The 72,089-nt window shown below is 36.0% G+C and overlaps 4 protein-coding genes, 1 long non-coding RNA gene and 1 pseudogene across 5 annotated transcripts; 3 read left to right on the forward strand and 3 right to left on the reverse strand.

The window, feature by feature from the left end:
• Positions 1–14,610: 14,610 nt before the first annotated feature.
• On the forward strand, positions 14,611–15,078 carry LOC116003955. Its single transcript, XM_031243899.1, has one exon. The coding sequence runs from the start codon at positions 14,611–14,613 to the stop codon at positions 15,076–15,078; it is 468 nt and encodes a 155-aa protein (XP_031099759.1).
• Positions 15,079–16,989: 1,911 nt separating this feature from the next.
• On the forward strand, positions 16,990–17,598 carry LOC116003956. The gene has a single exon (XM_031243900.1). The coding sequence runs from the start codon at positions 16,990–16,992 to the stop codon at positions 17,596–17,598; it is 609 nt and encodes a 202-aa protein (XP_031099760.1).
• An 8,533-nt stretch (positions 17,599–26,131) lies between these two features.
• LOC116004915 lies at positions 26,132–32,678 on the reverse strand (annotated as a pseudogene).
• A 622-nt stretch (positions 32,679–33,300) lies between these two features.
• LOC116003785 lies at positions 33,301–34,017 on the forward strand. Its single transcript, XR_004094706.1, has 3 exons — positions 33,301–33,401; positions 33,681–33,733; positions 33,932–34,017. It is a non-coding gene; the product is annotated as an uncharacterized LOC116003785 (long non-coding RNA).
• Positions 34,018–53,859: 19,842 nt separating this feature from the next.
• On the reverse strand, positions 53,860–54,651 carry LOC116003957. The gene has a single exon (XM_031243901.1). It carries the CDS (start codon positions 54,649–54,651, stop codon positions 53,860–53,862), a length of 792 nt encoding a protein of 263 aa, XP_031099761.1.
• An 11,240-nt stretch (positions 54,652–65,891) lies between these two features.
• LOC116004993 (E3 ubiquitin-protein ligase PUB24-like) lies at positions 65,892–67,353 on the reverse strand. Its single transcript, XM_031245204.1, has one exon. It carries the CDS (start codon positions 67,351–67,353, stop codon positions 66,109–66,111), a length of 1,245 nt encoding a protein of 414 aa, XP_031101064.1. The 3' UTR covers positions 65,892–66,108.
• Between the last annotated feature and the right edge of the window lie 4,736 nt (positions 67,354–72,089).

Below are 72,089 nucleotides of genomic sequence, written 5' to 3' on the forward strand. Positions count from 1 at the left end.
CCGAAACATAACAAGACTCAAGACTCGATTAGTTGCGAAGGGATTTTCTTAACATAAGAGGCTGGATAGATTATGTTTAGGTTTTCTCTTATACTGTTAGGCATGCTTCTATTAGGTTAGTACTTGCTTTATTTATAGTGATCTAGATAAGCAGATTTCATGAAGCAACTTGAAGGGTTTGTTAAACACGGAGATGAGCATATGGTCTGCAAGCTTAGAAGGTCATTGGACCAAATTGGTGAAATCAATATAGTCAAGGGGTTGAGTAAATTACCAAAATGGTCCCTTGACTATATTGATTTCACCAATTTGGTCCCTCTCATACCCGGACATATACTGTCTAAGTCGTCGAAGGACCAAAGTGGTTAAAAAAAAAGATATTCAAAGGAGGAAATTAGCCAAATCAATATGAGTATGACCAAATTGGTGAAGTCAACATAGTCAGGGACCATTTTGGTAATTTACTCTATTTGTAACATATAACAAAGTTTGACCCACTCAAACTATTCACAATTCAATATTCTGAATTATTTAATTTAACTTTAGTAAATAAAATTTATATATTTAAAAACTACCTTACAAAATTTATAAAACACAATAGGCCAAATTTAAAATTTAAGGAGCTACTAAAGAAAATAAGCCCTTTCAAAAAAAAAAGAAGCAAATATAACAATAATTTGACAAATGAATAGTACTAAGACTAACCTCAACCTGCAATTGATGCGGTGGTCAGACTTAACCCTGATGAAGATGAGTGGCCCTTCACCGGCTATTATGGTGTCTGAAGAAGCAGTTTTACGTGGGGTGATTCGTCAAAAGATATTTGTGTTAAAACGGAAAGTCAGTGACTCCCCGAGTGTCGGTCTCGAAGGAGGGACGTGGAGGTGTGTCAAATGTTCGGGTGTTTATTTGATTGAGTCATGCAAGAGATTCGAGTGTGGTGAATGGTGGATTGTGAGTGAAAGGAGTTCATAAGGTTTGGTTTGTGTGCAAGAAAGTAATAAAGTAAGAGAGTTTGCAAATATGTAAAAGGGGTAGAGATTGGATAGTGTTCATGTATGTTGCATTGTGGTGTGACTAGGGTAATGGATAGAAAATGCAAGGATGTTGGCTATTCGAGAGTGTGTTGTCTTAGTCCTTTTCCACCTTTGTGTACTAAGGCTTCTTTGACTTAGGAGTGCCTTCAAGCATCCAAAGCTCTTAGAGGAATTCTATCAAACACTTAAGCTACACACTATCCTACTATTCTTAAGAAGTCCATAGGAACTATGATTGTGTCAAGCTTCAAATCCTAACTCTAATCAAAGACATGAAAGAGTCAAGAGCTCAATCTCTCATCTAGATTGGCCAAATCCAAACAAGATCTCATCAAAACAACAATCAATAGACAAGAATAGATAATCCAACAGTTTAAGCATTTAGATCCAAAATAGAGATAAGATCATCACACTAGCATCATGCAATCACACAATCCAAATCCCTAGATTAAACTAGCCACTCATGATATGAAATTCAAGACAAAAGCTAATTCAATCCAAGAATAAGATAACAAAATATAATATAAATGAAATAGAGATCACCTAGAGTGAAGTGATCCTTCAATCCAAGCTTTGTAGTCTTGTACAATGGAGATTTATCTAAACTAAGAAATGAAAAACTAAGAAAAATGGGGAAAGTTTTCCAAAGGAAAAACTAAGGAAAGGAAAACTAAATTTCTGGGAACCTTTTTTTGAAAATCTATCAAAGGGGTTTAAATAGTCTCCGAAATAGCAACCCTAGTCAAATTTCGCGCAGTGCAGTCTCCACGCCTGCTAACACGCGTGTGAGTGTGCGTGGGAGGCTACTGGATTATTTTCACGCACGCTCACACGCGTGTGGCCATCCTGTTGGGTCCTCTAAGGCTCCGATCTTGCCTGGTTCGCTCTTTAAGCTCAACTTTTGCTCCTATTTGCTCCCGGGGCTCCTGTTTCACCTCCTTTAGGCTAAAAGTAGCTTATGTGTGTCAGTTAGTGATTTTCAAGCATTTATGAGCACAATTCATCATGTAAGGATGCTATAGACGTGACAAAACACCCTAATATGAGCTTGATTTAAGGGTATCTCGGAGGCTTATAAAATTTTCCACACTTTGGTTCTTGCTTGCCCTCAAGCAAGACAATTTACTATCTAAGCACATAAGTCTCCGAGATTCTTTCTCATGTAAAACAAAGCTTTTGGCAAATCAAAATGATGGGTGTCTAAGACTGTTGAAACGGGAGAAATCATTTGTGTTATCTACAAAGGATTTTGGTTAGATGTCATCAACTCAAGAAATATTTTTGGGAAATAATAACCTTTCGTAGATAGACAAGTAAAATAAAGGATCACACTCCTCGCACCATACACAAGCATGCATTTCCGAAGTTTTGGTGTACCTTCTATTTAAATAGGGTCTCTAGCCGATCCCGCTAGTGGGAACGATGTGCACTAGCTAATCAACTTTTCCAACTTTATACGCCAAAGCCCAACGTAATTGTAAATGAGGGTAGGGGCATGGACCACTCACCGCTTTTGGCTTAGTGCGGTCCCTCTTTCTTCTCACTTCCTAGGATAACATCATCGAGCCACCCGACTTCACATGGAGCTCCATGCTTTTTCGAAGACAGTGCAATGGGTACCTGAATCCTAGCGAAGCGGCTCACCTCATCTCTTGTTTTCTCAATTCTTGGGATCTTTTTTATGTGAACAACCGACTCCAGATAAAGCTTTTTCCTTACCGAAGACTATGGTTGAGCAGAACCCAACGAATTGGCTTCTCTCAATTTTTAAACTTGGTGATTGGCCTTTTGCCTTTTCGATTTCTCTCTATGTCAACCCCTCATGCCTTTTTCTATTTATGATCAAGGGATTTTTTTCTTATTAAGCTTACCAACAGGCTCTCCTTTTGCCCCATGCCCTACCAAATTAGTCCAATTCCTGGCCTCGCTAATTTTATCTTTCTCAAATTAAAAAATGCACACTCCCACTTCGAGAGATCCTTGACTATGGTCCTACGTAAATAAGAGGTGAACATCATGCAAGCAGGCAAGAATATAAACTTATTTTGGCTCTAAACACTCTCATGGGTGCGAAAAGTAACTTCCTCAAAGATATTTCAAGAGTAAAAATTTTTGGGCATCTAGTCAAAATTCTCTCTAGATAACACAAATAATAACTCTCTTTTCAAACTGCAAATGCACCCGCTTATCATTCCCAAGAGCTTCAACTTCTTATTCTAAGCATATAAGCACAAAGTGCGTCTTTTCCACACTTTAAAACAAACATCGTCCTCGATGTTTCCATACGATATAAGGTAAAGGAACAACCAGGGATTCTAAAGATTAGACAAATAAAAGATCCCTTTCCACACTTTGGAATTTACTCTGGGATACAGGGTATGCATCAAACGATCCTATTTAACATGGTAAGCTCTAGCATAACACATACACAAAGCTATATAAACAAATATTTCCACACTTTAGAGATCAAAATGGGGTTTAAAATTAGAAAAGAGATAAGAAGATAAACCAAGTATGAATCCCTCTTTCCACACTTTAGCTTCCAACATAGGCCTGCTCCCGTTATAGATGCTCTATAAGAAATGGAGACATAACATACAAAAGGGTTTTCGGAGTACTATTCAATTATTGTAAGCTGATAGAAATATAAAAGCAATAAAACATAAACATAGATAATAAAGCATGTAAATAAACGAAATTATTCAAAATAGAAATGCGAATATTTAAAGTGCATAAAAGTAAAGCAGTTGGAATGTAAATAACATAAAGCGATAAAAATAAAGTAAAGCAAAGTAAAGTAAAAGAAATAAAGGTCGGAACCCCGCGCATAAGGAACCTAATGTTTTGATGGGACCAACAACCAATGTAACCAATGTCACTCGGACTTCAGAATCAAGTGTCAAATGTCAGGATTGACAACAGACAAGGGAGGCATCACTGATCGCCGAAGGAGGGAGGGTGGAACTGGCTATCAAATCTAGCCTCTAGCTCTGCAATTCTTCTATCATTCTCCTCTACCGCCCTTCTCATGCGATTAAGCTCTTCAGTGTGGACGTCTTGCCTCGTAGAAATGGAAGTGAATTGGCCTTCCTGACATGTGCGCTGCTCATGCCAATAGGTCATCTGCTCATTATGGAGCTGCCTGTGGAAAGTCTGAGTCGTCTCCCATTCCATAGAAGTAGGGCCTTGCTCCTATGCAGCTTCGTCCTCTTCATTCTCTTCATCATCCTCATCGTTGTCGTCAGAAGCTTCTAAATCTGTTGCATCATCACCTCCTAATCTCATGTTCATGGCAAAGAACTCACCAACAGTGAAAGCAATCGTGGTACCTTCATCTTTTTCTCCCATAAGACGGTCTGTAAGACCCAACCCCTGGCACAGTCTAGTAACAAAAGGTCCAATGAAAACAGTCTGAACTTTAGGCTTAAGTTGGGTTTGGAGCCATTTTCTCGCTTGCACTCCCATGTTGATTCCCACTTCATTCTCCATGCACCACATATAAAAGAGATCTTGCTTATAGACCTTGTTGCGGTTGGTGGTTCTGCCGGAGAGATTCACTGCAAAGGCTAATCTGATAGCCTTTAAAGCATTCCTTGTGATGAGATTTGCCTTGAGGTTTGATGAATTGTAAGGGGCATTGTTGGTGATGCTTCTCCAATACTGAATAGCAACAGCTTCTGAATCAAAATCTTCCTTAAACTCTCTGAAATATGGCATAGAGATGCTCTCGTTGGTGTGGAATCCAAGCGTAACACCTAAAGTGTTAACTGACATACTATAGTGGTTGCCGAACAGTCTGAAGGAAATGTACTCTCTTGCATTGTTAACTTCTTTGCGGATCTCCAATGTCGCCAAAAATTCATATGTGACTGGCGCGAATGTAGATCCTCTCCACTCGAATAGACGGCGGAGCTGTCGGTGCCTAATCAGTCTATTTACCTCATCCAAGCAACCAAACTCTATTAAAACATTGTCATCAAAGTAGTGGCCGACTGAAAGCTGCTTTCCCTTATAATTATCTACCGAGGTCAGTTGAAGGGGTGTCAAGTGCCTAAGAGAACTTGACCCACGCTCCTGGGGAGCTTGTTGAACTGCAGTTTGTGGTCGAGCTCGTGACCTGCTGGATTCACCGTGATCATATTTAGTTTTCTTTGCAATCTCTTTAGCTCGTCCCATCCTACAAAATTTTAGAAATTACCATTCATGGTAATTGGTTTTGGATAAATATCTTTCAAATAAGTCACCATTGGATTCATGCAAAATTCCTTGTCAAGATAATGAATTTCAAACATATAGGGTTAAGGATTTTTGAAAATTTTGCCATAGTTTCCCCTATATTTTGAACAATTCTAGCATAAGAATATCAACAATATCATTCCATTATCACACACATGCATGATTTCATCATAAGATAATTCAATTTGATAGTCAAATGAGAAGTCAACTATAAAAGTCAAGAAATTCAAAAAGTCAACTTCATCTTCTTCCCCAAATTCAAAAATTAGGGTTTGAAATTTAAAATTCAATTTGGGCAATGTAGCATGTGAAAAGTCAAATTGATGGCATATAATAGTTCTACAACAAGTTTACTCATCAATTCAAGCATCAATTTCACAATTTGAACAAGAAATTTAACAAACCCATATGCTCAACAATGGTGTTCACACTTGAAGCTCAAAAATATATATCAATCCATCAATGCAATCATCAATAATGAAAGAAAACATTAAAGGATAGTTCTATGAAGCATTATAAACCAATTTAAACATTCAAATCATTCAAAATCATGCAAGGTAATGTAGAAGAAATTTCACATTCAAGTTCTTCCAAACTCATGGATTTTAAAAAATAAATGGTTAAAAGATAAGAAATTACCTTGATGGTGATGTTTCAACCCTTCTTGAAGTAAAAATAAGATATATGTTCAAACCTTGAGTATGGATTGCACCTTGCGTGGAGAAGAGAAGAAAAAATAGGGTTGAGAAGCAAAAATGGCGTGGAAAGCCGAATGGGGGGCGGGGGGGGGGGNGGGGGGGGGGGGGGGGGGGGGGGGGGGGGGGGGGGGGATTATCTCGTGGGGATGCCTTCACGCCGGCGACACGCGTGTGTGCGTGCGTGGGGGCTCACTGCCTCGCTCCCACGCACGGCTACACGCGTGTGAGCGTGCATGGGGGCTTACTGCCTCATTCCCACGCACGGCTACACACGTGTGGTGCACTATTTTCTTCCGGTCTTGGTCTCTCCCTTCATACCTATGCCCGAATTAGGCTTTTCCAATGCATTTTTAGTCTCGAATCCTACAAGTTAGTCCTCAAAAACATGGTACCATTGGAGTTGTAACAAATTATTAGAACAAAAACATAAAAAAAAAAACTATAAAAGAAACAATTTATTGAACCTTGGGTTGCCTCCCAAGTAGCGCCACGATTTACGTCATTGGCTAGACGCATGATACCTTTGTTCAAGAATCAACCATACTCCTTGGTAGTGGGTAAGAAGCATTTTGGTACCCACGTATTCTTCCCTGTAAGCTTATCATTTCTCCACTTCGATTTTGGTTTAGTTTTCGTTTTGATCGTCGCCCTTACATTATCATCTTCTTCCTTCATTTTTTCCTTCTCATCATTTGTGGCTTGTCCATCAAATCTCAGGGTTATTTCACCTGAACTCACATCTATGCGTGCATGACACGTAGCCAAAAATGGTCTTCCAAGAATTAAGGATCCATGGGGCTCATTATCACCCATCTTGCAAACAACAATGTCGACAGGCACAAGAAATTTTCCTACTCGTACTAAAACATCTTCCGCCAAGCCTTCAGGATACCGTGTGGTTCCGTCAGCTAAACGTAGAGTCAGCCTTGTCGGTTTCAAGCTTAGTAAGTTCAATTTTTCAAAAAGATTTGAAGACATGACATTAATAGAAGCTCCAAGATCGGCAAGAGCATTTTGAGGTTCCATATTTTGTATAGAACAAGGAATCAACAAAGCTCCAGGGTCGCCCTTCTTTCTGGGGTAACCCTCAGTCAAACAAGCCGAAGATTCTTGGCTTAAGCAAGTAAAATTATCACAATTGTCATCCTCAAATAACTTACGGCATTCCTTGTTATTGAAAAATTTTCGGATAAAAGCATTAATTGTACCTTCTCGTGCCGCTTCTTTCTCTTTTGAACTTTTGATTTTGTCTCGTGGTAGCTCCTNGGGGGGGGGGGGGGGGGGGGGGGGGGGGGGGGGGGGGATTATCTCGTGGGGATGCCTTCACGCCGGCGACACGCGTGTGTGCGTGCGTGGGGGCTCACTGCCTCGCTCCCACGCACGGCTACACGCGTGTGAGCGTGCATGGGGGCTTACTGCCTCATTCCCACGCACGGCTACACACGTGTGGTGCACTATTTTCTTCCGGTCTTGGTCTCTCCCTTCATACCTATGCCCGAATTAGGCTTTTCCAATGCATTTTTAGTCTCGAATCCTACAAGTTAGTCCTCAAAAACATGGTACCATTGGAGTTGTAACAAATTATTAGAACAAAAACATAAAAAAAAAAACTATAAAAGAAACAATTTATTGAACCTTGGGTTGCCTCCCAAGTAGCGCCACGATTTACGTCATTGGCTAGACGCATGATACCTTTGTTCAAGAATCAACCATACTCCTTGGTAGTGGGTAAGAAGCATTTTGGTACCCACGTATTCTTCCCTGTAAGCTTATCATTTCTCCACTTCGATTTTGGTTTAGTTTTCGTTTTGATCGTCGCCCTTACATTATCATCTTCTTCCTTCATTTTTTCCTTCTCATCATTTGTGGCTTGTCCATCAAATCTCAGGGTTATTTCACCTGAACTCACATCTATGCGTGCATGACACGTAGCCAAAAATGGTCTTCCAAGAATTAAGGATCCATGGGGCTCATTATCACCCATCTTGCAAACAACAATGTCGACAGGCACAAGAAATTTTCCTACTCGTACTAAAACATCTTCCGCCAAGCCTTCAGGATACCGTGTGGTTCCGTCAGCTAAACGTAGAGTCAGCCTTGTCGGTTTCAAGCTTAGTAAGTTCAATTTTTCAAAAAGATTTGAAGACATGACATTAATAGAAGCTCCAAGATCGGCAAGAGCATTTTGAGGTTCCATATTTTGTATAGAACAAGGAATCAACAAAGCTCCAGGGTCGCCCTTCTTTCTGGGGTAACCCTCAGTCAAACAAGCCGAAGATTCTTGGCTTAAGCAAGTAAAATTATCACAATTGTCATCCTCAAATAACTTACGGCATTCCTTGTTATTGAAAAATTTTCGGATAAAAGCATTAATTGTACCTTCTCGTGCCGCTTCTTTCTCTTTTGAACTTTTGATTTTGTCTCGTGGTGCCGCTTCTTTCTCTTTTGAACTTTTGATTTTGTCTCGTGGTACCGCTTCTTTCTCTTTTGAACTTTTGATTTTGTCTCGTGGTAGCGCTTCTTTCTCTTTTGAACTTTTGATTTTGTCTCGTGGTAGCTCCTTTTCTTTTGGGCAACTTTTGATTTTGTCTCGTGGTAGCTCCTTTTCTTTTGGGCACATTTCCGAAGTGGTTTTCTCCTTGCTTTCCTTCATTGAGATTGTGCACGAAGTGGTTTTCTCCTTGCTTTCCTTCATTGAGATTGTGCACGAACCGCTCGCACTTTTTAATTCGAGATTGGGACTACAAGAGGTAGTCTCGTTTTTCTTATCTTCTACCTTACATTGGCATATTCCGCAAATAGCATCCATCGGGTCACATTTTCCATGTTCTTCTTCCTTGGCATCAATAGCATTGACTCTCTCTTTTGGATTATTCTTAGTGTTACTAGGGAGTTGTCCGTAGTGTCTATCCGACATCATCTTAAACATTTGAGAGATTTGATTCTCAATGGTCTTTAGTGTAGCCTTGGACTCTTGTCTAAGACTAGAAATCTCTTGTCTAATCTCTTGAGTAATCTCTTGTTTTAGATTTGCCCGATCATTTTTGAGTTCCATGATCGTCCTTGTAAGTCTTTCATCTACTTCACGGATGTCATCCCTTCTCTGTTGAGTAAAGTTAAGTTGAGAGTTGTATTGTGGCCTGAACTGGGTCATTTGATTTCCATTTCCTTGGTTTTGATTGTACATCAATTTGTTCTTATCATTTTGTCCATATGCAGGCTTATTTCTATAGTTGTATTGTCCTTTCGCTTGATATCCTTCATTGTTGCTATTGTTCCAACCCTCTCCATGCTTCCAATTATTGTTCGATCTTTGATTCTGTCCATAAGCATTGAAGTTGGAGTTCCTTTGGTAATCTACCGCCTCAACTTGCTCAGATGCAGACGGAGAAGTGCAAATATTGGTATCATGAGGTCCTCCACAAATGTTACAATAAAGTGCCAAAGCCATGCAAGGCTTGAGTTTTCCTTCCATTTTTTCTAACATGGCCTGTAGCTTTTTGATTTCGTGATTCATCGCCTCTATTTTTGCCTCGCTTGCCACATGATTATCAACTTCATATATGCCCACGTGATCTCCTCGTCGGTCGTACCAACAAGATGTATTCTTAGATATTCTTTCAATTAGTTCTTCAGCTTCTGGCAAAGCTAGGGAGACAAAGGCGGCACCGCTAGAGGATGAGTCAAGCAACATCGTCTGTTAGCCCTCCGTAGAATGAGCTAATCATGTCCCATGGGTGCATCAGATCTTGTGGGCATTGTCTTTTAAGAACCTTGAATCGTCGCCACGCATCTCCCAGACTTTCAAGCCTTCCTTGCTTGAATTCCTGTATTAACCTTCAAATCCTCAGTCTTTGTGATGGGAAAGAACTCGTTCATGAATTCACGATGCAACTGTTGCCATGATCTGAAATGATTGTCATCTTGGCTTTCCAACCATCGTGCTGCCTCTCTTATAACTGAAAATGGGAATAATTTAAGTCGAACTATCTCCTCATTAATGCCTTCTTGCCTGTACATCCCACATGCTCGTATGAACCTTTTTATGTGTGCGTTGGGATCTTCAGATGGTAATCCCGAGTATTGACTATTCTGAACCAGTGGGAGAATAGTTGGATGCACGTGAAAGTTGACGTTTTCCATCGGCGGTACATAGATCGAATTATGCATGTTAAAATCAGGGGTCATGTAATCTGCAATTGATCTTTGCGGTTCCTAAGGGATTCCATAGTATTCTTCTTCACGGATATTCTCTTGATGATTTGCTCTGTTAGCTTGTGGTTCTTCAAGAATTGGTTCTTCATGGTTAATTGGTGCTTGTGGAACAATTGGAACTGGGGGTGGATTTGGTACATTTGTTCCTCTTCCTGGTGGATTTCTTGTTGCGCTTGATGAAGCCATTTGTGATCTTTGTATATTTTTCCTTCTAGTTGCTCTATTGATTTCTGGAATGTAGGGTAGTAAGCCTTGATTTCCTTTTGCTCGCGTGTGTATTCACCTAGTAAGATTATCAATGAAACAGAAATTCCACAATTGACTAGAAGTAGTCAATTGGGTAAGTAGCAAAAACAGATAAAATAGAAATAAAATAAAAGAAAGTGGTATGGATTAACAAGGCTAAAATCTAGCATTCATTCAATCAAAGTAAACAAAACATATGACAACTGACATCGCGGTTTTGCTTAGGGTGTAAGTGTCAAAAGATATTTGTATGATAAAACGGAAAGTCTGTGACTCCCCGAGTGTCGGTCTCGAAGGAGGGACGTGGAGGTGTGTCAAGCGTTCGGGAGTTTACTTGATTGGATCATGCATAGGATTCGAGTGTGATGAAAGGTGGATTTGTGAGTGAGAGTAGTTCATTTGGTTGATTTGAGTGCAAGAGAGTAGTAAAGTAAAAGTGATTTTGTGAATATGTGAAAAGCGGTAGGGATTGGATAGTGTTCATGAACATTGCATAGTGGAGTGTCTAAGGTCAAGGATTAGGATTGCTAGGATATTTTCTATTCAAGAGTGTGTTGTCTTAGTCCTTTTCCACCTTGTGTACTAAGGCTTCTTTGACTTAGGAGTGCCTTCAAGCATCCAAAGTTCTAAGAGGAATTTTATCAAACACTTAAGCTACACACTATCCTACTATTCTTAAGAAGTCCATAGGAACTATGATTGTGTCAAGCTTCAAATCCTAACTCTAATCAAAGACATGAAAGAGTCAAGAGCTCAATCTCTCATCTAGATTGGCCAAATCCAAACAAGATCTCATCAAAACAACAATCAATAGACAAGAATAGATAATCCATCAACACAAACTCATAGATCTAAGATATAGAGATAAGATCATCACACTAGCAACATTCAATCATACAATCCAAATCCCTAGACTAAACTAGCTACTCATAATATGAAATGCAAGCAAAAGCTAATTTAATCCAAGAACAAGATAGCTAAAATTATAGAAATGAAATAGAGATCACCTAGAGAGAAGAAGATCTTCAATCCAAGCTTGTTGTCTTGCTACAATGGAGATTGATCTAATCTAAAAAGCTAAGAAAAATGAAGAAAGTTCTCCAAAGGCAAAACTAAGAAAAGAAAAACTAAATTTCTGGGAACCCCCCTGAAAATTCATCAAAGGGGTTTAAATAGTCTCCGAAATGACAACCCTAGCTGAAATTCGCGCATCACCGTCTCCACGCCTCTCACACGCGTGTGAGCGTGCGTGGGAAGCTTCTGGAAAGTTTTCGCGCTTGCTCACACGCGTGTGGCCTTCCAGTTTGGTCCTCCGGGGATCCGCTCTTGCCTGGTTTGCTCTTTAAGCTCAACTTTTGGTCATATTTGCTCCCGGGGCTCCTGTTTTACTTCTTTTAAGCTAAAAGTAGCATTTGTGCATCAGTTAGTGAGTTTCAAGCATTTACGCACATAATTTACCAAGTAAGGATGCTATAGATGCGATAAAACACCCTAAAATGTGCCTGAAATAAGGGTATCTCGGAGTCTTATCAAATTTTCCACACTTTGTTTCTTGCTTGTCCTCAAGCAAGACATTTGACTCTCTAAGCCAGCCTATTGCCTTCCGCAACGGCGCCATTTTGAAGAACAGTTTTACGTGGGGTGATTGTCAAAAGATATTTGTGTTAAAACGGAAAGTCAGTGACTCCCCGAGTGTCGGTCTCGAAGGAGGGACGTGGAGGTGTGTCAAATGTTCGGGTGTTTACTTGATTGAGTCATGCAAGGATTCGAGTGTGGTGAATGGTGATTGTGAGTGAAGGATTTCATAAGGTTGGTTTGTGTGCAAGAAAGTAATAAAGTAAAGAGTTTGCAAATATGTAAAAGGGTAGATTGGATAGTGTTCATGTATGTTGCATTGTGGTGTGACTAGGTAATGGATAGATAATGCAAGGATGTTGCTATTCAAGAGTGTGTTGTCTTAGTCCTTTTCCACCTTTGTGTACTAAGGCTTCTTTGACTTAGAGTGCCTTCAAGCATCCAAAGCTCTAAGAGGAATTTTATCAAACACTTAAGCTACACACTATCCTACTATTCTTAAGAAGTCCATAGGAACTATGATTGTGTCAAGCTTCAAATCCTAACTCTAATCAAAGACATGAAAGAGTCAAGAGCTCAATCTCTCATCTAGATTGGCCAAATCCAAACAAGATCTCATCAAAACAACAATCAATAGACAAGAATAGATAATCCAACAGTTTAAGCATTTAGATCCAAAATAGAGATAAGATCATCACACTAGCATCATGCAATCACACAATCCAAATCCCTAGATTAAACTAGCCACTCATGATATGAAATTCAAGACAAAAGCTAATTCAATCCAAGAATAAGATAACAAAATATAATATAAATGAAATAGAGATCACCTAGAGTGAAGTGATCCTTCAATCCAAGCTTTGTAGTCTTGTACAATAGAGATTTATCTAAACTAAGAAATGAAAAACTAAGAAAAATGGGGAAAGTTTTCCAAAGGAAAAACTAAGGAAAGGAAAACTAAATTTCTGGNTTTAAGCTCAACTTTTGGTCATATTTGCTCCCGGGGCTCCTGTTTTACTTCTTTTAAGCTAAAAGTAGCATTTGTGCATCAGTTAGTGAGTTTCAAGCATTTACGCACATAATTTACCAAGTAAGGATGCTATAGATGCGATAAAACACCCTAAAATGTGCCTGAAATAAGGGTATCTCGGAGTCTTATCAACAGCCTATTGCCTTCCCCGGCAACGGCGCCATTTTGAAGAAGCAGTTTTACGTGGGGTGATTCGTCAAAAGATATTTGTGTTAAAACGGAAAGTCAGTGACTCCCCGAGTGTCGGTCTCGAAGGAGGGACGTGGAGGTGTGTCAAATGTTCGGGTGTTTATTTGATTGAGTCATGCAAGAGATTCGAGTGTGGTGAATGGTGGATTGTGAGTGAAAGGATTTCATAAGGTTTGGTTTGTGTGCAAGAAAGTAATAAAGTAAGAGAGTTTGCAAATATGTAAAAGGGGTAGAGATTGGATAGTGTTCATGTATGTTGCATTGTGGTGTGACTAGGGTAATGGATAGATAATGCAAGGATGTTGGCTATTCGAGAGTGTGTTGTCTTAGTCCTTTTCCACCTTTGTGTACTAAGGCTTCTTTGACTTAGGAGTGCCTTCAAGCATCCAAAGCTCTTAGAGGAATTCTATCAAACACTTAAGCTACACACTATCCTACTATTCTTAAGAAGTCCATAGGAACTATGATTGTGTCAAGCTTCAAATCCTAACTCTAATCAAAGACATGAAAGAGTCAAGAGCTCAATCTCTCATCTAGATTGGCCAAATCCAAACAAGATCTCATCAAAACAACAATCAATAGACAAGAATAGATAATCCAACAGTTTAAGCATTTAGATCCAAAATAGAGATAAGATCATCACACTAGCATCATGCAATCACACAATCCAAATCCCTAGATTAAACTAGCCACTCATGATATGAAATTCAAGACAAAAGCTAATTCAATCCAAGAATAAGATAACAAAATATAATATAAATGAAATAGAGATCACCTAGAGTGAAGTGATCCTTCAATCCAAGCTTTGTAGTCTTGTACAATAGAGATTTATCTAAACTAAGAAATGAAAAACTAAGAAAAATGGGGAAAGTTTTCCAAAGGAAAAACTAAGGAAAGGAAAACTAAATTTCTGGGAACCTTTTTTTGAAAATCTATCAAAGGGGTTTAAATAGTCTCCAAAATAGCAACCCTAGTCAAATTTCGCGCAGTGCAGTCTCCACGCCTGCTCACACGCGTGTGAGTGTGCGTGGGAGGCTACTGGATTATTTCCACGCACGCTCACACGCGTGTGGCCATCCTGTTGGGTCCTCCAGGGCTCCGATCTTGCCTGGTTCGCTCTTTAAGCTCAACTTTTGCTCCTATTTGCTCCCGGGGCTCCTGTTTCACCTCCTTTAGGCTAAAAGTAGCTTCTGTGTGTCGGTTAGTGATTTTCAAGCATTTATGAGCACAAGTCATCATGTAAGGATGCTATAGACGTGACAAAACACCCTAATATGAGCTTGATTTAAGGGTATCTCGGAGGCTTATCAGTGTCCCTGAAAGAAGCCGGCGTCTGGAATCTTGAAATCTCCTATCCTCTTTAAGCTCTCTGCCTTGGGTCACAATGGGTGATTTCAATGATATTCTTCACCAAACTGAGAAGCGCGAAGGTAACGCCCAGCCGCTAAATCTTATCAATGGTTTTCGGGATGCTGTCGAATCTAGTGGGTTAAGTGATTTTAGCTTCGAGGGGTATCAATTCACATGGGAGCGGTCTAAAGACACGCCAAATTGGGTTGAAGCAAAGCTTGACAAAATCCTAACATCAGACTCTTGGAATGACTTGTTCATGCATGCCAAGGCTTCTTCTGTTATTGCCCCAAAAAGTGACCTCTTACCCCTTCACCTTCATATGTATCAAGCCATTAACCAGAAGCCTAAAGGTCGCTTCCGATTTGAAAATCTATGGTTGAAGGAGTCACTATGCAGAGATGTCATGATTGAGTGTTGGTCAAATTCATACGGGTATCCTCTCATCGATAGGGTTGGCCGCTGTGGCAAAGCCATATGGGNTTGCTACAATGGAGATTGATCTAATCTAAAAAGCTAAGAAAAATGAAGAAAGTTCTCCAAAGGCAAAACTAAGAAAAGAAAAACTAAATTTCTGGGAACCCCCCTGAAAATTCATCAAAGGGGTTTAAATAGTCTCCGAAATGACAACCCTAGCTGAAATTCGCGCATCACCGTCTCCACGCCTCTCACACGCGTGTGAGCGTGCGTGGGAAGCTTCTGGAAAGTTTTCGCGCTTGCTCACACGCGTGTGGCCTTCCAGTTTGGTCCTCCGGGGATCCGCTCTTGCCTGGTTTGCTCTTTAAGCTCAACTTTTGGTCATATTTGCTCCCGGGGCTCCTGTTTTACTTCTTTTAAGCTAAAAGTAGCATTTGTGCATCAGTTAGTGAGTTTCAAGCATTTACGCACATAATTTACCAAGTAAGGATGCTATAGATGCGATAAAACACCCTAAAATGTGCCTGAAATAAGGGTATCTCGGAGTCTTATCAACAGCCTATTGCCTTCCCCGGCAACGGCGCCATTTTGAAGAAGCAGTTTTACGTGGGGTGATTCGTCAAAAGATATTTGTGTTAAAACGGAAAGTCAGTGACTCCCCGAGTGTCGGTCTCGAAGGAGGGACGTGGAGGTGTGTCAAATGTTCGGGTGTTTATTTGATTGAGTCATGCAAGAGATTCGAGTGTGGTGAATGGTGGATTGTGAGTGAAAGGATTTCATAAGGTTTGGTTTGTGTGCAAGAAAGTAATAAAGTAAGAGAGTTTGCAAATATGTAAAAGGGGTAGAGATTGGATAGTGTTCATGTATGTTGCATTGTGGTGTGACTAGGGTAATGGATAGATAATGCAAGGATGTTGGCTATTCGAGAGTGTGTTGTCTTAGTCCTTTTCCACCTTTGTGTACTAAGGCTTCTTTGACTTAGGAGTGCCTTCAAGCATCCAAAGCTCTTAGAGGAATTCTATCAAACACTTAAGCTACACACTATCCTACTATTCTTAAGAAGTCCATAGGAACTATGATTGTGTCAAGCTTCAAATCCTAACTCTAATCAAAGACATGAAAGAGTCAAGAGCTCAATCTCTCATCTAGATTGGCCAAATCCAAACAAGATCTCATCAAAACAACAATCAATAGACAAGAATAGATAATCCAACAGTTTAAGCATTTAGATCCAAAATAGAGATAAGATCATCACACTAGCATCATGCAATCACACAATCCAAATCCCTAGATTAAACTAGCCACTCATGATATGAAATTCAAGACAAAAGCTAATTCAATCCAAGAATAAGATAACAAAATATAATATAAATGAAATAGAGATCACCTAGAGTGAAGTGATCCTTCAATCCAAGCTTTGTAGTCTTGTACAATAGAGATTTATCTAAACTAAGAAATGAAAAACTAAGAAAAATGGGGAAAGTTTTCCAAAGGAAAAACTAAGGAAAGGAAAACTAAATTTCTGGGAACCTTTTTTTGAAAATCTATCAAAGGGGTTTAAATAGTCTCCAAAATAGCAACCCTAGTCAAATTTCGCGCAGTGCAGTCTCCACGCCTGCTCACACGCGTGTGAGTGTGCGTGGGAGGCTACTGGATTATTTCCACGCACGCTCACACGCGTGTGGCCATCCTGTTGGGTCCTCCAGGGCTCCGATCTTGCCTGGTTCGCTCTTTAAGCTCAACTTTTGCTCCTATTTGCTCCCGGGGCTCCTGTTTCACCTCCTTTAGGCTAAAAGTAGCTTCTGTGTGTCGGTTAGTGATTTTCAAGCATTTATGAGCACAAGTCATCATGTAAGGATGCTATAGACGTGACAAAACACCCTAATATGAGCTTGATTTAAGGGTATCTCGGAGGCTTATCAGTGTCCCTGAAAGAAGCCGGCGTCTGGAATCTTGAAATCTCCTATCCTCTTTAAGCTCTCTGCCTTGGGTCACAATGGGTGATTTCAATGATATTCTTCACCAAACTGAGAAGCGCGAAGGTAACGCCCAGCCGCTAAATCTTATCAATGGTTTTCGGGATGCTGTCGAATCTAGTGGGTTAAGTGATTTTAGCTTCGAGGGGTATCAATTCACATGGGAGCGGTCTAAAGACACGCCAAATTGGGTTGAAGCAAAGCTTGACAAAATCCTAACATCAGACTCTTGGAATGACTTGTTCATGCATGCCAAGGCTTCTTCTGTTATTGCCCCAAAAAGTGACCTCTTACCCCTTCACCTTCATATGTATCAAGCCATTAACCAGAAGCCTAAAGGTCGCTTCCGATTTGAAAATCTATGGTTGAAGGAGTCACTATGCAGAGATGTCATGATTGAGTGTTGGTCAAATTCATACGGGTATCCTCTCATCGATAGGGTTGGCCGCTGTGGCAAAGCCATATGGGACTGGGGGAAAAATTTCTCTAGGAATTTCCATAGGCGCATTGACTATTGGAAGAGCCGAATGGAACACACAAAGCATAGACGTGATTTACATGGCATTTCCTTATTTAGAGAGGCTCAATTCCAATATCTCCGGGTTCTCCGGCAACAAAGTGACTACTAGCGGCAACGGGCGAAACAATTATGGCTGAGAGATGGTGATACCAACTCCAGTTACTTCCATAAATCGGTCCGTAGAAGAAAGCAAGCAAATCAGATTACCAAGTTGAAGGGAAAAGATGGTGTTTGGGTCGACAGAGGTACGGAACTTGATTCTCTCATCACCTCTTATTTTACTAATCTGTTCAGTCCCATAGTGGGGAATTTTAATCCAGTTATTGCTCATATTCAACCAAAGATCACTCATGCTCACAATAATTCCCTTACCCGTGGTGTTACACTACTTGAAGTTAAAGAGGCCCTTTTCGACATGAAACCTGACAAATCCCCAGGTCCAGATGGACTCAATCCGGGATTCTTCCAACATTTCAGGGATATTTTATGTCCTGAGCTTCTCAGCTTCTGTTCAGAATGTCTACTCTCAGGAAAACTGCCAGACAACATCAATCACTCCCATATTGTTCTTATCCCCAAAAAGACCAAACCTGAATGCATGGGCGATCTTAGGCCTATAGCTCTCTGCAACACCTTATACAAACTTGTTTCGAAAATCTTGGCAAACTGTGTCAAACCCCTTCTCTCAAATCTTGTGTCTGAGTCTCAGTCAGCTTTTGTTCTGGGCCGTCTTATAACAGATAACATAATGCTTGCCTATGAAATTAATCATTATTTCAAAAGGAAAAGGCGGGGGAACCTTGGTTTTGTGGAGGCTAAACTGGATATGAGCAAAGCATTTGATAGGGTAAATTGGGATTTCCTACTAGCTGTTCTCTCAAAGTTGGGTTTCTCTGGTTAGTTTATTAATCTGCTCAAGGATATGATCACTACTGTCAGCTATTCCATTTTGCTCGAGGGTAGGGACATTGGCCAAGTTATTCCTCAAAGAGGTCTGAGACAGGGTGATCCCCTGTCTCCCTATCTCTTTATTCTTATACTGGAGTCTTTTCATCTCTTGCTACAAAACCACCAGTCTGCTAATCTCATTCATGGAGTTTCTATAGCTAGAGGAGCCCCAACCATTACAAACCTCTTCTTTGCCGATGATTGTTATATATTCTGTAGAGCTATCCCATCCGAGTGCACCTCCCTAAAAAACACTATTGAATCTTTTGCTCTAGCTTCTGGTCAAACAGTCAACTACTCTAAATCCACCCTTACTTTTAGTCACAATGTTGGAGGTGAAACCAAACACCAATGTGTGTAACATCCTGCACATGCGAGAAGGTAACCTAAGTGGGAATTACTTGGGCCTCCCCTCTTTAATCGGTAGAAACAAGCGTGAAATCTTGGGGTTTATTAAAGACAAAGTCATGGGCAGAATAAGAAGTTGTACACATAGATTTTTATCTTGTGCCGGGAGGGAAATTATTCTAAAAAATGTTGTTCAGGCCATACCCACCTTTGCCATGAGTGTTTTCTGTCTAATTTATTGGTGAGGAGGTCCTTCAAAAACTTTGCATATCTTGGCATTTGGCCTAAGGCATCTACAAAAGGCATGTTAATATGCAATTGTTTCAAAAGGTGCAGAAATTTACCATACTGAGTTTTGTCCTCATTTTTCTTCAACCTCCCCGGATAGGGAAGTGGTGGCCTGTAAACGGGAACATCTGCCTTTTCCTTGCCTTTTTCTAAAGCTTTCTCAGCATGTGAACCTGCAGGTGCAACTGTGCCAGTGTTTTGTTCTGCATTTTCTTCAACATGGATTTTCACATTTTCTTCCTCAATTGGACTCTTTGAGGTGGAACCCTTATGCAGTACAGGATCAGGAAGCTCTTTGCCACTTCTTAAAGTAATTGCCTGAACCCTTTCCCGGGGGTTATTTTCTGTGGTACTAGGAAGTGCTCCCCGGGCTCTTTCTGTAATTGTTTTGGTAACCTGGGCCATTTGATTTTCCAGGTTGCGAATGGAAGAAGTGGACTCTTGCCTGTAATTTGAAATCTCCTGTCTCACAGTTGAAACTTCCTGTCTTATTTCTTGTTTCCACTCTTGCCTCATGTGACCCATATCATGTTTCACAGTTGAAACTTCCTGCTTGATGTCAGTCATCATTCTCAACATTTTTTCTTCAAAACTCTCCCTCGGTGGCTCATCTCTAGGAGGATAACCCCCTACTCTCTGTGTAGGTAGTGGTCTGTAAGGCCCATCTCTTTGAGGTGGAATTGGAGCGTTAGAGTTGCCCCGGTAAGTGTTATATGAAGAGTTTCCACCTTGATTTCCTACTTGCCTTTGATTTTGCCAACCTTGATTCTGACTTGGGTGCTATTGCCACCCTTGACCTTGCCTCCAGTTCTGATTGGTGTTACCATATGAATTGAAATTTTGAGGTCTTTGGTAGCCCACAACACTCACTTGCTCACAACCGGGATCATCATATGTAGAAGTGCACTCTTGTGTCCCATGAGGTCCACCACATATGTCACAGTAAAGAGCTAGTGACATACATGGGTTTCCCTCCTGTGGTTGCTTTCCCATCTTTTCAATCCTGGCTTGGAGCCTCCGAATTTCATGTCCCATTGCCTCAACTCTAGCATCTGAAGCAGTACTGTTACTCACTTCATACAACCCAGACTTGGAATCTCTATTGTTATACCAACAAGAAGTATTTGATGAAATTGTTTCAATCAATTCCTCAGCATCTTCTGGCAGTGAGGACACAAATGCTCCCTTTGATGAGGAATCGAACAACATCTTATTCTCGTCAGTTAGTCCCCCGTAGAAAGAACTAATGACATCCCACGGATGAAACACGTCTGGTGGGCATTGTCTTTTAAGTGCCTTGAATCTCCTCCAGGCTTCCCCTAATGACTCCATTGAACCCTGCTTGAAGTCTTGGACTTGCTTCCTGATTTTCAAAGTCTTTGTCAAGGGAAAGAACTCCTGCATGAATTCTTTGTGCAACTGTTCCCAAGACCTGAAGTGATTGTTGGCATGGGAATCCAACCAACGAGCAGCATCCCCTATCACTGAAAACAGGAATAATTTGAGCCGAACCACTTCTTCAGGCACTCCATTCTGTCTATACATTCCACAAGACCTCACAAACCGAGTGATGTGGCCATGTGGATCCTCTGAAGGCAAGCCACTAAATGGAGCATTCTGAACCAAAGTTATAACCGAAGGCTTGATGTCAAAGTTGTTTGCTTCCACGGGTGGTATGTAAATAGAGTTGTGCATACTGAACTCCGGGGTCATGAAATCTGCTATAGTTCTTCTTTCTTCCCTTCTTTCCTCTCTCATATAACCCCGGTAGTTCTCCCGTGGAGCGTTCATCCTCCTTGGTTCGTAGTAATCATCTCTAGGAACTTCTCTTCCTCTTTGATCACAGAAGTTCTCCCTCGGTGCATTTCTCCTTCTTGGCTCAAACTGATCTTCCCTTTCATAGAATCTAGCTCTATCATTGGGCTGCTCATAGTAGGGATCCCTCTCCTGATACTGCCCAACATGGGGTGGTGGTATCAATGGTTGATCGCTTTCCCTCTGAAGAGGCGGTTCCTCATTTTCATCTACCTCTCTCAGTGGGGATCTGTTCTGAGGTGCACTCAATCCTGCACTCCTTAAAGTTTCAGCGGTGACCCCATCTGAATGTTCAACCCTGCTTGGTGAAGCCATTTCTTCAATAATCTGTTCTTGATTACGGGCTGCTCTGTTCCGTCTTCTCACTATCGCGTTTATCTCGTGGTCAATTGCTAGCAATCCTTGCACACCTTTAGAACGGGTTTGCATGCAACTAGCTATTCCCCTGTAAGCACAAAAACAACAACAACGCTTTTGCAACTAGAAGTAGTTGCTAGTGAGAGTAGTAACCAATTTAAATGCGTAAAAGAAAAAGAAAAATTAACAAAGTGCTTTGCGAAAACAATAAGCAAATAGTGATGGTTAGACTCTCTAACTTAGATGATAGCCCATGTTAACCCAAATGGACTCATTACTCAAAAACCGATGCCAGTCCCCGGCAACGGCGCCATTTCATTTGAAAGTTGTATTTTAGTGGTGATTAAAAATTAAGAGTATCGTCCTCAAGGAATGACTTAATGGGAGTTTGAGTAATAAGGGGTTAAGCACGGGTTCATGCAGTGTTTGAAAGCTAACCTAAAGATATTTGAGTAGTTCATGTTTAAGAAATCAATAATGAGAACAAGTAAGTGAATTAAAAGGTAATAAATGAAATAGAGATTTGAACCAAACATCCTTGCATTAAATCCCTTGTGTCTAAAGATTAAGTTATGTAAGTCTAGATTATGAACTTGGGGAAATGGTTTAAGTGCCAATGTCACTCTCGTGATCAATTGGACTATCAACTAATCCTAAGTCCCATTCTCATGGCAACTTGGCTAGAAGAGGCAATTTAACAAACACTTTGTGTGCGTATTTCCTTCCAACTCCCTTTTCTCAAAGGTGAGTAAGAAATATGGGAGGTATGACTATGGTGTAGCCCTATTCTCATAGGTGGAACACCAATTCCAAATATCTCTTGCATAATTTGGCCATAATTATGAAGAGTCAATTCAATTCTACGCAATTCATAACCAAGTTCAACATTAAAACAATACAAAACCTAATTTATGCAATTTAATTCATATTGGGATTCATACATCAAGGAAGTTCAATTCAAATCCTAAATATGTTTAAGTATTCATATTTGGAATGTAAAGCAATAAGCAATTGAAATAATAAACATGGAATTCAAAAGAAACTTTAAGAAATATAAATGCAAAAATAGGAAATAGAGAACTTAACTTGATGATTTGATTGAAAAGAAATAATCTGGAAATTGATGTAGATTGTGTAAATACAATAGATTGCAAGTGTGGGAAGTGTTCCTAAAGTTTCCTAGAGAGAAAAACTAAAAGGGGTGTTTAGAAATTCAAAAGTATCTTGAAAATAACTACTATGATCTATTTATAGTCTAAAATTTGCGCCATTTCGTAGCCTCCAGGATAGGAAGTCACGGTGGGACTCACGGTGTGAGTGTCAGTGTGAGTTCAATGATCAGTTTCTGATCAGCACTCACGCTGAGACTCACACCGTGAATCTCAGCGTGAGTTTTTGATCAGAAACCACACTGAGGACTCACGCTGACACTCACGGTGTGAGTGTCAGTGTGAGTTCTTCAAATTGATCTCCACGCCTTCGTTTTGCTCCTTTGTTCTCCGGTGTCCCCTTGGGTGTTTTCCTTATGCTTTAAAGCCCCGTTTTCTCCAAAGATTAACACCTTTTCATGCTTGTTTGCTCATTGCTCGATTATTTCTTCCTTCAAACAAATACAACAAATTAAGAGTTATTCTACATTCCTTTACATAATATTTGAATAAAAAGCAAGCATAAACAAGCACAAATATGATGCCATTTAATGACATATCAGTAGGGACATTGGCCAAGTTCTTCCTCAAAGAGGTCTGAGACAGGGTGATCCCCTGTCTCCCTATCTCTTTATTCTTATACTGGAGTCTTTTCATCTCTTGCTACAAAACCACCAGTCTGCTAATCTCATTCATGGAGTTTCTATAGCTAGAGGAGCCCCAACCATTACAAACCTCTTCTTTGCCGATGATTGTTATATATTCTGTAGAGCTATCCCATCCGAGTGCACCTCCCTAAAAAACACTATTGAATCTTTTGCTCTAGCTTCTGGTCAAACAGTCAACTACTCTAAATCCACCCTTACTTTTAGTCACAATGTTGGAGGTGAAACCAAAAACCAATGTGTGTAACATCCTGCACATGCGAGAAGGTAACCTAAGTGGGAATTACTTAGGCCTCTCCTCTTTAATCGGTAGAAACAAGCGTGAAATCTTGGGGTTTATTAAAGACAAAGTCATGGGCAGAATAATAAGTTGGACACAGAGATTTTTATCTCGTGCCGGGAGGGAAATTCTTCTAAAAAATGTTGTTCAGGCCATACCCACCTTTGCCATGAGTGTTTTCTTATTACCAATTGAGTTGTGTAAGGAAATTGAAAGAGCTATGAATGCTTACTGGTGGGGTTGTGAGGGTGAGAGAAGCAGGGGAATTCGTTGGAGAAATTGGGAGGGTTTGTGTGTCCCTAAACCATGGGGTGGTAGGGGTTTCAAAAAACTTAGAGAGTTTAACACTGCCATGCAAGGAAAACAAGCCTGGAGACTTATTCATCACCCGAATTCCTTACTTTCCAGAGTTTACAAAGCTAAATATTTTCCCCGATGTAATTTCTTTGATGCTCATATTGGTAGCAACCCCTCCTTCATCTGGCATAGCATTCTTGAATCCCAATCTATTCTTAAAAGGGGTTGTAGGTGGAGAGTTGGGGATGGGACCTAACAATGTTTCTCCTTTTGTCCAATCTCCCATTTCAGATCAATTCAGTGCCCTCACTGTGGCTGACCTCATGAAATCAGACTCAGTATCACCCACATGAGATGTGCCTTTGCTGGAGAACCTTTTTGTGCAGGATGATGTTAATATGATCCGAAGTATTCCATTAGCTGATAATAAGCCTGCTGACAAAATCATATGGATGGAAGAGGACAAAGGCGTCTACTTTATCCGGAGCTGTTACAAGTATCTCACTGAGAACTACCATGATTCTCAACCTCTGTTTTGGTCCAAGATTTGGAAACTACCTCTGCCTCCTAAATTAAAATGTTTCTTCTGGCAATTATGTTCCGGCCTACTGCCCACTTCTGATTTGTTAAGAGCTAAACATGTCCAGGTCCCAACTATTTGCCAGCTTTGCAATGGTGAAGATGAATCCTCCCTTCACATCTTTGTTAAGTGTCCACTTGCTAGGANCTGTTGGAACACTATTGATGGCTTTGATGATCTCACTGGTAACTCCTTTCTTGATTGGCTGGAACCACTTTTTGAAACAAAGTCTGATCCTGCTCTATGCAACATGATCGCAATCTGCTGGAAAATTTGGGATGCTCGTAATGAAAAAGTTTGGAATCACAAAATCTTATCTGCTACTTTTATTTGTCAGAGTGCCTTAACATTCTTACAGGAATGGAACTTTGCAAATATGGCCTCTACTGGGTCCTCTCCTGGTGTTGATGATATTGTGAAATGGTCTAAACCCACCCCCTGGTCTTCTCAAATTGAATGTTGATGCTGCAACTGATCAAAACAATAGAAGAATGGACCTTGGATTCGTACTGAGGGATTCCTTTGGTTCCTTTATAGCAGCTAGGATGCTCCCAATTCTGGATCTCTACAAACCATGTGAAGCTGAAGCAATTGCAGTTCGTGAAGCGCTGAAGTGGCTGAAGAACATACATTATGATGATTTTCAAGTGGAAACTGATTGTCTACATGTTGCTAAGGGTGTTCTCAACCACTGGCTAATGTCTTCTTTTGACCTTATCCTCCATGATATTAGGGAAATAGCTAAATCTTTTTCTAATGTTAGCTTTTTATTTGCTAAGCGGTCTGCGAACAAGGTTGCCCACTTGTTAGCTCGGGAAGCTTTGTCCATGTCTGACTGTTTCGACTGTTTTCTCGTTCCGTTTCCTTTCATTTTAGATGTACTGACTCTGGATCTTATTTAATATAGTTTCATCGTTTTGTTCTCAAAAAAAAAAAAAAAAAAAAAAAAAAAAAAAAAAANAAAAAAAAAAAAAAAAAAAAAAAAAAAAAAAAAAAAAAAACCTCAACCTGCAATTCATACATTTGTAATTCATACCTTGGCAATCCCATGTGGCATGCTATTAACACAACTTTTTTGTTTTAGTTGATGACCAGGATTCCAGGCTTGCAAATCTGCATTCGTGCAGCTTTTTGTACTTTTTTTTAATTTCTTTTGTTTTTTATTTATTTATTTAAAGTGATGTGAAATTGGAATCCACTTTTGAGAGTGGATTAGATTACAGGGATGTAGTGTGAATAGTAAATAAATTGCAAATAGGGTGATGTGGAAGTTTTGCAAATTGAGAGACTTGAAGGGATAAAGTTAGCCTAATGGTGTGTTTGGAAACCCGAAAATTATTTTTTGAATTTTCGGTGTTTGGCAACGCTTAAAATGCGGTCAATAGAAAACAATTTCCATTGACCATGCAAAATTAGCCCTTTTTTCCATAAAACGACTTCTGAATTTTTTTTCGAAAGTCATTTTCCGGAGTTGACTAAGTGGTGTTTTGGCAAAAATGGTCATGGGTTACAATGAAGTGGACCGGTTTCCGCCAAAACCTCTTTTCGTTCTTTTTTTTTTTTACTTTTTAAAATAAATATAATTATTTTATATATTATTATAATCTTTTATATTTTGAAAAATAATTAAAATGTAAAAATATACAATTTTATACATTTTCCAAAATAAACTAAACACACAAAGACAATTTTACAGGATGTAACCAAAAACTGAAAATGAAACTATTTTCTAAAAAATGACTCATTTTCCAAAAAATATTTTTTAGAAGTCATTTTTCTGCTTTTCAAACTGAGCGTAAATGCATATAAAATGATAAAAGAGTACTATTTTAGAGACCAAAAATGTTTGTTATTTTTTTCTTCTAAAATGAATAGAAAGAAATAAGGAAAAAAATGAAATAAGAAAGGAGAGCTTGTTATTGCATCACTCTTGGCATATTATTAGAACAATTGGCTTCAAAACTTCAAATGACAGCAAATTCACTAAGGTTATCCTTTCCCTATACAATCTACAAGTACAATGAACTAGCAAAGGTAAAATAAGTCCATAAAAGGTATAATATATGTTCCTGGCACAAATAGAAAAAAAACGAAAAATAAGTAAGGAATACTCATCTAAGAACGACTTTTAATTTTCTCTCCACTTGATCTCTTACTTTCCACTGCATTCATAAATATAAACATTTAGCAAAAGTGGTAGTCGCTAACAAATTTATATGAGTGGTTTCGAGATGTGTGAACCTGCAAATCGTTTATTTCCTCATCTGTGAGTGAACGCTCCATGGATCGGTAAGCAATCCTATAGCAGTGTTTGGTCATTCCTTTCTTATTCGTGAAGTTGTCTATTAGTTGCACCTGAAATTAGAAGATGGGTCAATGGGACAGATAATCTGCAGAACTCTAAAATGTCGTTAGTTCGGCATCATTAAACCTCGCATCCAATTACCATGTTTCTTCTTTTTCTCGTTTTCACTTTATAATCACAAAATTACTTTGCTACTATAGAGCATATATAAACATAAACGTGCAATTCAACTACCAACTTAGTCTTTTAGTTGGGATGAAACACCATCCTTCAATTTAGTATCAGAGCCAACCCTATACATATTACATTCCACGTGTTACATGAGGCCCTTCAAAAGTAACCGACCCCCATATGAGAAGGGGTGTATTGAACATATAATATATAAACATAAATGTACAGTCCAAGGGTTAACCCCAGCCAAGATGGCTAAGAATACAAACTTGTAACCACAAGGTCACAAGTTTGAATCTTAGCCTTCTTGGTTTGAGCCGGTCAACTATGGGCAACCAAGGCTGATTAACCGCGTTGTGGTTCTTTGCTGACTAGGGTCACAAGGCGAAGTTTACCCCGTGCACACCCTCGGGTAGTGGCTGCGAGTTTCCCTTGTCACCCCCAAAAAAAGTGCAGCCCAAGTGTCCATTTAATTGCTACAAACTCTATATTTAACTTTTGCCACTCTATAAAGGCTGCTTAATAGATAATCAAAATATATCAGCAGTCTTTGCACAATAGGCCTAACTTAAACTTGCTTCAACTTTATTATCTACTACGACCCTAAAGTTAATAGCATGCTTGCATTCCAAGTGTAGAAGAAGAGAAACTACTTAAATTATGATGATAATACTAGTGAATATATTGGGCATGCATAATCCTAGAAAGGCACTCTAATTATTATACCTCGCTCTCGCTACAGATTCTCGAAACTTACGGCCCTTATTTTTTTTGGAAAAAAGGATTCTTTTAAGAACAGAATATTCCTTTCAGTGATGACAACAGTAACATTAAACCATGAGTAAATAAGTGGGTATCTTTCAAAATCTTCCATCTCTACAAGAAGATTTAAAAGTACCGAACATTGATATAGCATACCTCTTCCACAAGATCCCCGGCAATTCCTCTAACAACTTCACAAAGATTGTTCTCGGTAAATGAATCACTGATCCAGAAACTCATGTCTTTGTAGCATGGAGGATACTGCAAGGTTACAGATATTTCAACCACAATATTAAAAGGTTGAATGCGTTAATACCTAAACAGCTAAACTACTCTCGGTATAGGACTAAGAAACAAAATATATTTAAAAAAAATTCTGGAACGTAAGTGTTTTAGCAACTTATTATAAAACAAATGAGATAAAAAATTGAGAGCTGAAAGGTCAAGAAACAAAATAATAACATTAAGTTCTGGCAAAGCCCAAGTATCATAAAACGTTAGCATTCATTCTTTATGGTACTATTTTAAGCACACAATACAAATGTTAAGCAATACCTTAGAAAATGGCTTGAACTTCACTCCAAGTAGGCCACTTGAAAACTATACGCAATCAGGAACACAGTATTGAGAACATTAGGTAGGAAAAAGATGATAGGATTTATAATAAGGCAAAATCAAAATCAAGAGAAAATAAAACATGCTGGAAATTTACTTGAGATGTAAAACGCTCATCAGCAGACCAGAAAAATCGGATATCCGGAATATCGAAGAGAACCATTGCCAATCACTCCAATCCAAGTCCAAAAGCCCAAGCAACATTATTGGTTCTCCCACCTCTTTTCAGTATTTCTTGCTCTGTTACCCCACAACCTAATACTTCCATCCACTTTTCCTGGTAAACAATTCCATAACAAGTCAACAATAATAGTACACTATAATTTCTCTAATAAAAATATTATTTAACATTGTAATATTCAAGAAAAAAGGAAATAAACTATTCTGCATATTGAGGAACTTGGAATATCTAGTAAAATTTGGAACATTATCCTTACAAGGTGACTCTTACTTTACTGGTAAACAAAAAGTTAGAAACATTCATTTGATCAATTTATTTGTTCATAAGGTTTTCCATAATTATTTTTACTATAATAAAATAGGACTGGAAAAGCCAAGGAAACAATTGATTGAAACGGTTTATGAGCATCTTCATAAGAAGTGAGCTTGGATCTTTGGGAGCGAGATCACACAAATGGAAAGAAGTCCAAAGCTCGCAAATTGTTCATTATTAGGCAGAATTAACTAAACGTCAAGCAATTAATAACGGTGAGTTAACTAGCAGGTGTGTTAACACATGTTTAAAATCGCAAACATCTACCAATAGCTCAACAGCCTAGAATGACTTAACTAGAATGAAAAGGCAAAGTATGAGATTCAGAGAACAGAAGATTTGATTCATGGAAACCCTCGAAGAAGTGTGTGTGTGTGGATAAATTGTACTTTTATGTTCTTTTCTGTAGGTGTTTTTGTAGTTCTAAACTGAAATACTTTTCTTTTCTTCTGGAGAATTCTTGAGATTTTGGTTTCAAGTATGTTATTATCAGGCTCTGGTTTGGTTTTAGAGCTCTTTGATTTTGTATGTACTACTAGGACACTTGGGTGCACAATGCATCCCTCTGGCGCCTTTAATAAAAATTTTGCAATCAAGAAAAATGGGTTTGTTTAGATAGATAATGCATTATTTGAGATGTGAAATGCACATGTAACCAAATAAATACATAATAAAGATGATAAGGAAAAGACCGTCATAATAGTGTAAAAAGAAGAAAGTAAGTAAATTATTATGTAGTATATACTTTAATAATCAATTGTCATAAGTGAAAAGGCAAGGAAAACCTGAAAATATATCTCCAATTCGAATGATGGATTGGTAAAGGGAAAGTATGTGTCAACCCAACGCATCTCCACACCACCTGGAGAATGATTTTAAAACTTAGTCTAGTAAGAGGTAACCATGAAGAAAACGATCACAGGCAGCACAAGCTGGGGTCAATTGCCAACCAAGAAAGCCTAGGGAAACTACAGAGAAGTGAAATAGAAAATGACTTTAGTGATTTGTAAAGTTTTAGATCCACTAGAACACACACTTCTGACTTCCCAATTATATATAATTCCATGGTGAGTAGACAAGAATGAAAAAATTGATCTAACTGCTAAGAATGCAGTTGGATAGCATTGGAGTCTTATTAGCATTTTTCACAAGAAGCTTTACTGCCACTGTCGTATTCTGTCTTTGAACTAATAAAATGCATCACCATCAACTCCCCTTAGCATTCAATTAACTTAAAAGTAAAAGTATACCAAATAAATGTTGAGCCAATCCCTCAAGACATATCTTTAGATCTGCAGCAGCACAAGATGTGGCATCAGTGCCTGATCCCTCCCAATCATTTGGAGAAAAGACCCGTACTCCTTCCATCTACATAGTTTGGAGAAAATTGTCAATAAAAAATAATAGATATCATTCTTCTGCACAACAAAAAGTAGATAAATACACCAAGATTAGTGAGGGAGGTACCTGGTGGAAAACAGGGTAGTGAGTTGAGTCAATAGAATCTCTATGGTAAACATCTCCAGTAACAAGGAAATGAGTATGACCCCTGCTCAGTAACTCAGCTTGATGTGCACTTGTGTGGCACCTCAAAACAGTTTGAGAGTCCACATAAGATGTATCATTGTAGCTCCTGCTAACATGATCACGAGGTACCAGTACATCATCAAAGTTCTGCAATTGTATCAGCAATTACGAAAGGCACTTCAAATATCAATAATCCAAAAAACGAGAAAAATAACATCAGAAAGTTGCAAGAAGTAATTGATAAAGCAGAATGTATATGGAGTTAGTTATTAAGTAGAAATGACTTAACAGTTAAAACACAGTAAGACAAGTTGAAATACTTGAACAATCTTGCCATAGAAAGAGTGATGGTACTTTTGACAACTATACAAGGCTTGGACATGGCTTTCATCACAGAGAAATTAAGAGGTGTCTCAGCAACACACAGAACTCTTACAAGCTCAATTCAACTCACCCTCTGAGAAAAATAAAAACATATATGCTTCTCTATGCTACTGTGTATATAATCACTTCTGAAAATGATTATTTGACATGCAAAACTTGGCATTTTAGCATAACTAGAAAATAAACCTCAAGTTTCAAGCATGAGATTTCTTTTAAACTAGTGCTTTCATCACAGATCACCCTAATTCAGTTTTAACTTCAATGCTATAAGATTAAGGTTAATGCACATACATTGTCACACTAGTTTTTGGTAATAAAATAGATAAGATCATAAGATGCCACAGAAACTCCTATAGCTTCTCCTTTCCAATATTATTTGCATAACTAGAAAATAAACCTCAAGTTTCAAGCATGAGATTTCTTTTAAACTAGTGCTTTCATCACAGATCACCCTAATCCAGTTTTTACTTCAATGCTATAAGATTAAGGTTAATGCACATACATTGTCACACTGGTTTTTGGTAATAAAATAGATAAGATCATAAGATGCCACAGAAACTCCTATAGCTTCTCCTCTCCAATATTATTTGCATAACAATTTAGTAGCTTGTTTTGTATCATTCATGGGAATTAGGAATTCTTAAAGAAATCATTAGCATGATAGCAACCTGGTCAATTTGATAAGATGACAAATGTGCCTTAGACTTCACATATCGGGGGGGGGGGGGGGGGAGATAGCAATATGTTTTAATTCTATCAATTAATTGTTAGACTAAATCCTAACATCAAAGTTAAAAGACTGATATGAGGTAGCTGAAGGAAATGGCATTATGTAACAAAGATAAAAAGATGCACATGATAGATCAACATAGCATAGCATTCAAGAAAATGATGAGTACTAACTCATCAATGCTGCATAATCAATCTCGCGTCACAATTTTGGAACTCATGGTATTACCCAGAAGTAAGAGTAAATAGGACCCCAATTTGATTTCTTACAGAAGATAGTAAGTTCTAAACATTAAACTGATATGGCAGCCAGCCATCAAGAAAAAGAAATTAAACAAATTAAAAGGATTGAAATCACTACTTTTAGAAAGTGAAGGAGAGAATTAAAGAAATCATTAGCATGCTGCATAATCAATCTCGCGTCACAAATTTGTTTGGATAATTAGTGTCAAAGTAATCATAGATTTCATTCTTCAGGATACCAAGTGGATGTTGGTCCCTCCTATGAAGCTGCATTCCCAGCTTTGAGAATATTGTATCTGGGACATTGTTTATAGGGTCATTCCTCACTATTTCTGCATATCAAACCATCTGATCAGTACTCAATTACCGTTAAATAACTTAGGGAGCAAATAAATACAAACACCAACACAACAATTACACTTGTGGCATGTTCTGAACTAACTTTGATTGCATTAGTACACATCTAAAATGGTGATAAAATAGAATTGTGTGCTAGATCACTATATACTCACATTTCAAAGGTACCCAAACTATATATACTATAAACAGACACACAAAGGTACCTCATACTTTAAAGATGCAAATAGAAGAGTTAAAAATAAAAGCTAACTCATGTATGCAAAGTGTGGATAGCTTCAATCAAGAAAACTCTAGTAGCACTAGGTAAAAAAAAAATCAATTTGACACAAACTGTTATGTCAACTAATAATTATAGAATACATAAAAATTGGAGAAGAAACACATAGGGACAAAATCAGGTTAACATTTTACAAGAGGGAGTTGCACATTTAAGCCAACAAACATGTCAAATAAACATAGGGGCAAAATCAGGTTAACATTTTACAAGAGGAAGCTGCACATTTAAGCCAACAAGAATGTTAAATATTGAAAGAAAAACAAAACTGCACCAAGATGCTAAGATTCTACATTTACAAAAGAATAAGAAAATTTCATAACTATAATAAAACATACTGAATAACTAAAACAAGATAAACCCAGTTATCAAAACGCAATCTTGAGAGAACCCCAATGCGATTTAAACACAAGGGTTATTAATATTGAGAGTAGAAATTCACTCTTCATCTTACCATCCTTGGAAACCTTGAGGCCACCAAGCTCAAGAACTGAGGCGACGGGTGCCCTCCACTTGTGGCGATGGACGAGGGCTTTGTTATCTGCAAGCATAGCACCAGTAGAATAGGGATAGGAAGAAGAATAGTTGGTGAAACAAGCGAGAACATCCCACCTTTTCTCTCTCTTATTTTCTCTATGCTCCACGTGGCATTTAATCTGACGTTACACTCTTCGTATATTTACTAACAAAACATTAGGAACAAAATTTGCAATTTTCGTATAACTCAAGAACGAAAAGTTAATAAAATGACAAAAAGTGCAACATCAATCATAACTTAAGGACAAAAAGTAAACATGACTAACATTAATGACGAATTCTACAATTACCTATAACTTAGGGACAAAAAGTATAATTTCTCCTTTTATATTCCATTCATTTCAGGAAATATGACTACGAGACACTTTAGATATAGTTGCATACTTGCTGCATTCATATGAAACTAGCAAGATTTAAAGCATTCTCATTGCAAAGATTTTCATGATTTTTTTTGGGGAAGAAATATTTAATTGTACTCTCTAACTAGAAGAAAAAAAAATCTAGACACACTTTTAACAAGCGAATCTTTGGAATTCATAGGTTGACACTGCTACTGTCACATTCATAGGTTGCAGTTCTACCTAGTCCTAAGTCTTTGAACTGGTTCTGCTGTCAGCCAGAGTCATCAGCAGTGTTTCCAATAATCTTTCTTTCCAAGGAGAGGGACCATCTAACCTACAAATAGCTTGCTTTGGGTAGAACTCATAGAGTCTTTGGAATTGGTTCTGCAATCAACTTCAAGGGCCCTTCTTCAGCCACTGCTGGAGAATTGAGTGAAAGTGGAAGGTAGTTTTGTCTCTTACTGTTACTTCACTTTTTTGTTTGCATATGATATCTCAAACCATGATTGAAAAAACCCTGAGTTCACTTAGTCAACTGTGAAATGTTTTTTATTTTTAAATATCAAAGAAAGATATATTGAGTCAGTGAACATTGCGAAAACAAATAGACTTTCATGATAACATGTTTTGGAATTAGGGTTAAACACTTAAACAAAATGGATTTTAATAATTTTGAAAAAGTATTTGGTGAATTGTCGCTTTATTCTTAAAGTTTTAATGGTAGATTTATGACTTGATTCTGAAAGAAGATCAATGACACTTTTCTCTTTAAATAAGGTGAACCATTGATAATTATGCCCATATTTTTCTGTTTTTCTAAATATTTAGAGCCTTATTGCTTTTTGAGTATTAATCCTGTTAAAGTGTCGTGTTCTGTGAAGAATTAAGGCGGTTCTACATTAATTTTGATAAATTGGTACTTCTGCAGATATGTTTCCATTGATCCAAAACTTATAGTGGCTTATGGATTTTCAGTATTGATTCTGATAAACTGTTGTCTTTCATCAAGCATGAGGCTGGCTCAGATTACTTTTTTGTTCCCCAGGTAAATTTAGTTCTCTTCCTTTTTACTGTATAGATTTAACATGTCATGGGTTCAATTTATATGTCAGAAACAGATTGCCAATTCATCTGTTAGGTTTCCACTGTCCTTTATCTTGACTCTGAATTTTTCTTTTTCCAAGTATGATAGTTGAGCACTTCAGTTTTCTCATTAGATATACACTTGCAGAACTTTCTTTTGGAATAAATATTGAGTGTACATTTTTACTTCTTAAATAGCATGTATGTATAGATACCAACTTGTAGAGATGGTGAGAAGTCTCTATCAAACATTAATATATAAAAGTCAAGCCTTACCATCAACAATTTTGTAGTTTTTGCATTTTGATTTAATAATACAAAAAAACTCATGATCTATATATAATCTATATATAATATATATGAGCAAATACTAACAATCTAAAATGAGGGGCAAGTGATTACAAATGAGTCTGATGCCTTGCAGTCACCGACGCAATCCATGGATAATAGTATGCGCCCAACTACTGCATTTCTTTAAGAATTTATTTAGAGGAAAGACCAATTAAAATTTTCAAATTTACCGGCCTTAGTTATATTTCGAATATATATTTACACATCATACATAAATATATATTCTTTAGTCTAATTTTTTGAAGTGCATGCAATTGATAATAATAGCATATCAACAGTAAAGAATACATGAGATTAGAATGGCTTAGTTTGTTGCCTTAACTGAGATCTAACTTTTTGAAGTGCATGTTTCTTTTCTTAGTTTGATTAAACAGACATCTTAATATATGTTGAGTGCTAAGAACCTAACACAACATTTATTTGATTTTTACAGGAAATTCCAGTTAATGGATATTAAACAAATGTGCCATGCAACAGAGCCCTTAAAAAAAACATCCGGTACAGTTTAATACATTTCTTTCACTGCTTACAATAAGCACCTGTATAGGAAAAGTTGAAAAATGAAAAAAAAATCCAATGCTCACCACATATATATAAAAAAACTATGGCAAACTAAACGGAATATATTGCTATTCTCGGATTAAACAGTACAATCATTAAAATTACCTCTCTTTAAACGAAGCAAACTCCTTAGAGCTATGGTCGAACTTAAGCCTTGCTGCATCATGAAATAAACATTCTATACTGTTGAGCATATAACAGTGCAAACTAGTTTTATATTTCAAGAAATTGGTGATACATAGAAAGTTTTCTATGCCATATACCTTGCCTCTTTAAATTTAGTGGTATATTTCTCAACTTGCTTCTTAGATATGTGATCATGTATAAAAGTACCATATATTCATAGCAAACAAGAAATCAAATTCAGAATAACAATTAAAAAAAACATCAGTACACTAACTACAACAAACCTCTTTATCATGAAATAAGCACTCAAGATTTGTTTTGTTGTTTTAGGCCCTGCATATGTTCGCACCAAGCTAGCTTGAATTGCTTTCGTTTGAGATCCATGGAATAACAAACTGATCAACCATTCTGAAGGGCTCAATGTGAGTTATGAAGCAGAGTTGTTAATCAGCGGTGTGTTTGAATGCCGCTACGTAAGTATGTAACTGTGTGTGTATATATACACAAAGAAGTAGCATAGATAAAACCAAAATAATCATCACACAGTAGCTGCTATCGTGAAACTAAATACGACTAAAGCCGACGAATCGTTTCCCAATAATGGCACACACCAATGAGATTAAATATAGCCATAAAAAGAGAAAAATTAGGATTAGACTCCTAATTAATGTGAATCATTACAAATTATAAATAAATACCATAATTGATTTCAACCACTTAAAAAAAAAAGAGAATTCAAAAAATTGTTAATGACAATCTGAAATAAAAGGTTTTATCTCTGCCAACACGTTTCATGATACCAATCGCTTTGGGAACCAAAATCTCTTAACTCATTTTACACACCATCGCAGCTTTATCCGTAAAAGGAAAAAAAAAACAAAAGAAAAGGTAAAAACTTTGAGCGGGAGAATAGAGCAATATTATAGGCCAAATCTCCTCTCTTTATTATAATAAGAGAGATAGGAGATGTTGACAAGTGTCTTTTACCTATAAGGGCAAATATAATACTTTTGAGGAAAAATGTAATACTTTTAAATCGAAATGTAAAAAATATTACATTTACCCTTATAAGTAACAAAAATTTTATTCCTGATTAGTATTATATTAGAGCATATAAGTATGACATTTGTGTATGCAAGTGTTACATTTGCATTTGACCCGACCCGACCCGTCTCATGGTGAGACGGTCTCACACAAGTTTTTGCCATCTCGATAATTGTGTATTCTTGATAGGCGACAATTTAATTGAAAGAAATTGAGACTGATTTGCAAGGAAAGTAAAGTTAGTGATTTGAAGATACACTCAATTGAAAAGAAGTTCAAAAATTCAAGGGTCAATTTGTGAAGCAAGATGGACCTTAGTCATAAACCACGTAATTTTGAATTTTAGTTTTGACAGTGAGTGTTTGTTGTTTAATTTCACATTATGGATTTTTTTTTTAAAAAAAAAAAAATTATAAAGCATGTTTATGTGTCTTATGTTACATAATTATGTACTTTAAGGGGGCGTTTGGTTCACGGAATCTTGGATTACCACATGTAATAGGATTACCTCTAGGCAGGTAATGTGAGATTTTGGAAATGTAAGATCACCTAATGTGTTTGGTTTGGATTGTGTAATATAATATTACTTTGTTTGGTTAAGGGTTATATTTTAGGTTATATGAATCAATTTACTATAATGTCCTTTATATATATATATATATATATATAGGTCCTTAATTAGGTGAAAACCATGTCCCAGGTGAGAACGTAAGGACAAATCCAAACCATTGATCTAGTAGATCTAACGGTTGAAATAAACAAAATTTTGTAATATTTATGAAAATGACCCCGCTCATTTTTTACTTGATTTCTCATCCATCAGATCTTGCAGATCAATAGTTTAGATTTGTCCTCACATCCACACCTAAAGAATTGTTCTCACAAGAATAAAAAAGAATATTATATATATATATATAGGGTCACGTTCATGTGTGGCCGTGCCTTCCCGTGCGGCCGTGCGGTTTACACCACTCAATGTTACGAAATGCACCACTCAATATTAAGAAATGCACTGCTCAAATAACATTGAGTGGTGCATTTCATATTAAGAAATGCATTTTCATTGTGGTGCATTTCGTAACATTGAGTGGAGCGTTTCTTAACATTGAGTGGTGTAAACCGCACAGCCGCATGGGAAGGCGCGGCCACATTTGAATAGAAATGTATTACATATATTTATATTTATATGTGTGTCTTTATTATGTGTATTTATTTATTTATATGTATGAAAGTATTGATTCTTAATATTAAAAAAATAAATATATAAATATATAAACATGTATATTTGATTATATAAACATATATTTATTTTATATATGTTATTGCGTTGTTATAATAATAATAATAATAATAATAATAATAATAATAATAATAATAATAATCTACTATACTAATAAGAGCCAAAGAGAGTTAGGCCTAAAATGGGTAGAAAAAATGGCGGTCAAATTATTTAATCAAATGGNCTATCTCAATCAAATTTGGCATAATTAAGTTTCTCACTCTATTTTACTCTTATTAAATTAAACAAATTAGTAGTTACAACAAAAAATGATACATATGTATTTCTTTAATTTAGAATTATGTGTCTACAATACCTTTATTTGAAAAAATTATTCATTATCATGTGTCTACAATACCTTTATTTGAAAAAATTATTCATTATCAAAAGTCTACAATACCTTTATTTGAAAAAATTATTCATTATCAAAAAACTACAATACCTTTATTTGAAAAAATTATTCATTATCAAAAAAATAAATTACCTTTATTTGAAAAAATTATTCATTATCAAAAAAATAAATTACCTTTATTTGAAAAAATTATTCATTATCAAAAAAATAAATTAGATAAGAAAAATAATTTTATTAGTTATATTGTCTTTATTTTCTCTCATGCAAAGATTCATTACATTCAAATTTATCAATTGATATTCATTACATTGTCCATTATCTTATTTTTACAATATCTTGTAATTAAATATCAAAGTTATAGTACAAAATAATGTTATATATTTATTTACCAAGTATTTTATTAATACTATGAAAAAAAATTTAAAATAATTTGAAGCTAATTATATTAACTACTTGGGGATTGGTTGACAAAGAGAGTACTCAAATAATAACCCAACAAATTGAAGCAGAATCACTCTATTTTACTCTTATTGAATTAAATAAAGGGAAAATGGCATCTTTAGTCCCTGAGTTATAGGGGTAGTGTAGACTCAGTCCCTAAGTTATGGCTGTATGCGAGTTTAGTCCCTCAGTTATTCACAAAGTGGCGAGTTTAGTCCCTGGACATTAAATTTGACGAAAAAATTAAAAAATATTCAAAATTTGAGGGGTAAAATAGGAAATTCACATTTTATTATTATTCTTATATCAAAACCACTTTTACAACATTATTTTTCACTTCTTAGCCTAATTATTTTCAAGATTTTTCATTTTTAAAAGCATTTTAATAACTTTCAAATGACTTGTTAGGAACGTGACTCTCGTATAACACATTTAAAACTTAGCACAAATAAAGAAATGCATGATCATTGTATTTAGGTGTATGAAACACACTGTCCTAACAAGTTTTTATTTTTTTACTAAGTAACAAATGTAATAAAATTAAACTTTTGAGATAGGATAGTGTGTAAAAAAATCTCAAAAGTTTTAATTGTATTACATTTGTTGCTTAGTAAAAAAATAAAAACTTGTTAGGATAGTGTGTTTCATACACCTAAATACAATGATCATGCATTTCTTTATTTGTGCTAGGTTTTAAGTGTGTTATACGAGAGTCAGGTTACTAATAAGTCATTTGAAAGTTATTAAAATGCTTTTAAAAATGAAAAATATTGAAAATAATTAGGCTAAGAAGTGAAAAATAATGTTGTAAAAGTGGTTTTGATATAAGAATAATAATAAAATGTGAATTTCCTATTTTACCCCTCAAATTTTGAATATTTTTTAATTTTTTCGTCAAATTTAATGTCCAGGGACTAAACTCGCCACTTTGTGAATAACTGAGGGACTAAACTCGCATACAGCCATAACTTAGGGACTGAGTCTACACTACCCCTATAACTCAGGGACTAAAGATGCCATTTTCCCTTAAATAAATTAGTAGTTAACCAAAAAATGATACATATGTATTTCTTTAATACCATGAAAAAAATAAAAAAGAATACTTTGAAACGAATCATATTAACTACTTGGGAGATTTGTTGACAATGAAAGTACTTAAATAACCCATCACCCAGCAAATTGAAACGAGAAACTACCTTTTAATATCTTTGGAATACATAATATTTTAAATTTTAAATTTTTTATTAATTTATTTAATCTTTTTTTTTAACTAGGGATTTCTTTATTGACAATAATTCATTCAACAATAATGGTTGAACCAAATGAACCCCAAGCAGAACACCTAAAGGAAAGTCCATAGCTCCTATATCATAATCTCATTGCATGACGTTGTCATCTATGCTACCAACAATAACCGAATTGCAAATAACACACTACCATCAAAAAGGAAGAGAACAAATAGTAAAGATAAAGACAATGACAATGTTACTCAAAAGAGAATTAAGAACACCTAGAAAAATTCAAATTAAAAGTAGTATTTATTTAGACTATCATTTTTAGACCAAATATTTAGCCTATCGATTTTACAAGGTTGCAAACATTTATTTTAGTAATAATTATAATGAATTTTCTATATTATCTTGGATTCGTATACTTTGAGTTAGATATTTAAATAAAAAAATCCGGCATTTAATTACCTATATATAAACTTCTCCTATATAATCTTGCATTGATATACTTTCAAATATTTATTTAAATATAAACATTGGGCATTAACCCATTAGCGCAATGCGCGTGTAAAACTAGTGATAATATAAGGATTAGTTAACAAGGGCAATGTTGGAATAATTCAAGGTAATGCCCAATGGCCCGCCATATGGCGGGGGCGGGATAAAAAGCCCGCCAAAATACGGGCCTAAGGATGGTTGGCCCGCCCCGCCTTGCCTTAAGCCCGCGGGTCTTGGCGGGGGCCCGCCAAATTTTAAAAATTATAAATTTAAATAAAAATTAATATAAAAAAGGTAATAAGTATATACTAAAATAATTTAGATACTGTAAATTGAGAATGAGAAAGAAAATCAGAATGAGGATAACCTCAATTCCAAATTAGGATGATGATAACTTCTAAATTGAGAAATAGGATGACCTCTGGCGAAAAGAAATTCGAAGAAGCAAAATCAAATATTTTCCACATGGAGCTGATTTTAAATTACGAAAATGTCAATGATTTTTTTTAGTGGAATTATTTAAGCTCAAGCAAGAATCACTAGGGTGAATTATTTGAAAGAAATATTTGATTTGTCTTATCAAAAAGTGAATAAATCAAATATTCATACACCAGAAAGTGCAAGAAAGTCAAAATTGGAAGCTACAGGTTACAAGACACATACTTATCAGATCACTAGAAGACTTCTGAAGAGAGAATGAAGAAAAATTCAAATTCATCTGACAAAGGCTACCAAGGACATTAAATGTTGCAGATCAAGCTAGCAAGAGCTATCAGATAAAGTGGATGTTCAAAATTTGAATTTCCACAACGGGCAAATAACTTTTTCAAGTTATTATAAAATGCCCAAGCAAACTTGAAGACAAGAAGAACACGGATAAGCACTTGCATACGGTTACAACTACGAAAGCAAGAAAAATCAAGATGGCAAGTCTTGAGCTAAAATTGAAAGAATTCAAGTATGAGAAATTTTTTTTTTTTTTTTGTAAAGCATCTCTACTGAGTATAGAAAGAAGGGAGAGTAGCAATGAGTTTGTGAAACCTTAGTGAGTGTAGCTTTGTGGAAACACTCGGGGAAATTAAGTGTAGCTTTGTACGAGACACTTAATTGGTGGAGTATAGCTTTGTACGAGATAATTTCATCCTTGGAGTGAAAGGAGAAGAGCGGATTAAGAGGATTACACCACATTTGAACCACTATAAATCTCCCTCTCTACTTTACTTTACATGCAGGACTTTTATTCTTGCATTCTTATCTGAGCTAACCCATTTACTATTCATCGTATTATTTATTCATCTTATTATCTGGGTTTGTGTGAAATCACATGTGCATGCAAGATATATTATTCTTTATATAACTTATCCTTTACTATCTTGATAATTATCTTCAAACCCATTTCATACTGACCAAAATTATTAGTTTGGGTTTGATAGTTCTCATGTATGCATGTGCACGTACCAAATTTCATATACTTATTATTTGAGCTATTTCAAGTTTTTTCTAGGTGTTGCATGCAAATTATCTCTTCATATGCACATGCTTTAATTTATACTCCGATCCGTAGCACTTCATCGTATTTATTTTCCGTTGTGCACTCTAAGTTGCTTATTTGATTTATGTTACGTTTGTTACTTAGAGTTGAAATTACCAAAGTGTTATAAAGTTTTTAAATTGTTGAAAAGTCTATTCAACCCCCTCCCCTCCCCCCTTCCTCTAGACTTTTCCGACACTATCGGAACCAACATAAATCATTCGTATTCTGAGAATTGCGGCATTCAATGGACTAATATAAGATAGTGAAGGTGGCCAACTACCACATAGTGTGATAGCTAGCACCCAGGTTACCATGAGTATTATATATATATATATATATATATATATATATATATGATAAGGATAATCTCCCGCTCTACTTATCCGGGCTCCCGGGCTCTGTGCAGAGAAAGTTTACCCAACCCCGGATCCTTTTCCCGGTTTGTATAGACCGGGCGTCATTGCACCCCGAGCCGTGTTATGGGCCTTAGCGGGGGTTCGAACCCACACAGCCCTCACCTGCGAATCTATCCGCTGGCGGGTTAGACCGACAGACTGACCGGTGCATGCCCGCCACGCGTCCCACATGCCGGTAGACCGGAATGCTCGTTGGAGCCACTATAAGAAGCGCATTTAATGCAGTAGGAAGGACTTTTGGCTATTTCTTCAAGGACAGTAGCTAAAGAGACCGGGAACCTCTGACCCACTGTCACGTAGCTCGGTCTCACTTGGAGTATTCTACCTAGTACTCTACCGGATAGTAATACGAGTATTCTGTTCCGTATTTTGCTATATCAATATATATATATATATATGTATACATACATATATATATATATATATATATATATATATGTATACATATATATATATATATATATTACTACTATATATGCATGGCTTCAGAAGTTTTGTTATAAGGTTAGGACAGTGGATAACTTTATCATAAATTATGCAATATATTGTAAACTTTTGTTAAATTAAAATAAAGGTCTTAAATAATTGAAGATGGAAACTCACACCATGCGTCTATATGGAAAGGTGATGCAAGAAGTTGGCAACATATCGAATGTCATTACCACAAGATACAAAGATTCAAATAAAATGTGATAAATATTGTAATATAATATAGAATACTTTAATTCTAAGATATATTTAGTAATGATAAATAAAAATAATCAATTTACCATTAGTAGCAAATACAGATTATTTTAATTAATATACTTAGTATAATAATATGTGTCTTGAAAAATGAGTTGATGAACATTTAAAGTTTTAAGTTAGGTTTGAGTTTTTTGTTGCGCTGTCAAGTACATACGATTGTCCCCGCGCCATAACAAAGGTTTCACAACAAATGAGAACTGTATTTAATTTGGTGTCATGGGTGCCAAACTGCCAAATGATGTTGATCATATAACTACAAATTAAAGTGTTTGATAAGTGTCAAAAGTAGCCATATTTTAGGGGTCATTTAGGTGTGAAATATGCTATGTTAGCTGTCCATTAGGCCTAAAATCATACTAAGATAGGGTAATTTCATTGCATATAGGTCTAGGGACTAATCATGTGTGTTTCAATATAATTTGCACAAATCTTGCACTTCGCAGGGCATTCCGGCGACACTTCATTAAAACGGACGTAACCGGAGCTAGGAATGTCCGAATGAGGCGAGGCAGGTAGCTATGGAACCGTATCGTCGAGAGCTACAACAAAGAAGAAGACAGCAGAGCGCAAACTTCACCACGCACGCTCACACGTGTGTGAGCACGCGTGGTTGCGTACTGGATTGCTCCCACGTGCGCTCACACGTGTGTGAGCGCGCATGGACGCGACACAGCGCGGAAATAATTAGGGCGAGATTTTGGAGGCTATATATATGGCCTTTATAGGTTTTTCAGACGAATCCCCAACAATTCCCAACAGCCATAGAATAATTTTAGATTAGGTCTCTTAGGGTTTTTCTCCCCTTTTGGGGGAAATTCCTCATCTCCTAGATTAGATTAGCTTCAAGGGCAAGGATGAAGATTGGAATTTCAAGGACAAATTGTAAAAGACTCCCCTCTTGAGGGTGGTAACTATTCTATCCAACTCTTAATCTAATATTTGCTTCTTTGAGATTTCATATATTTTCCTTGTTTCTTTAGAATGTTAGAGTAGATTAGAAAGAGGATTGGTGGCCCCAAGGTTAATCTATGTGGATGTTTGATATAAATTGCTAGATTAAATGTGAGCTTTTTGATTGTTGGATGATGAACTTGTGTGGATGATGTTTATTGATGCTTTGTGCCTAAGTGTGGCCACATTAGGTAGCAAGCCCAAAGGAAGTAAGTGTGTGCGCGATAGCGGCCACTCACGAGTCTAACTCACCCACATCTCCGCCCTTAGTTCGAAAGGACAAGGTCCGAGAGGAGTGGTAGACAAGGTGTTTGAAAAAATGCCCCAACCGAATGAGGATGTGGGAGTCCAAGTGTGACGCCACTTGGTGATGTGCCACGAACTCCCTAGTCTATTCCACATCTCAAGCTCACGAAATCATACAAAGATAGTCCACATAAAGAAGCCTAAGGCCCCGATCTCCGTGTTTCCATTTATTTTACACAACCCCTATCAACCTTTCCACCTTCTTATAAATGAATCCTACCCCTAGCCATTCCTGTAACTCTTGTCTTTCAACCTCTCAAATGCCAACACACTAATTCGGTTCCCATTCGCCATCCTTGAGAGACACGACACTCGGGGAGTCTTGACTCTTTGTTTTACCACCATCACGTTCACTCACTGCAAAATACACAACATCAAAATGGCGCCGTTGCCGGGGATGGAAAACGGTTCTTGAATTGTGTTGACTGGAAATTGATTTTTAAGAGTTCTTGAATTGCTTTCTTTTTGTTTGTTTTATTTTCTTATTTTTGTTATTTGCTTGAAGAAGTGAGCTTACATTGTCTTATATATCTTGTGCTCACTTGCAACTACTTCTAGTTGCAAAAGATTTGTTGTTGGTCAAGCTTTGTGCAAGGAATTTTATTGAAAATCAATTAGAAGCTTGCCAATGAGAGCTCATATGCATCCCCATGGTTACCCACACCATGAGGGAAATCCTTTGAACTATATTCCACCCCAACCATGTCCATATTATCCCCATTCCACCCATACTTACATTCCACCAACATATCACTATCCACCTCAAAACCCTTATCCATTTCCATATCACTACTTACCGCACCTAACCTCTTATCCATCTTATATACATAACCATCACCCACCACCATACACACACCCTATTCCACCGAATCAAAATAATTTTCCCCCACAATACTCCACTTATCAAAATGACTCGGTAAGCTCTAATGAAATATTCCAAAACATAGAGAGTAAGCTTGCACTAATGACGAGAACAATCGATCCAAGCTATACTCCCGAGCCATTTTCGTTCCATAATTCCCACCCAAACAACCATTACCCATCTCCATCACAAATTTTTAAAGTAAACAATTCTACCCATTTCCTTGAAACACCACCTTCCAATCCGTATTTTACCATACCCGATCCTTGTGATTATATCCCACCGGCCAAGGACGAAATCGAAACTCTTAAAGAGAAAATAGAAGTATTCACAAGAATGGCCAAGGAGGATACGGCTAACTTGAAAGCCGAAATTAGGAGCGAATTAAAGGATTATCTCGCTACTCTCCGGGAAGAAGGACTTCCATTGGAGGAGATTGAAACAAAAATGCTAGCCATGATGGAGGAGTTCATGAGGACAAGTTCATCACGGATAGGTCATCCACTTGTAGAGAATCTCCCAATTCCGGAAGCCAATCCAAGGATTGATACACAAAACGCCGGAAAAGAAGTAGGTAGTGAAGGGATGGTAGATTGTTATGCTCGGTGCTAGAAGAAGTTCCAATTTTCAAATTGGAAAATCCAAAAGAAGTCGAGATGGAAAGCGATGATGAGAACATCGAAGTAGTATGGGAAGATAAAGAGCCTACACATGGTAACATTCCTAAACCTTCTTGCATTACTGCCTTCGAAAATCCATGTTCTTTTGATAGATTTACTTTTAACACTCAAGTGGATGACTCCCTTTTACAATGCAACAATGATTTTTATTCTTATGATACTGAATGTTTTTATTTCCGGGAGAATGATTCCATAGGCTTTGTTGACAATTTTATCAATGAGTGCGAAAGACTTGATAAAGATACTCATGCTCCTTGTAAAGACGACTCCCTACGCATTGATATTTCTATTACTTGCGACTATGATTGCTTTAATTTTTGGGAGGATGACTCTATAGTAAATCGTGATATATTAGTTGGAAATCATAGGGATTCTAGTTTGTTTGAAGATGAATATAATAGTTTTAAATTCTTGGAAAATGAATCCTATGATTTGGGACGAGATGAGTTGATAGGTGAGGGGGATATTACTTCGTTATATTCTGAAAAAGAAAAGGGTGATCCTTTTAGACAATTAGAGTGGGGAAATGAGAATAGAGAATGTGAGAAAGAGATGATGGATAAGGAGGGAATTTTCACATTTGATTTGTTCGAGGGAATTGAGGGGGGTGATATGACTTCCAGTGAAGGGATATGGTCTCAACCTTATGATAAAATTGACAAGAACATCGGGGGTGGAAGAGAGAATGACAAAATAGGGGAAGATCATACTACCTTTGAGAAATCAAGGGGAGTGTTTGAAGCCATAAACCTTCCAATTATACACTTTGTTCTTCCTTTATTTGCGTGGGAATTCAAGAATGTCCTACACCTTGGGGCATTTCTTGAAGCAAAAGTACATGGGACGCTTGGTAAGGTCCCAAAATCAGTGTGCTTCGAAGGATAGAGCACACCACGTCTGGCCAGGAGACGTTAAACCATGGCGCACTTGGCAGGCAATCCCAACGTTATCCTTAGATGATTAGAACTTTATTTCTTGTTTACTTTTTCTTTTCCTTCGTTATTAGCAATTTTTCTTTTTTAGAATAGTCTTACTTGAGCTAACATTGCAGGTGATTTTGGTGCTAAGCCATGGCGAATGAGCTAAACCGGATCAAAAGTGGAAGGCAAAAGCCGGGAGACGAAGAAAGTGATCAGCATTGTTGTCCACGCTTGCCCACACGCGTGGTGACAGGCGTGGAATTTTTCCAGTGCTGATCCACGTGGACAGGTCCTGACCATTTTCGTGCATTATTTTCTTATTCATCCAATTTTTATGAGTCTCCAAGATTTGGCCGTGCCAAGAATCATCTCCTATCTTGATTTACATATCTTTCTTATTGCTTTTGTTTTAATTACTTACCTTGTTTTAGGATTAATGCTTTCATTATAAATAAAAGAACTTCCGTCAGGCCATTGCACGTCAATTGGTTGTCTTCTTGCGCTAACATTGTTTCATGTAGCTTGGAGAACGAAGGCAAAAGAGATGCTAGAAGCTTAAAGTGTGGAAATGAAATGATGCTTACTTGGTTGTAAACCTCTTATCCCTTTTTCCTTTTCATGCCTCGTTTAACAATTCTAAAGTGTGGAAATTGAATTGTTGTACGTGTTCCTTACATACTTGATAAGCACATGCTATTTTGCACCCACAAAATGCTATATTATTGACACCCCACACCCCCGGAAACACTTCTAAAGTGTGGAAAGGGTTTGATTGATTTTGAATGACCGTGCTCCTTTGTTCCACTTGATCTTCATGACAACATCGAGGACGATGTTTGTTCTAAACTGTGGAAAGGATGCACCTTGTGCTTAAATTGTCTTGTTTGCTTGATTGATATATTGGTCTTGTCTTATGGGTGTGTTTAATCTTTGGAGAGTGTGTCATTGTTCACATTATCTAGGGAGAATGTTAATCATATGCCTAAAATAAAAAATTTTCTCTTTGAATATCCATGGGAAGTACCCCTTCTTTATCAAGCAATTGCTTAGACCAAATGAGTTTTAAATTCTCATATGCTTGCATGATATTCACCTCTTATTTTGCTTAGACCTTAGTCAATGATCTCTCGAAGTGGGAGTGTGCACCCCTTAATTTTAGAAAGATAAGTGAAAGCGAAGCCCGGAAGTGAACTAATCCTTGTAGGACATGGGGCAAAAGGTGAGCCTTTGGTGAAAATGTGAGTAAATCCCGATTCCCAAATAAAAGGCATGAGGGGTTGAAATGGTGAAAGTTTGAAAAAAAGGCTTAAGAAAAAAGTTTGGCCACTCCTAGAGATAAGATTCGAGGATAGCCATCTTGCTAAGATATGGGGCAACCATTGCACCGTCTTCAAACAAGCATGGAGATCCACGTGAAGTCGGTTGTCCCAAAGAGATTCTAGGGGATGAGAAAATTGAGAGAAGGTGAGCCACCCCGCTTGGATTCGGGCACTTTGGCACTTAAATGATTAGCGTTTAATTGTGAATTGCTTGAGGACAAGAAAAGTTAAAGTGTGGAAAATTTGATAAGTGCCAAAAGTAGCCGTAGTTTAGGGGTCATTTAGGTGTGAAATATGCTATGTTAGATGTCCATTAGGCCTAAAATCATACTAAGATAGGGTAATTTCATTGCATATAGGTCTAGGAACTAATCATGTGTGTTTCAATATAATTTGCACAAATCTTGCACTTCGCAGGGCATTCCGGCGACACTTTAGTAAAACGGACGTAACCGGAGCTAGGAATGTCCGAATGAGGCGAGGCAGGTGGCTATGGAACCGTATCATCGAGAGCTACAACAAAAAAGAAGACAGCAGAAGCAAACTTCACCACGCACGCTCACATGCGTGTGAGCACGCGTGGTTGCATACTGGATTGCTCCCACGCGCGCTCACACGCGTGTGAGCGCGCGTGGACGCGACACAGCGCGGAAATAATTAGGGCGAGATTTTGGAGGCTATATATATGGCCTTTATAGGTTTTTCAGATGAATCCCCAATAATTCCCAGCAACCATAGAATAATTTTAGATTAGGTCTCTTAGGGTTTTTCTCCCCTTTTGGGGGAAATTCCTCTTCTCCTAGATTAGATTAGCTTCAAGGGCAAGGATAAAGATTGGAATTTCAAGGACAGATTGTAAAAGACTCCCCTCTTGAGGGTGGTAACTATTCTATCCAACTCTTAATCTAATATATGATTCTTTGAGATTTCATATCTTTTCCTTGTTTCTTTAGAATGTTAGAGTAGATTAGAAAGGGGATTGGTGGTCCCAAGGTTAATCTATGTGAATGTTTGATATAAATTGCTAGATTAAATGTGAGCTTTTTGATTGTTGGATGATGAACTTGTGTGGATGATGTTTATTGATGCTTTGTGCCTAAGTGTGGTCACATTAGGTAGCAAACCCAAAGGAAGTAAGTGTGTGCGCGATAGCGGCCACTCACGAGTCTAACTCACCCACATCTCCGCCCTTAGTTCGAAAGGACAAGGTCCGAGAGGAGTGGTAGACAAGGTGTTTGACAAAATGCCCCAACCGAATGAGGATGTGGGAGTCCAAGTGTGACGCCACTTGGTGATGTGCCACGAACTCCCTAGTTTATTCCACATATCTAGCTCACGAAATCATACAAAGATAGTCCACATAGAGAAGCCTAAGGCCCCGATCTCCATCTTTCCATTTATTTTACACAACCCCTATCAACCTTTCCACCTTCTTATAAATGAATCCTACCCCTAGCCATTCCTATAACTCTTGTCTTTCAACCTCTCAAATGCCAACACACTAATTCGGTTCCCATTTGCCATCCTTGAGAGACACGACACTCGGGGAGTCTTGACTCTTCGTTTCACCACCTTCACATTCACTCACCGCAAAATACACAACATTAGTGTTGTAAGGCGTATAATTTTTTTTCAACAAGCCAACAAATACTTTTTCAACCTACTTAAACATAACAAGACTCAAGACTCGATTAGTTGCGAAGGGATTTTCTTAACATAAGAGGCTGGATAGATTATGTTTAGGTTTTCTCTTCTACTGTTAGGCATGCTTCTATTAGGTTAGTACTTGCTTTATTTATAGTGATCTAGATAAGCAGATTTCATGAAGCAACTTGAAGGGTTTGTTAAACAATAAGCAGATTTCATGAAGCAACTTGAAGGGTTTGTTAAACACGGAGATGAGCATATGGTCTGCAAGCTTAGAAGGTCATTGGACCAAATTGGTGAAATCAATATAGTCAAGGGAAGGTCATTGGACCAAATTGGTGAAATCAATATAGTCAAGGGATTGAGTAAATTACCAAAATGGTCCCTTGACTATATTGATTTCACCAATTTGGTCCCTCTCATACCCGGACATATACTGTCTAAGTCGTCGGAGGACCAAAGTGGTTTAAAAAAAAAGATATTCAAAGGAGGAAATTAGCCAAATCAATATGAGTATGACCAAATTGGTGAAGTCAACATAGTCGAGGGACCATTTTGGTAATTTACTCTATTTGCAACATATAACAAAGTTTGACCCACTCAAACTATTCACAATTCAATATTCTGAATTATTTAATTTAACTTTAGTAAATAAAATTTATATATTTAAAAACTACCTTACAAAATTTATAAAACACAATAGGCCAAATTTAAAATTTAAGGAACTACTAAAGAAAATAAGCCCTTTAAAAAAAAAAGCAAATATAATAATAATTTGACAAATGAATAGTACTAAGACTAACCTCAACCTGCAATTGATGCGGTGGTCAAACTTAACCCTGATGAAGATGAGTGGCCCTTCACCGGCTATTATGGTGTCTGAAGAAGCAGTTTTACGCGGGGTGATTTGTCAAAAGATATTTGTGTTAAAACGGAAAGTCAGTGACTCCCCGAGTGTCGGTCTCGAAGGAGGGACGTGGAGGTGTGTAAAATGTTCGGGTATTTATTTGATTGAGTCATGCAAGAGATTCGAGTGTGGTGAATGGTGGATTGTGAGTGAAAGGAGTTCATAAGGTTTGGTTTGTGTGCAAGAAAGTAATAAAGTAAGAGAGTTTGCAAATATGTAAAAGGGGTAGAGATTGGATAGTGTTCATGTATGTTGCATTGTGGTGTGACTAGGGTAATGGATAGATAATGCAAGGATGTTGGCTATTCGAGAGTGTGTTGTCTTAGTCCTTTTCCACCTTTGTGTACTAAGGCTTCTTTGACTTAGGAGTGCCTTCAAGCATCCAAAGCTCTTAGAGGAATTCTATCAAACACTTAAGCTACACACTATCCTACTATTCTTAAGAAGTCCATAGGAACTATGATTGTGTCAAGCTTCAAATCCTAACTCTAATCAAAGACATGAAAGAGTCAAGAGCTCAATCTCTCATCTAGATTTGCCAAATCCAAACAAGATCTCATCAAAACAACAATCAATAGACAAGAATAGATAATCCAACAATTTAAGCATTTAGATCCAAAATAGAGATAAGATCATCACACTAGCCTCATACAATCACACAATCCAAATCTCTAGATTAAACTAGCTACTCATGATATGAAATTCAAGACAAAAGCTAATTCAATCCAAGAATAAGATAACAAAATATAATATAAATGAAATAGAGAAGTGATCCTTCAATCCAAGCTTTGTAGTCTTCTACAATGGAGATTTATCTAAACTAAGAAAAATGGAGAAAGTTCTCCAAAGGAAAAACTAAGGAAAGGAAAACTAAATTTCTGGGAACCTTTTTTTGAAAATATATCAAAGGGGTTTAAATAGTCTCAGAAATAGCAACCCTAGTCAAATTTCGCGCAGTGCAGTCTCCACCACTGTTGCAAAAATCCCCGCCTAGGCCGCTTAGGCACCCGCATAGGCGCTAGGCGCTCCTATACCGAGGCGAATTGCTCCCTAGGCGTCCGCCTAGATGGCCGGCCGCCTAGCGCCTAACTCGGCCGACTGGGCCAAGTTGTCGGCCAACTAGGCCGAATTTGACCGAGTTAACTTTGTCAACTCTGCAGAGTTAGCCAAGTTAACTCGAGCGAGTCGGCCTTATTAATTTTATTATTATATTTATATATATTTAAATTTATTTATTTATATAAGTAAGACAAGTAAGAGAGATATATATATAATATATATAATATAATATATGACATACACCCACACACATGAATTAATTTTTTGTTTTTATAGGTCGCTGCTTAGAACCGCCAAGGTACCGCCTAGGCGCCGCCTAGACCGCTTAGGCGCTAGGCGCTAGTCTACCGCCCGACTAGCGCCTAGCGCCTATTGCAACCATGGGTGCACTTATAAGTGATTTGTAGACTATGATGCACGATGCACCTATGAGTGTTCTATTGTGTGCTATAATACACTTAGAAGTTAATGCACCACCAAATATATGTAAATGGAAGAGTTGGCCACATATAAACCAGACTCTCTCTATATATATAGATTTTGTCAACTCTAAACGTATCCAAGATGTAGAGAGCATCTACACTTATAATAAGAGCTAATAATGTTAGACCCTTAACTGGAATTAAAAAAAATGTTGGTGTAATAGTCTGCTTTAACATATTGTACTTTGTGTTCTTCTTATTGTGCAAACTCCAATTAAATTCCTAATATATCCTAATCTTTTATAATTTTACCAAATTTTTCCGTTAAATATAACGGAAGTTTAACATTAAATTCTTTAGTCAATTTGTTTCTTTATTGGCAATATCTACTATCTACTATACTAATAAGAGCCAAAGAGAGTTAGGCCTAAAATGGGTAGAAAAAATGGGCGGTCAAATTATTTAATTAAATGGATGGTTCAGATTGTTTAGATTTATATTTTTCCTTGAGATTTCCTAATTTATCCTTAATTATATGATTATCCGTTAAGTTTTCTGTTAAATATTCTCTTCTCCGTTAATATTCCGTTAACTTTTAACTTATCCATTAATTTCTATATGAAAGGTCTTAGGTTCGAACCTCATCCCAGTCAAATTTGGCATAATTAAGTTTATCACTCTATTTTACTCTTATTAAATTAAATAAATTAGTAGTTAAAACAAAAAATGATACATATGTATTTCTTTAATTTAGAATTATGTGTTTAAAATACCTTTATTTGAAAAATATTATTCATTATCAAAAAATTAAATTAAATAAAAGAAATAATTTCATTAGTTATATTGTCTTTATTTTCTCCCATGCAAAGATTCTTTACATTCAAATTTATCAATTGATATTCATTACATTGTCCATTATCTTATTTTTACAATATCGTGTAATTAAATCTCAAAGTTTTAATACAAAATAATGTTATATATTTATTTACCAAGTATTTTATTAATACCATGAAAAAAAATTTTAAAAATAATTCGAAGCTACTCGATTAATACCAAGTATTCACAATGGACAAAAAAGTAGTATTTATTTAGACCAAGTATTTACACTATCGATTTTACAAAATTGTAAACATTTATTTTAGTGACAATTGAAAAATGTAATGCGCAACACACAGGGATGTTAAAACAACAGTTGTAACACAAGAGACTGATAACGCAGTTTGGGAAAAACCCTAGTCTGCGAGGCACTTCTCAATTTGAGAATTTGCCTAAATCCACTAAAAGCTTAATATTCAAAGTACATAGTTTTGGGACCAGACGTTACACAATAGATTGATCTTCTCCTATCTAATCTATTGTAACCTAAACACATGTACTACTTTCTAGGGGAATTTAGAATACTCTCAAACACTCTAATACCTCACAAGATTAACTAGGGAATCCGTAAGAGATGTTTAGATGAGAGGTACTTTAAATAGCCAACTAATCAGAACCAAAATAGTATTGGTCTTATTCCTAGTTTGTTTGGGATTTGATTTCTAATCTTGGTGTACTCCTTTTCTAACTTGAATTGGAATTTTCTTTTTGCCAACAATTGTGATCAACCTTTTGATTCAACACTCTCCCCCTTGATCAAATTTTTGGCAAAAACCTTGATTTCTCCCCCTTAGTTGTTTCTCCTGTATTTCCTCTTTTGGTCCTAAATCTTCTATTTGAGTCTTTGTGACTTCAGGTCAGTATGGTAGTCTTTGGTAGACAGAGGAAGTGATTATAGTAGTACCAATTAGTAAATAGGTTCATCAGCATCAGATTTCATCATGTGTTAATGATTTGAATCATTTGGCTGCTTAGAGAAGTTTTATCATTAGCAGTATACATGATAGTTAAGGTATTCTGAGCTTCATAGCAGCAAAAAAAAAAAAATTTGAGTCCCATAGTATTCTGGATTTCATAACGTCAGCAGCATAAGAATATGATCTTATCATTTCAGCTTATTAGTAAAAGATTTCATTATCAGCATCAGCAAAAGTATTCAACAGATCTTCAGCAGCATCAAAAAGTCAGAACTGAATAAGTCAGAATCAGCAAAAGATTAGCAAAAGATTATTCAACAGATCTTTAGTAGATGATCAAAAAGTCAGAACTGAATTTGTTCTCCCTCTTTTTTGCTCAAAAATTTTCTGAGGATGTTGAAACAGAAGTTTCAACATTTTCTTCTGGAGTCTTTTCTTCTTCTTCTTCATCTTGATTTCCTTCTTGACTGTTTGCTCTTACTGTGTTCTTTGTTAGTGCTTTCACCCACTGCCTTACCTCTGATTTTTCTTCTTTGAGTTCCAAATGCCTTTTGGAGATCCAACTTTCTTCTTGTTCAATTTCTGTAAGTCTTTTCTGGAAGTACTTGAGGAGTGTTGTCTTGTCAGTTGGATTTTCCTTAGGGGTGGTCGTTTTCAGGTCATTTTGATGGGTTCCCCTTCTCAGTTTAACTGATATGGAGAGTGGCTTCACTGGAACCATGGGCTTTTGGAGTTTGAACTTCTGTTGAACCAGTAGAGTGTGTATCAGGTTAGGAAAGACTAGTGAAGCTTTAGGCATTCCGCTTTCAACGACATTCATGATTTGACTAAGCACCATTTCTCCAAAGTTTATTTTGATTCCCTTTCCAACTTTATAGAGAAGTTCTGCTAAACTCCATTTGGCAGTGTTTTCATTGAGAGATGGCATCCAGTTGACCAGTGGACCATTGCCAGCTGTTAATTCTTGAGCCACTTGTTCACTAGTAACTTCTACTTCTTCCTCCCTTGGTGAAGTACCCATGTATTCATTGATTAAAGCAGGTGTGAAGTTGTAAAAGTTACCTCTCAAGTAGACCTTTCCATACATGGGATCACTCGGTTGTTGGTTCAATATTTGTGACTGTCCCAAGCATTTGACTGTTGAGTAAGGCTTCTGAGATTTGTTCATTGTCTTTCAACTTTTCTAGCACTAGTATTTTCTGATTGATGATTTTCCTTGCTAAGATACTGTCCCACTTGGTGGCATTCTGTTTGGTCATGAATTTCTTACTGTGAGGTTTTGGAAAACATGATGGACTGTCCTGTACATCACTGTCTTCAACTACTACCCTTTTTCCTTTTTCTTTGTTTTTTTTTTTGACTATATTTGGCATAAGCCAATTTCGGATCTCAACTTTGTGAATCTATTTCCATCTAGTGTTTTTGTAAAGATATCTGCCAATTGTTTGTCAGTACTGATATGTGTGAGAGATACAATTTCATCTTCAACCAGTTCTCTTATGAAGTGGTGTCTGATGTCAATGTGTTTGGTTCGCGAATGCTGAACATGATTTTTGGAGATGTCTATTGCACTTTTGTTGTCACAGTATATGGTCATTGTTGATTGGTGGATCCCATAGTCTTCTAACATCTGTTTCATCCACAATAGTTGTGTATAGCAACTTCTAGCAGCGATATATTCAGCCTCTGCTGTTGATAGGGATATTGAGCTCTGTTTCTTACTCAACCAAGACACCAAATTTGTTCCTAGTAGAAAGCATCCTCCTGATGTGCTTTTTCTATCATCCATATTTCCTGCCCAGTCTGCAACGCAGTAAGCATATAGGTTTTGGTTTGTGTCAAAAGAATACCATATACCTAGATCAATGGTCCCTTTTACATATTTGATGACTCTTTTTACAGCTTTTAGATGTGTTTCCATGGGATTGGCTTGATATCTGGCACATATCCCTACTCCAAAACTTAAATCTGGTCTGCTGGCTGTTAAATAGAGTAGGCCCCCTATCATGCTTCGATACAGAGTGTGTTCCACCTTTTTTCCTTCTGGATCTTTAGAGATCCTCTCTGTTGTTGGAACAGCTATTCTAACAACTTTGCTTTCATTCAACCCGAATCTTTTGACAAGATTTCTTGCATATTTACTTTGTGAGACAAAGATTCCATTTTCTAATTGCTTAACCTGTAGCCCCAGAAAGTAGCTTAGTTCACCAACCATGCTCATCTCAAATTCTCCTTCCATATCTGCAATGAATTGATTCTTGTAGCTGCTTTGTGTTGACTCAAAAACTATGTCGTCAACATAGATTTGTGCAATCATGATATCTTTCTTATGAGTTTTTACAAATAGTGTCTTGTCTACACTTCCCCTTTGGTAACCTTTATTCAGCAAGAATTGGGTTAATCGCTCATACCAAGCTCGTGGAGCTTGCTTTAAACCATATAGTGCCTTCTTGAGTTTGTAGACATGTTCAGGATGATATGGATCTTCAAAACCTTTTGGTTGGGCTACATAGATTTCTTCTTTTAGGTACCCATTCAAAAATGCAGTTTTTACATCCATCTGATATAGTTTCATTTTTAGGATGCATGCTACGGCTATTAGAAGCCGTATGGACTCAATTCTAGCAACTGGTGCAAAAGTTTCCTCAAAGTCAGTTCCTTCGACTTGTGTGTAGCCTTGGGCCACTAGTCTGGCTTTGTTCCTTACTATGTTTCCTTGTTCATCTGTTTTGTTTTTATAGACCCATTTTGTCCCGATGATGTTGACATCTTGTGGTTTGGTGACTAATTCCCATACCTCATTTCTTTTAAACTGTTGTAATTCTTCCTGCATGGCTTCTATCCAAAATTCATCTAGCAATGCCTCATCGGTGTTCTTTGGTTCAATTTTTGATGTGTAGCAAAGATCTCCTTCAAACATCTTGAGATAGTCTCTCTTTTTCCCTCTAGTCCTTATTCCATCTTCTAGATCTCTAATGATATTTTCGAGGGGGTGATTTTTCTGAGTTTTTTATTTTGGTATGAGAGACTGTTTTTTAGTTTCTTCATTCTAATCTTCTGATTTGGTCTCTGTTTCTATTTTTTCTGTAGGGTTATTCATTGATGGTGGAACTGTTGTTTCAACAACTTCTGAGTATTCATCATTATCAGTGTTTTCTTCTGAATATTCATCACTGATGGTTACATTTATGGATTCCATCACACTGTTTGTCCTGAGATTAAACACACGAAAGGCCCAGCTGTTTGATGAGTATCCTAGGAAGATTCCTTGGTCACCTTTGATGTCGAATTTTCCTAAGGATTCTCTGTCTCTTAATATGTAGCAGTTGCTACCAAACACATGTGTGTGTTTTAGATTTGGTGTCCTACCTTTCCAAATTTGGTAGGGTGTCATGTTTGTTTCTTTCCGTATATATACTCGATTTATCAAGTAACATGCGGTGTTTACAGCCTCTGCCCAAAACTTTGGTGATATTCTTTTGTGATTTAGTAGGACCCTTACCATTTCTTGTATGGTCCGATTTTTTCGTTCAACTACCCCATTCTGTTGCGGTGTTTTGGGAGCCGAGAATTCGTGATGGATTCCATTCTCGTCACAATATGTTTTGAAATGTGAGTTTTCAAATTCTCTTCCATGATCACTTCTTAACCGGATTATTTTTCCCACCTTTTGATCCTTTTCATTTTGTATTTTGTTGATGAGGATTTTGAAGGCGTTGAATGTTTTCGATTTGTCTTTGAGGAAGTTTACCCATGTATATCGTGAGAAATCATCAACAGTTACATGAACATACCGTTTTCCTCCTATGCTTTCTGTTTGAGTGGGTCCAAAGAGGTCCATGTGGAGAAGTTCCATAATCCTTGAAGTATGAACTCCTGGTGTTCTTTTGTGGCTACTTCTTGTCATTTTGTTTTCAAGACACGCATCACATTTTCTATTTTCGTCAATGTCCAGTTTTGGTACACCTCGATATGCTCCCCTTTTTAGTCACTTTTTCATATCATGAAAATTTATATGCCCCATATGTTGATGCCACAGGAGTGTTTGATTGATAGTGACTTGGTTGCAGGTTAAATGGCTATCCCATGTGTAGCATTTATCCGATGACCTTTTTCCCATCATGACACATTCATGTCCTTGGTTGTACACTTTGCAATTTTCTTTTGAGAATTCTACGCTTAGTTCATCTTCACACAGCTGACTTATACTGATAAGGTTTGCTTTTAAGCCTTGTACCAAGAAGACTCTTGGTAATCTGGGTAGACCATGGACATTTAGTGTTCCGCTAGCAATGATTTGCCCCCTTTCTCCATCTCCAAAGGTTACATGTCTTTCACTTTTGTAATGGATGTCCTCTAGATTGTTTGGGTTCCCGGTCATGTGTCTTGAACACCCACTGTCAAAGTACCAAACACTTGTTTCTTTGTTGATTTTTGATGTATAAGCTGTGACTGGTGTTTGATTTTTTCTGACCCAGACTCTTTGGGCTGGTTTTTGTTCTTGCTTTGTCCAGAATCTGTTATGGAGATCATTTTGTCTTTTGTAGCAGTGTGCCTTGATGTGTCCCAATCTGTGACAGTAGTAACATCTGATTCTTCTACGGTGTTGAAAGTGATGTTGTAACACTTCTCTGTTTTCGACTGCAGAATCTTTCCTTGTTGCTAAGTCTGGTTGTACTGCACTTTTAGTTAGTCTTCTTATTTCCTGTAGCAACTTGTTTTCCTCTTTTAGTGATTTCATTAACTTTTGTTGGGTTTCTTTGTGAAGAAGTATTTCCTTTTCCTTTTCACTTTTAAGGAAGTGATTTTATTGCATGAGATTTAAGTTTACTTTGATGATTTCTTCCCACTTGGAGTGCAACTGTGTATAGGAGTTTAATAGATCTTGCATGTCCTCATTTGATTCATCATCGCCTTCATGATTTGTGAAAAAGGCCACAAAATTTGTGTTGTTTTCTTCTTCACTATCTGAGTCATCACTCAAGGTTGTTACATATGTTTTGTTCTTCCTCCTTAGGTAATTTGGACATTCTGATTGAATATGTCCATATCCCTTGCATTCATAGCACTGTATTCCATCTAGGTTTGGATTCCCTTTCTTCTTGGGATTGACGGATTGGTTTTGTGCAAATGATGGACTCCCTTGATTATTTGAGAAACTCTTGTTCTTATTTCTGAATTTGTTAAATTTCTTGAGAACTCTGTTGAAGTTTTTTGTCAACAAAGCAATGGATTCTTCCATTTTTTTAGTATCTTCATCTGAATTGGTGTCTTGTTCTGATTGAAGGGCTATTCCTTTGCCATTAGGCTTTTTGTTTTGCAGCATCTCAAGCTCATATGTTTTAAGGTTTCCCATTAGATCACTTAACTTGCAGGTATTGAGATCTTTGCTTTCTTGAATAGCTGTTACTTTCATCATAAATCTTTCTGGTAATGATCGCAACACCTTTTTTACTAACCTGTTTTCAGGAATGGGTTCTCCTAAGTTATAGGCTTCCCCAGCAATTTCTAGTATTCTTCCATTAAATTGTGTGATATCTTCTTCTTCCTCCATCTTCAGATTTTCAAACTGAGTTTAGACCATTTGTAGTTTTGATTGTTTGACTGTCGAGTTTCCTTCATGATGATCACACAATATATCCCATGCTGTTTTTGCTATATTTGTGGCAGCGATCAGTTTGAATGTTTCTTCACTTACGGCTCCGTAGATGGCATTCATAGCTTTTGAGTTATAGTCGAACTCCTCGAGCTCTTCTTCGCTCCAATCAACACAACCTTTTGCTTTGTTATTGTCATCAAGGGGATGTTTCCATTCGTTTTCAACAGCCCTCCATACTCTTTCTCCTTGAGCTAATATGTAGATTTTCATTCTAGCTTTGCAATAAGAGTAGTTTGTACCACTTAGGGCTGGTGGTCTGTTGTTTGATAGTCTTTCCCCGGGGAACTCCATAGGATCCTGCTAATAACTTAAGCAGTTTGGCTCTGATACCAATTGAAAAATGTAATGCGCAGCACACAGGGATGTTAAAACAATAGTTGTAACACAAGAGACTGATAACGCAGTTTGGGAAAAACCCTAGTCTGCGAGGCACTTCTCAATTTGAGAATTTGCCGAAATCCACTAAAAGCTTAATATTCAAAGTACATAGTTTTGGGACCAGAGGTTACACAATAGATTGATCTTCTCCTATCTAATCTATTGTAACCTAAACACATGTACTACTTTCTAGGGGAATTTAGAATACTCTCAAACACTCTAATACCTCACAAGATTAACTAGGGAATCCATAAGGGATGTTTAGATGAGAGGTACTTTAAATAGCCAACTAATCAGAACCAAAACAGTATTGGTCTTATTCCTAGTTTTTTTGGGATTTGATTTCTAATCTTGGTGTACTCCTTTTCTGACTTGAATTGGAATTTTCTTTTTGCCAACAATTGTGATCAACCTTTTGATTCAACAACAATTATAATGAATTTCATATATTATATTGGATTCATATACTTTGAGTTTCATATTTAAATAAATAAATTCGACATTCCATTACATAGGTATAAACTTCTCCTATATAATCTTGCATTGATATACTTTCAAATATTTATTTAAATATAAACATTGGGTATTAACACATTCGCGCAATGCGGTGTAAAACTAGTTGTATAATACAATTCTGTATAGATTCCTAACTTAAAATTAGAATATTGAAGTCTTAATAAGATTCTATAATACAATTTTGTATAGATTTCTAACTAAACCATTATTCTACCCAAAACAACAGTATATAAACCCCTCCACTTCTCACTAGTATTCACCCAAAACTAAACCTAACATATTATGCAACATACCATCTACTTGACATTCTATAGGTATGATTGTCAAAATATTATCATGCTAATTTTATTATTTGTATTTGTATTCATAATGATTACAATTTTTTTAAAAAAAAAAATCAATGATGATATACTCATTAATTAGTATAACTTCAATATCGTTATGTAAATATATCTATTGTATAATCTGTTCATCTACACTTGTATCATTGTATGTAATGTTGTGGTTCTCATTATAGTTCTCTATAATCTACACATTTTAGTTACTCCTAACTCCCTAATCTATGGTTTTTGAATTTATGTTATGGTTCCCATTATATTATTTTATAACATCCTTTATGAACATATTTTTCATGACACAAGGATATTAGTAATGAAAAATGCAGTAAAGTCAATTGATATTGAAACACAAACAGTGGGATGGAGTTGTACAGTTCATATCATTAAGAAAAAACGAACCAAAAAATGATATTGGAACGCCTGAGAAAAAGTATATGCTCATCGTACTTGAGGATGAAACAGTAAGTCAATAGTAAATTTTTTCTCCCATTATTATTATTATTATTATTATTATTTTATTTGTATCATTATTAGTATTATTATTATTATGAATATGCTCTCATTCACCACCAACATCATTGTAAATTCTATATCTAAATGCAAGGAACTTGGGTTCAATCAATAGTGTTTGATAATGACATTGGAATGAATGATATCACTTTACAAACCAACAAATGGTACATCATCTCAAATGTCATTGTCAAACATGTCTGAACGAACTATAAAGTACTTGATCACAAATACAATTACACATGGATTTTAAATGGTCGGACTGGTGTCTAAACAAATAGGGGTGAGCAAAAAAACTGGACCGACCGAAAAACCGACGACCGAAAACCGAACCACCCGAATATTTCGGTTTTCGGTTCGATTTCGATTATTAAGATAAAAAAAAAGTTCGGTTATTTCGGTTTTTCGGTCGGTTATCGGTTTTTCAAGAAAAAACCGAAAACCGACCGAAAAATCGAAGGTTAATCTTTTATATATATATATATTACAAACGTGAGAATAGGTTGATATTCAACAGCAAAGTTTTTCCATACAAATTTTTTTCCCTACTATAGACTAGAATACTACATACTCATCATCATATCTATACAAAAGCCTTTGTTTTTATTATTTTCAAAGTGATGTTTGAAGTGATTATTCATAATTGCCTGTATACATTTGTAAAATCAACAAATATCCACTGGTGGTAGAACTCACAAGCAATATGCTCCGAGCATGCAAAATTAATTTGGAGCTTCGAAAAAACACTGTCACAAAAAATGTCACTCCATATCCGGTTATATTTAACCGACCGAAAACCGTCGGTTTCGGTTATTTCGGTTATGAAGGTTGGTCGGTCGGTTTTCGATTGGTTATGAAGGTTCGGTTAAATTTTCAGTTATTTCGATTATTAACCGAAAACAGACCGAAACCGACCAATGCTCACCCCTACAAACAAATGACAATGATGACACGCCATTTGCTCCCATGTAAGTGGTTTATTTGTTTCTACTTATTTTAGTTGCAATTTAGCTATTTACAATTTCGTTATGTTTTATTAAATTATATAAGTATCGAGACTATTTCTTTGATTTTTATTAATTTAGCATTTTTTTCTCTCTCGTTACAATTTCGTTATGTTTTATATGACTACTTTAACCAATTAAGGAACACTAATTTAAAAATACGCATTGGGCATTGGTTTAATCGCGCAACGTGCAGTGCGTGTAATAACTAGTTATATATATATATATATATATATATATATATATATATATATATGGTGATTTGCATATAGAGTAGTCCAGGTCTTAGATCAGATCAGTCAGGTCTTAGAGTAGTCCAGGTCTACGATAAATCTTTTATTTATTTGCCAAAAAAAAAAAAAAAAAAAAAAAAACAACAACAACAATATTCTAAAGTCAAAAGAAACCTTAGTTGTTTTCTAAATTAGGATGACGGTTTAGTATCAGCCGATTGAGGCTTCAATAATGCATTTAAACGACAAAGGATCTACATTGGCCTGTTCTAATAAAAATGAATCTATCACCAAATTAAATACGAATTGAACTACTCGTGCAACACGTTGTGTTCTCCTTTTCTTGTATGAACATGACCTATATATATGCTATATTACAGAGCATATAATTTCAATTCGATCATAGGTATCAATTTGATCTATACTCTCATAACTTAATAATAATGCCATATATAATGATTTCAAATAATTTCCTTCGGATTAAGATGCATATATTGGTTATGAATTTGATTTTTGATCACTAAAAATATATAATGTGTAGGTGTTGAATTTTAATTTATTAATGTTTATGATTTATTGCTTTATAAATTTTGGTTAGTCATCATGACTAATTGTTATCAATATTCATTGCTTGGGAAAAAAAAAAGCCTTATAACTCCTAATAATGAAATTTATTGGTCAAAGTACCTGTGAGGTCCCTGTACTGTAGTGTTTTGTTCAATTTAGTCCCGGTACATTAACACCATTTATTTTTTTCGTTAAGTCTGTCCACGTGGCGTTGGAATTGCCATGTCATCAAAATTTTGTGATGTGGCATAAAATTATAAAATTCAGCCTAAAATGAAGTAAGGTTTCAAACCTAAGACCTCTTGTCCAAACACAGAACACTCTACCACTACACCACACATTCCACGTATTTTATATTTGTTTAATATATATAGTAATACTTTTTTTTAAAGTACTAAAGTTTCATAAAGGAAAATGGATTCACAGAATCAGATCACAGAAGGTAAGGATATGATTAACATCCTCTTTTTTGTTTCTCTGGTACGAAATTACACAGAAACTCAACCCTAAAAATTATGGATTCTAGAAGAAGAAGAAAGAATGATGAAAACAAATACTATTCTTTTTCAAAGTTTCAGTTCCAGAAATATTATAAGCTCTAACTTTAGTTGGATACATATAAGTATTCTAAATTAAGCATATCAAAAGCTACAAATAAAATAAAAATAAATTTTCAAATTTATGTTCAATGATATTAGATTTTATGATTTTCATATTTATAATAAGATTCTCATATTTATATCATATTATGAATTTTCAATACAAATTTAAAAAATTAAAATTATAAACTTCGATGATGAGAACAATCATGAAGTGATGTAAAAATGTAATTTGAAGTTAAAGAGTTTAAGTTATGGCATACCTTGTATTGTTTCTTCAATTGCATCATTCTTTCTTCTTCTTCTAGAATCCATAATTTTTATGGTTGAGTTTCTGTGTAATTTCGTACCAGAGAAACAAAAAAGAGGATGCTAAGTCTTACCGCCTTTTGTGATCTGATTCTGTGAATCCATTTTCCTTTTTGAAACTTTAGTAATTTAAAAGAAAAGTATCATTATATATATATTAAACAAATATAAAATAGGTGGAATGTGTGGTGTAGTAGTAGAGTGTCCTTTGTTTAGACAAGAGGTTTTTGGTTCAAAACCTTGCTTCATTTTGGGCCGAATTTTATAGTTTTATGCCACATCACAAATTTGTGACATGTCAATTTCAACGCCATGTGGACAGACTTAACGGAAAATTGATGTACAGGGACTAAATTGAACAAAACACTACAGTACAGGGACCTCACAGGTACTTTAACCAAATTTATTTGCTTGTAGGAGTGGACAATTCTAGTTGCTCTAATTGCATCTCATCCAAATAATCATTTTTGAGAATAATCAGAGAGCAGTGGACCGCTCAGTCACTCTGTTAAGAACAAATGCTTATCACTATACCAAAAGATATCATCATCAAGCGCTTATTACTATGCCAAAAACTGTAGTGAAGACACAACTTTTTTTTTAACAGAGAAGACACAACTTGTTTTTTTAACAGAGAAGACACAACTTTATTTTCCTATACGTACTTTTGTAACAGTACAATAATCTTCAACTTTATCTGTTTATACTTATGTACCAACGTCACGTTTTGATGACAAAGTTCTGGATAGGCACTCCAAATCTCCACCCAATAGGCTCAAACTGCTCCAATAATAAAACTGTATCTCATTTAAATAATCATTTGGAGAACAATACAATTAAAACATATTATGGACAGTAATCTCTCCAATTGTGGATGCATATTTGACATTAGCAGATTATGGTCTCCACCAAATAAAATTAGCAGATTATGGTGCACATAGAAATTTGAGATACCATTTGCTATATGTATTTAATTAATTATATATTCATATATGTGGATCATGGCCAAGAACTTGAATATATAGTTGAATTGACTGAAAATATATACAATGAATAGAGTCATCCAATTCAAGTTATGATCAGTAAACAATGCCTGCAGCAGTCAATTCTTTAATTTGGTGATGACAATCATATATATATATATATATATATATATATATATATATATATATATATATAAGTTAATTTATTAATAACTTTCAAAATTATACCATATTATTTAATTTCAAATTTGAAATGTCTTATACAAATGTATAGTTTAGTTAAGTTTATAATGAATTGAATGACATTTTTGGAATTATTTTATAGTAAACATTTTAAAGTAGATGATTAATTTAATGTGTAGAATTGAAAGTTAGGAATCAAATACGGAGTATGAAATTGTTATTTTGTATTGCATTTTGAAGTGGTTTGATACTTTTTTACCAATTAAATTTATGTTAAAGTATAGTTTTAAAAAAAAACATGCAACCTCACCTAATTGATTCCTTAGAGTGACCACTTTATTGGATACTTAGATTCCTTATTATTAAATATTAAGTATGCTGTTAGCCAATTCGTCATGATATTTAGGATGTGTTTGGTTTGCACATGGGAATTGAAATCGGATGGGATGGAATCAAATACTTGATAATGGTAATGAGTTTAATTTGGTGAAAAAATTTTGCATTTTTGGTAGTATATTGTGGAATTGGAATGATTACCAATATTGATGTTTGGTTGTGTATGACCCTATAATGAGAATAAAGGTTTTAAAAATACAAAAAATAAAAAATAAAAAAATAAGGTGATTAATCCTAATATAATAACATTCAAAGGATCAAAATGAACAAAAAAAATAATCAAAACAAAAATCTAAAATTACTAATTCGGACTTAAAAATTAATTAGATTACCAATGGGATTGAATGATATCCTTTTTTTAATTAAGGAATGAGATTTTTAATTAAAGGGATAATAAAATCTAATAGTTGTGTTTTAAAAAGTTGTCAACCAAACATTAACTATGATTTGATCCACATTTTTAATGTGTAAATCCATGAACCAAACACACTCTTAATCTGTAGAATGATTTGAGCATCTATATTTTTTTTGGATAGTGAGAGAAATTCACATTCACTATTAAATGTTGTGTATTGGGTAAACCCTACCGACCTTGTAATAGTTGACTGGCTAATTAAAATTAAGAAAGCTAATTAAGAAAGCTAATATGGCGCTCCGACGGAAGTCGAACTTGGAACTTTAGAGTAACTATGTTTTATATACATATACAGAGGATGTTGTGCACATTGTTGTTCTAATATACACTTCATTCATAACTATATAGAATCGTTTATTGTGTTTAATAGATTAATATACTCATTCTCTCTTGCATTGTTTACAAAATAAGAGCTACAACTCGACTTTTCGAGCATAAGCATAGTATATATATAAATTTCCAAGGAAGAAAATAAAAGAAGATTTTGTAATTTGTTGGATGCATATATGTTTAAAAAAAAATAATAATAAAAATTCTACCTAGCATTCATGGTTAAGAGATAAATTTGTATACAAGGAGAGTTGCTCCAAGCTGTAGAGTGTAACCTCAATATCTCCCTCGCTCTCTTCTTCAAATGCACTTCGCACACCGCTTGAAGAAGCATGCAAAGCTTTGACACCGCCCCTACCCTCAACATTTCCTGCACCACCTCTCTCGTCGCCGACCATTTCGCGATCATCGCCAGAATCTGCACCGCACTCTCGTCCGTCGCCGCCGACACCCTCAGCGTCCGCTTCGAGATCACGGCGATCGCCGCCGCGTGTTTCAGCAGCTCTTGTCTCCCGTCTGCAATGGAGCATAGGCTGGCCAACAGCTGGAATGTTAGCTCCGTTACCCTCTTTTCTGGGTTGCTTAGTTCCAGCTCTAAGAGCTCTGAAATGGCGTTGGCTTCGATTATCTTCACCTTGTTTCTCCCCCACGGGGAAGCTTCGATGAGGACTTGGAGGGAGGCTTTTGTGGCTTGTTGAGAGATCTTCTTGGTTCTCAAGAGGCTTATGAGTTGTCGGAAGTTTTCTGGGGTTAATTTCTCAAGAAGAATCGAACTCGTGACTTCTGCCGATGATGATACCTTTCTCATGGCCATTATTGCATAGGTTTTTGCCCGATTCCCAATGTTTTCACTCTCCAAAACCCAGAAAATTGCTTGGATTAGATCATGGTGGTTTTCCTCCACCACCTCCTTGTTTACACTCGTGGGACTCCACAACCACACATTACACAAAACCCTAAACCCCTCTTCAACCCCTTCAACTCTCCCATCCTTAAAACACCTCAAAATCAAGAAAACCATAGCTTTAACCACCCCGGCTTCTCCCATGCACTTCCTGTTCTTATCATCATCCTCCTTCGCCAGCGAATCCAGTTTCCCCAGCGCCGCCATGAACGTGGGCGGCGGCTTCTTGGTCTCGCGGATGAGCTTCAGCACCTGAGACTTGAGCAGCGGAGACTTGGGGGTCGGAATCCGGTCGATCCCCCTCTCGGTGTTGGCAATGCACCAGGCTTGAATGAGCCGGCGGAGAATGTGGTTGGGAGTCAATTCCGCGTCCCTCGGCAACGCCTGTTTCGTCACTGGACACGTAGCTTCCTCCGCCCTGGACAGCCACTGCTGGATGCTCTCCCGGTCGTACGTTATTCCGGTCACCGCCGTCACCGGATCCGCCATGATCTGAAGCGATATCGGACACAAGAAATACTTGGGCACCTCAATCTCACCCTCCATTTTTCTTTCTTTAATTTGGTCTTCCTTAATAATCTAGCTAGCCAACATATATATATATATATATATATACACACACACACAATATGATGGTATGAAGAGGAAGGTGGTAAGAGAAAGCGGCTATATCATTATGAGAAACGATGACTTGGAAAATTTCTAGAGATCTGAATAAACTTTTTTTTTGTTTACTGGTCAGAGGTTTGAAAAGTTTGACTTGGCGGTCTACCTACAGGATAGGAATGGAAGAGTATGGATTCTTCATTCTTCATTAAAACCACATAAAACACATTTGTATTGACTTTCTGAAATTCCTACGTGGTAGACCATTCTGTGTCAGGTCCAATAATATAATTATTTGCTTTACAGCTTGTTCCCGCCTGAAAATGTGTAACGTACCTCCACACTATCAAGCTCCGTTCTTATCTATATACTAGTTATCACAATTAAACCAATATCCAACATTTTTAAATTAGTGTTCCTTAATTGGTTTAAGTAGTCATATAATAATGAAAGAAAAAGAATGCTAAATTAATAAAAATGACGGTCAAATTATATAATCAAATGGATGGTTCAGATAAATTATTTAATCAAATAGATGGTTAATATAATTCAGATTAATATTATTAATGGCACGTTTGGTTCGTGGAATAGGCATGGAATGAAATAGCATTCCCAGTAATAGGCCTATTCCGCTGTTTGGTAAAACCTCCTATTCCCAGGAACAATATTCCTAGGAATGACCTATTCCCCTTGCAAGGGGAATAGAGATTCCAAGGGCCCCCTAGGTATTAGGCTATTCATGAATTCTCAAGAATATCCTAATGTTTTTATTTCCAATTTTACCCCATGGCGTTTTGGGGAAAGATCTTTCTTTTTTCAAAACGCTCCTATATTATTAAAAAAAAACTTGTAACTAAGAGCTATTAAAGCTTCTTAAATGAAGGAGCTTTTGGCTCTTTATGACTTCTTCATCCTATTGTTAATTTCAAAAGAGAAGCAATGCTTCTCTTATATAGAATGAGCTCCTTTTTCTGAGTTACCGATGTGGGATCAAAAACTCTCATTTATGTTTTAAAAAAATTATTTTATATATAATTTTGTTTTTGTATTATTATTATTATTGTTATTATTATTATTATTATTATTATTATTATTATGTTTTTCTTATTATTGTTATTAATATTATTATAAGTTTTATTTTATTATTACATAATACTAATAATATTAGAATATTATTATTATTATTATTATTATTATTATTATTATTATTATTATTACATATTTTATAAGGGTATTTATGTCTTTTAAAACATATTTCATTTCTATTCCTTAAGCCAACCAAACACTGTAATATACTTCCTAAAGTCTATTCCTTCCGCGAACCAAACAATAGAATACAATTTATATTCTATTCCTTGCCTATTCCATTCCTTATGGAATAACATTCCTATTACCTCAAAATTCATTACGTGAATCAAACGTGATGTAATAGAGATTACCTAATTTAACCTTACTTTTATGATTATACGTTAAGTTTTCCGTTAAATATTCTCTTCTCCGTTAATATTCAGTTAACTTTTAACATACCCATTAATTTCTATAAGAAAGGTCTTAGGTTCGAACCTCATCTCAATCAAATTTGACATAATTAAGTTTTTCACTCTTTTTTACTCTTATTAAATTAAATAAGTTAGTAGGTACAACAAAAAATGATAAATATGCATGTGTTTCTTTAATTTAGAATTATGTGTCTACAATACCTTTATTTGAAAAAATTATTTCTACTATACTAATAAGAGCCAAAGAGACTTAGGCCTAAAATGGGTAGAAAAAATGGCGGTCAAATTATTTAATCAAATGGATGGTTCAGATGAATTATTTAATCAAATAGATGGTTAAAATAATTCAGATTAATATTATTAATAGAGATTACCTAATTTAACCTTACTTTTATGATTATCCGTTAAGTTTTCCGTTAAATATTCTCTTCTCCGTTAATATTCCGTTAACTTTTAACTTACCCATTAATTTCTATAAGAAAGGTCTTAGATTCGAACCTCATCTCAATCAAATTTGACATAATTTAGTTTCTCACTCTATTTTACACTTATTAAATTAAATAAATGAGTAGGTACAAAAAAAAATGATACATATGCATGTATTTCTTTAATTTAGAATTATGTGTCTACAATACCTTTATTTGAAAAAATTATTCATTATCAAAAAATTAAATTAAATAAAAGAAATAATTTCATTAGTTATATTGTTTTTATTTTCTCTCCTACAAAGATTCTTTACATTCAAATTTATCAATTGATATTCATTACATTGTCCATTATCTTGTTTTTACAATATCTTGTAATTAAATATCAAAGTTATAGTACAAAATAATGTTATATATTTATTTACCAAGTATTTTATTAATACTGTGAAAAAAAATTTAAAATAAATTTGAAACTAATTATATTAACTACTTGGGGATTGGTTGACAAAGAGAGTACTCAAATAATAACCTAACAAATTGAAGTGGAATCACTCTATTTTACTCTTATTGAATTAAATAAATTAATAGTTACACCAAAAAATGATACATATGTATTTCTTTAATACCATGAAAAAAAAAAAAGAATAGTTTAAAACCAATCATATTAATTACTTGGGGGATTTGTTGACAATGAAAGTACTCAAATAACCCATTACCCAGCAAATTGAAGCGAGAAACTACCTTTTAATATCTTTGGAATACATAATATTTTAAATTTTCAAATTTTTATTAATTAATTTAATCTTTTTTCTTAAACTAGGGATTTCTTTATCCACAATAACTCATTCAACAATAATGGTTGAACCAAATGAACCCCAAGCAGAACACCTAAAGGAAAGTTCATAGCTCCTATATTATAATCTCATTGCATATTGACGTTGTCATCTATGCTACCAACAATATCCAAATTGCAAATAACACACTACCAACAAAAAGGAAGAGGACAAATAGTAAAGATGAAAACAATGACAATGTTACTCAAAAGAGAATTAAGAACCACTTAGAAAAATTCAAATTAAAAGTAGTATTTAATTAGACTATCATTTTTAGACCAAATATTTAGACTATCGATTTTACAAGGTTGCAAACATTTATTTTAGTAATAATTATAATGAATTTTCTATATTATCTTGGATTCATATACTTTGAGTTAGATATTTAAATAAAAAAAATTCGACATTCAATTACCCATGTATAAACTTCTCCTATATAATCTTGCATTGATATACTTTCAAATATTTATTTAAATATAAACATTGGGCATTAACCCATTCGCGCAATGCGCGTATAAAACTAGTATTTCAATAAAACATAACGAAATTGTAAATAGCTAAATTGCAACTAAAATAAGTAGAAACAAATAAACCACTTAAATGGGAGCAAATGGCGTGTCATCATTGTCACTTGTTTGGACACCGGTCCGACCATTTAAAATTCATGTGTAATTGTATTTGTGACCAAGTACTTTATAGTTCGTTCGGACAGGTTTGACAATGACATTTGAGATGATGTACCATTTGTTGGTTTGTAAAATGATATCATACATGCGTTCCAATGTCATTATCAAACACTATTGATTGAATACGAGTTCCTTGCATTTAGATATATCATGTACAATGATGTTGGTGGTGAATGAGATCATCTTCATAATAATAATAATACTAATAATGATAAAAATAAAATAATAAAAATAATAATAATAATAATAATAAAGGAAGAAAAATTTTACTATTTACTTACTGTTTCATCATCAAGTACGATGAGCATATACTTTTTCTCAGGCGTTTCAATAGCGTTTTTTTGTTCCTTTTTCTTAATGGCATGAACTGTACAACTCCAGCCCACAGTTTGTGTGTCAATATCAATTAACTTTACTGCATTTGTCATTACTAATATCCTTGTGTCATGAAAAATATGTTCATAAAGGATGTTATGAAATAATATAATGGGAACCACAACATAAATTCAAAAACCATAGATTAGGGAGTTAGGAGTAACTAAAATGTGTAGATTATAGAGGAATATAATGAGAACCACAACATTACATACACGGACTTTACAAGTATAGATGAACAGATTAAATACTAATAATGATAAAAATAAAATAATAATAATAAATAATAATAAAGGAAGAAAATTTTTACTATTTACTTACTGTTTCATCATCAAGTACGATGAGCATATACTTTTTCTCAGGCGTTTCAATAGCGTTTTTTTGTTCCTTTTTCTTAATGGCATGAACTGTACAACTCCAGCCCACAGTTTGTGTGTCAATATCAATTAACTTTATTGCATTTGTCATTACTAATATCCTTGTGTCATGAAAAATATGTTCATAACGGATGTTATGAAATAATATAATGGGAACCACAACATAAATTCAAAAACCATAAATTAGGGAGTTAGGAGTAACTAAAATGTGTAGATTATAGAGGAATATAATGAGAACCACAACATTACATACAAGGATTTTACAAGTATAGATGAACAGATTATACAATAGATATATTTACATAACGATAGATATTGAAGTTATACTAATTAATGAGTATACCATCATTGATTTTTTTAAAAAAAAAAATTGTAATATAATCATTATGAATACAAATACAAATACAAATAATAGAATTAGCATGATAATATTTTGACAATCATACCTATAGAATGTCAAGTAGATGGTGTGTTGCAGAAT

The sequence above is a fragment of the Ipomoea triloba genome, chromosome 14 (genome assembly GCF_003576645.1).
Source record: "Ipomoea triloba cultivar NCNSP0323 chromosome 14, ASM357664v1".
In the NCBI taxonomy this organism is placed as follows: domain Eukaryota; kingdom Viridiplantae; phylum Streptophyta; class Magnoliopsida; order Solanales; family Convolvulaceae; genus Ipomoea; species Ipomoea triloba.

Coding starts and splice junctions, on each gene's coding strand:
- LOC116003956 (XM_031243900.1), top strand. CDS start 16,990: ATGGGTGATTTCAATGATATTCTTCACCAAACTGAGAAGCGCGAAGGT.
- LOC116003957 (XM_031243901.1), bottom strand. CDS start 54,651: ATGAACAAATCTCAGAAGCCTTACTCAACAGTCAAATGCTTGGGACAG.
- LOC116004993 (XM_031245204.1), bottom strand. CDS start 67,353: ATGGAGGGTGAGATTGAGGTGCCCAAGTATTTCTTGTGTCCGATATCG.